This window comes from Musa acuminata, chromosome BXJ1-4 (assembly GCF_036884655.1).
Source record: "Musa acuminata AAA Group cultivar baxijiao chromosome BXJ1-4, Cavendish_Baxijiao_AAA, whole genome shotgun sequence".
Lineage (NCBI taxonomy): Eukaryota > Viridiplantae > Streptophyta > Magnoliopsida > Zingiberales > Musaceae > Musa > Musa acuminata.
In genome coordinates this window covers 25,380,909-25,452,958 of record NC_088330.1, presented here as the reverse complement: position 1 = coordinate 25,452,958, position 72,050 = coordinate 25,380,909, and the positions used below count along the sequence as shown (strand labels likewise).

The window sequence follows — 72,050 nt, the reverse complement described above, 5'->3', positions numbered from 1 at the left end:
TCCGACATCAGTAGTTTCCCACTCACGGGCGACGCTGTGTTCTTTACAGACGATACTACATGTGCTCGCACTCCATCTGTCTGCGTGCCGACATGCAATGTTAACCTCTTTGATGTGATTAGCTCCCTTCCACGCATATTGTCGGATGGAGGAGAAAACAAAGTAGAGTGGATTTACCAACTGGAGGCCATTTATATCTTACCAAAAGTCCACGTAATTTTGGAGTATAGACTTAGTCAATCATCATCAAACCTGATGTGATGATAGGGGTTGAGACCCAAATAATGAACTCTAGAATGAATCTTGGGCTGAAAGCCTGTCATGTGCTTATATTGACAAGTAATAGCATTAGTGTAATCGACTATATATAATAGCATCAGTGCAATAGGACTATGCATGTTTATGTACTTTGTACCAAACAGATCGTATGTTTAGTCTACCATGATGATAAGAAATTTTTAACAAGTAATACTCTCTCTCTCTCTCTCTCTCTCTCTCTCTCTCTCTCTCTCTCTCTCTCTCTCTCTCTCTCTCTCTCTTGCATGCCAATTCATTCAAATAAAAGTATCATGAATCTTGGTTTGACTGAGGCTATTTAGTGAATCCGTTTATTATTCCATGCTTGATATCGTGAGTGTATTCAGTAAAATTCTTGGAACATGTATCCCATCATCTAGCTTATCTATTTCTTCTTGTTTCTTATGGCTGTGAGTCATTATGGATTGACAAAATCGTCTTGTTCTTAATTTTTTCGATTTCTTTCCTCTTCTTCCTCGAGTGTGATTGAATTTATGATATGTCAACTCGAGTCATCGATCCAATGCTCTATCCACCAAATTGCTCGGCAGAGAACTACGAGGAAGAGAGCAACGGAAAGGCAAGGCTCCACCCAGGAAGAGACACCTTGTTGCGGTCCCTGAGAAAGCAAGAGCCATGAAACAAGAATTCGATCGAAACGCGACGAGATCTAGCGATGGGAGTATTCCACCGTCGTCCTAAACGAACAAAAGACTCGTGACCCATCTCATCTCCGACTATACAATTGATGTTACGTTCCAACATTCCCAAAATCTAGAGCAACGGGAGTTCACGTCTACAACATTGCATCTACCATAATATTATCCTCTTCTTTCCATCGGCTTCCTTACGAAGCAAATCAAAATTTCCAGAACGTAAAACTTGCACTCTCTTCTCTTAAACTTCAGAGCAGCGTATCACCTCTTACGAATCTTCACTACGAAAAAAGAAATTACACCTCATGCACCTCTGCATGCAAACAGGAAAGGAGAAGAGAAAAAAAGATACACTGTTGGGGATGGACGAGCAAGGAAGAAACAGAATACTACGATACGAGTAAAAAGGATGGAGGAGCAAGGAAGAAACAGAATACTACGATACGAGTAAAAAGAATCCTTTTGACTCAAGAAAACTGATGTAGTATTAAAAGCAGGAGGATTGAAAAGACACTTACAAGATACCAAATGCACACAGACTCTCTATCTTCCTCTCCCCAATCTCTCTTTCTCAATGTATCTCTCTTTCTCAATGTATCTTGCTAGATGAACTACGGTCCTAATGATAACCACCCTATAACTACTAGATCATAAGGTAGTTATTGAAACTACTAGATCATGATCAAGTGGTTATTGAAATAATCATGTAACCACTAGATCATGATAATAATCTAGATAGATAACTATGAATCATATCTCAACACTCCCCCTTGATTCATAGTTGCATACACCAATTTGCGACATAAAATAAATATGCTTTCGAAATGGAAGTGATTTGGTGAGGATATCCGTAACTTGCTCATCCGTTCCATAATACTTCATTGTGATGGCTCCACTTGCCTGAAGTACTCTTTAAAGCTCCTGCACAATCACTATCAGTGAAACTAAATAATTTGCATTTAAATTTTGTTTTGAACATCCATTTTAACCCAATCACTTTCTTTTCTTTCGGTAGATCCATTAGCTCCCAAGTTTGTTTCATTCTTCTCAGTTGACTTGATTTCCTCCTTCATTGCTTTTCTCCATTCCTCTTTTTTAACTGCTTCATCAAAAGTTATCGGATCTGAAATAAACAAAGCAAATGTTGAGTTATAAATTTCTGTCAGTGATCTGAAATTTCTTGGAGGGGTTTCATCTGAGGAATTCAAATTTGAACTACTATTGGGTGAGGTTGATGATGAATTTGTTGGAGCAGGATCTGTCACTTGATTCTGCGGAGTGTCTAGTTCTGCTGGAATCTGCATTTGTGTTTCACCTTTATTGGTCTCCCAATTCCAACTTGGTCTCCCAATTCCAACTTGCCCTTTCATCAAACATAACATTTCTGTTAATAATAACTTTGCCACTAACAAGATTATATAATCGATATGCTTTAGATTGTAAAGAATAACCAATTAAAATGTATTTCTCTGATTTTTTATCAAGCTTGTGATGATTTTGTGAATTCACCAAAGCATAAGCAATACAACCAAAAATTCTTAGATGTCTAACACTTGGTTTCATACCATACCAAGCCTCAAAAGGAGTTCGATTCATAACAACCTTTGTTGGTGAAATATTCAACAAATAAACTGCTGTTGCAACTGGTTCTGCCCAAAACTGATTTGGAAGATGTTTTCCTTTAAGCAAACTTCTTGCCATTTCAACGACAATCCGATTCTTACGCTCAGCTACACCATTTTGCTCCGGTGTATATGGTGCTGTCAATTCTCTGTGAATACCATTTTCTTCACAAAAAGAACTAAACTCATTAGATAAAAATTCACCACCTCTATCTGTCCGAAGTGTCTTTATATATCTACCACTTTGTATTTCTACAAGTGCCTTAAACTTTCGAAAATTATCAAATGTTTCAGATTTCAATTTCAAAAAATATACCCAACTCATGCGACTATAATCATCCGTAAACAATAAAAAATATTGACTTCCACCAAATGATTTTGTATTCATAGGTCCACATAAGTCAGCATGAATTAATTTAAGACAATTAGATGCTCTCCATGCTTTTCCAATAGGAAATGGTTTTCTACTTTGTTTGCCATAAATACATCCTTCACATACATCAAGTGTATTAATCTTAGGCAATCCAAAAACCATTCCTTTTTGACTTAACAACCTTAAACCTTTAATGTTAATGTGTCCATATCTTAAATGCCATAAACTAGGCTCATTCTTTTGAGTTGTGATAAGCGCATGTCTTTCAATATTTGACACATCAAGTGGAAACATCTTGTTTTGTGTCATGCAAACATTTACTATAATCAAACCAGATTTCTTATCTCTAATAGTGCATGAACCATCATCAAATATTACTGAATATCCATCATTTACTAATTGTCCAACACTCAACAAGTTATGTGATAAAGTAGGAACAAAGAAAACATTATCAAGGTATTTTACCTTTCCTTGATTTGTCTTCACCTCAATTGTTCCTTTCCCTTCCACTTGGATCTGCTTGTTATCTCCAAGTCTAACATTCAACTTGTGAGTCTCATCAATATCTCTAAATATTGATTTTATGCCTGACATATGATTAGAACATCCACTATTCAGAAATCAAATATCATTTGAGATGTTATGAACATATGAATGAGTCATAAACAACTTACTATTTTCTTCATTTTTCTCCATATAGCTTGCTTGCTTTTCTCTTTTCCAGCAATCTGTCTTCATGTGACCAAACTTTTTACAATAGTGACATTGAATTCCACTTTTGTAATTTTTTTGATCATAATTTGATTGCCCTTGTTCATCAAAGTATCCTCTTCCTCTTCCATTTCCTCTACCACGAAATCCTCCTCTGCCACGTCCTCTTCCTGCTGATTTTCTGTCTTCTTTTGAAATAGAAGACTCTCCCTTAATCTGAAATGCTTTTTCTTCACTTTTTTCAAGTGACCTGTTCAACCTTACTTCATGTGCTTGCAAAGAACCCATTAGTTCATCAAATGAATAAGTAGATAAATCTTTTGATTCCTCAATTGCGGCAACAACATGATTAAATTTCAGAGTTAAACTTCTCAAAACTTTTGTAACAATTATATGATCAGGAAGATGTTCACCATAAGATTTCATTTGACTAACAATTTCAGTCACTCGAGAAAGAAAATCTTGCACCGATTCATTACTTTTCATGAACAAAATTTCAAACTCACGACGGAAGGTTTGAAGTTTTACCGTAATCACCCTTGATGAGCCTTGAAATTCATTTTGAAGTATCAACCGGGCTTGCTTTGAGGTTGTCGCTGCTGCAATTCTTGAGAAGATCGTCTCATGTACAACTTGTTGAATGAAGAACAATGCCTTTGAGTCATTCTTTCTATTCTCCCTTAGCCTGATTTCGTCATCTAGATCTGCATATCCATTCTCTATTAAGTCCCAAAGATCTTGAGACTTGAATAGAGTCTTCATCTTGATACTCCAAAATTCATAACTTTTGTCCGAGAAGAAGAGGATAAGGGGTTGAGACACGGAATTGCCATTGAAAGCCATAATGCTCAGTTCAGATGGAAACTAGGCTCTAATACCACAAATGTTGGGGATGGAGAAGCAAGGAAGAAACAAAATAAAGATACCAAATGCACACAGACTCTCTATCTTCCTCTCCTCAATCTCTCTTTCTCAATGTATCTTGCTAGATGAACTACTGTCCTATTTATAGGACCTAATGACAACCACCCTATAACTACTAAATCATAAGTTACTGTTCGACACTTCCAATTTACCTTTTTCCGACATTCTTATTACCATATAAATGATACCTGCGGTCTTGCTCTCTTCATGTCGATATATAATTGACCTCCCGTTACTGTTCTCTGTCGCACGGATCCAGGAAAACATGTTACTTCCGTCTCCGGTCTGCATAAAATTAATATGAAGACGACAAGCTCCGTGACAGAGAAACAGATAATTAGGCACCTAACCACAGGCAACCACGGCCACAATAATCCTGTAAACAAATCGCCTCTTCTTATCAGTTAAATAGCCCGATTCCTCTTCATCAAGCCATAGACAACCACAGCCACAGCATCCACCATCATGCATTCCCTCCGCCGGAAGCCTGCGTTCGGTGCCTCGGACCCACCGCCGGTCGTGAAGCATGTCGGATCCTACGTCAAGAAACGCGGCAACCTCCCTGTCCTCGTCGTCGTCCTAACCATCGTCGTCTTTGCCTTTCTCATGTACGTTGAGGACATCGAGTCCCTCGCCCGACACTCCCTCTTTCCACGCAAGACGGACGAGGCTTCCCCTTATGAGATCTTGATCTCCAGCTCTGTCGTGGAACACCAAGGCCAACCTGCTACCCACAAATACTCCCAATCCAACCTGCCCAAGACTAAGACAACGAATCAGCAGCAGCAGCAAGAGCAGGAGGAGGGTAAGGACGGATCTAAGGCCCCAAAAGTCCAAGAATTGCCCATCACCGTGGACAACGCAGCTACCTCTGTCACTAACGTGACGGTGGCCAGGGAAGCCGGCCATGGCATCACACCGCCGTTCATCATCGGAGATGAGCCGATTGTTACGGTGCCGGATACATGCGATCTCTCGCGTGGCGACTGGGTCTACGACGACGTGAACTACCCGCTCTACCGCGAGGACCAGTGCGAGTTCCTCTCGGCACAGGTGGCGTGCTTGAAGAACGGCCGGAAGGAAGACATGTACCAGAAGTGGAGGTGGCAGCCTAAGGACTGCACCTTGCCCAAGTGCGTAGTACCTTCCGTTCAACTGATGATCCAAACGTCACGCAGGTCTTCTACCCAGTTGCTCATGAACTAAGTTTGGAATCTGTGTTCAAGGTTTGACGCGAGGTTACCGCTGGAGAGGCTGCGAGGTAAGCGACTAATGTTCGTCGGAGACTCCCTGAATCGGAACCAGTGGGAGTCCATGGTGTGCATGATGCAGTCGGCCGCTCCACCGGGCAAGAATGGTCGTATAAGGGACGGCTCACGTATCATCTTCATTGCAGAGGTACCGGAGCATGGAGATATATATGTGTGCTTCATCCATGTTCGTGCATGGCAGTGGCACAAATGTTCCGATCTCAAATTTCTTGCAGGAGTACAACGCTACGGTCGAGTTCTACTGGGCGCCATTCCTGGTGGAGTCGAACTCCGACGATCCGCGCATTCACAGCATTGTGGACCGGATTATCAAGGCGGATTCGATAGAGAAGCACGCGGTGCAGTGGAAGGAGGTGGACTACCTGGTCTTCAACACCTACATTTGGTGGATGAACACAGAGAAAATCAAAGTCTCGTGAGTAGTAATTTCTGTGACAAGGGAGTTTCGTTGATGCTGGATTACCGTAGGACCAGTAATGGAGTTTTTGTGGTAGCAGGAGACCCTCGGCAAGAGATTGGACAGAGTATGAGGAGATTTCGAGGCCGCAAGCATACGAGAGAGTTCTGAGGACTTGGTCAAAATGGCTGGACGAGAACGTAGATCCAAAGCGCACGTTAGTGTTCTACATGAGCATGTCTCCTCTTCATTCGAGGTGAGTTGCATTTTTGTCCTCACCTCTCGAAGCTCGGAAGAACTGAGATGTAATTTGTAAGTGCTGCAACCACGCCAATAGTTCTATGTTCCTCGTTAGAATCGGGCATCGAGTAATCTGACAAAACCACAAAAAAAAAAAACATGTAACACGTGGATCTCACCCTCCCACCTTAGATTCGTCGGGGTTAAACTGCTGGCTAGCAAGTTAGCAACTAGTTATTTATATCATTTGGTGGATCCGACGTCTTAATTTGTCTTCGCACAAGCTGTTCAATGAGTCGTTCCAAACCCACAGCCCACTACAAGCATCCCCCAAACAACTTGCAGAGGCTACCCCCAGCTGTCTCCGGTATCTGTCGTACTAAGCCATTTGCCAACTCTTGAAACTTGTCTCCCTGCCTCATGTGATCATATTAAATAATGTATTATTTTTATTGTTTTTAATTATACTTTTGGTATGAGTCTTTCCTCCCCACATGTGCATAATGCGTGGATTTGTAATATATTAGCATATATGTATGGAGCTGTTGACTACTACCATCTCGTACATAACAGGAGCTCGGATTGGGGCAACGCTGACGGAATCAAATGCGCAAAGGAGACGCTACCACTGACGAACATGACCGGAGTATCCTTGGGCACCGACATGAGCATGTTCCGTCAAGCCAAGAAGGCGGCGGAATCAACGTCGCGGGTGCCGGTCACCTTCGTCGACATCACGGCCATGTCGGAGTTGCGCAAGGACGCCCACACGTCCGTGCACACGACGCGGCAGGGGGCGGTGATGACGGCGGAGCAGAAGGCCAACCCGGCCGCCTACGCCGACTGCATCCACTGGTGCTTGCCGGGCCTGCCCGACGTATGGAACCAAATCCTCCTTGCCAACATCCTCTCCGCCGGCTCCCGGACGCATTGACGGCGGCTTCCCGGTCCCTCCCTTCCGCTGCCGGCGCCAAACGATCTTTGATTCTCTCTCTCTCTCTCTCTCTCTCTCTCTCTCTCATTTTCTTTATCCAGAGATTTAACACGGTGATCCAATTCTTTGCGGGATGGCAGCCGGAGCATTTGCAGGAGATTTACTCTGCTAAAGTGGATAGTATATTTCCTTGTCGGGTGGAGGAGCGAGCGAGTAAATTTCACGTTATCAAGTTTGATGAACGCAAGTCTGATATATACAACATAGTGCTGACTACCATTAGGTATAGGAATTATGGTTTGGTGAATACGACTACAAGAAAACATGGACCATTTTATTACTTATGAGTTAATAAAACATGGACCACGTCAAGAGAAACTATCTCAAGTTGACGTCCTATAAATTACTTTTCAACATTCCTTCCACCTTATCAATATTGTAGGCTCGCACCCCGGTTGGAGTTTTAAGATGTGAACTAACACACGTAAAAAGTTTTAAGCGGAAAATAATTAATTTAAAATTCTAGGACATGAAATATATGGATAAACAATGTCACAAAGTGTAAGCATAACAAACTAAAAAATATCTTGATAGGGATAATCGCACGCACCACCATCTCCCCCTTACCACGTGGGTTAAAAGACTGAACGCATAAAACCAAAGCACGGGGACCAAGGGTCACACTGCTTATCTCGACTTTAAAAAATGGACTCATATAACCCACTCCCGATTGATATATCAGCAAAAACCATATCTCTGCATTAATAACTGACGGCATGGTCCGTCTTCATTAGTCTTCTCTTCTTGACGATCGATGAAGGGACTACTCCTTACTTAACCCAAAATACTAAATAAGTCAATCTAGAAGCATCCCCCCCAACAGTTCATTTTAGGCACTAGGGGACACACACCAGCAAGTCGCCCTTATTAATACCTATGCCATACATGATAAGGGAGGCATTGGCAAACACACGTTTAGATCGCTCAGCGCTTAGGTATAAAAGTCAAGCCCCGGACCAAGCTAGGGCAAGCAAGCAAAAGAGATTCTTTACTCTCTTAATTCACTATTGATGCTATTATCTTTCTCCCTTTTTGCTTTCCTAACTTATGTGTCGGAGGGGTCGAGTCGGGATAACCTAGCGCAAGCCTATTATGCAAGGTCATCAACGTAGCCTGGAGGCACAGTCAGAAGGCTACCTAGCAGAGGAGATTGCCTAATTCTCAAATCAAGCTTCATCGCTCAAAGGCTGAGTTGTTCCTGATAGCAAATAAAATTTTCTTAACTGTATGAGAAAATCTCTCTGCTCTGTTGAGGAAAATCCTCCCTCCTAACCTGTATAAATAGGGAGAGAACATTTTCAATGCAATACAACTTTCTTCCATAATCTGTATCTTCTATCCTCTTTCAACATGGTATCAGAGTCATCGCCATAAAGACCACTTCTAAACATCTCGAAGTAGGCCAGTCACCCCGTCGGACTCTACCGAATCTCAGCTCCTTCTCCTACTGCCTCGTGGATTGCGACTCCATCTCAGTCCCCCTCCGTCGCTGCTCCCGCCGTGACCACACCCGGCGTCGTCATCAGGTGAGGCGACAACAACAGCGGCATCTTCCTTCGTCGAGCTCTTATCACTGTAGTGTTTTCCACGGACGTCCTCCAGGATCATTGCGTCGGCCTCCTTTAAAGCTAAACAAGGGCCACCACGCCGCGCCCTCTTCTCCTCCCTGCGCCAGCGACATTCTTTACTACTGCCTTTCCTCTACCTCTTCCTGTAGAAGCAGAGCCATATGCTCCCCGTAATCTCGCAACTGCTCCCCAGCCAGCAACCTCTCCTCATCGTTCTCGCATCTCGCTCGAGCAAGAAGTGCCGCTACTGCCATCCTTGCCGCACAACCATCACTGCCTTCCTATGGTAACAGGAACGATTGCAATTCTTCTTCAACGATCCTCCTCCAGGAATGAAGGAACTAGGACGAGCAGCAGCCCGCAATTTCTCCTCTTTATCGCAATAGCCCGCAGTTCCTCCTCTCTACCGCAGCAGCAACCCTCTTTGCCATAGCAGTCGTGGCCACTTCCATCTGCCATAGTAGTAGCAGCTGCTTCCATCTGTCGCAGTAGCTTACTTCTCTGCCGCAGCCACAGTCGCTTCCCATCTACTGTAGCAGCTTGCTTCCTCCGCCACAGAAGCTGCAACAGCTGAGATAAAACTTCTCACAAGCCTCTTCCCTCATCTCTCTCACCCTACCTCCTTCTCCCTTCCATGAGATCATTCTTCAGTAAAAAAAAAAAAATCATAAAAAAAGAGAATATGGGATGTCTTCATTATCTTCTTCTGATATTCCAATTACTATGTCTACAGGGCATCATAGTATTTCTCCTCCAAGGCTTATCTCCATCAATACTATCACGCTAATTCCTTTCAAGTTATCAAAAGGTGGCAACTATGTATCTTGGCGGGCTCAATTTTCTAATCTATTATTTGGATACGACTTGCTCGGCTACGTTGATGGCTCCTTCAATTGTCCGCCAGCCATGATCAACATCCTCGGAGAACCCAGTCCCGTACCAAATTCGGCTCATAAACTGTGGCTGCGTCAAGATCATCTCATCTTCTAAGCTATTCATGCCTTAGTTACTGGATCTATCGCTCCATTGATATCCTCATGTGAGACTACTGCCGAAGCATGGTCTAAACTGTAAATAATTTTGGCGAATCATTCACGTACTCGCAAGCTCAGTCTTCTATCCAAGCTAATGATGACCAAACAAGAGGGAAGTACTATCACTGATTATCTACAAAATATCAAAGTTATCATCAATGATTTGACTTTGATAGGTCATTCCCTATGTGACAAAGAGATCATCATCCATACACTTAATGGTCTCGGAGACGATTATAAGGAGTTGGCGGGTGCAATTTAGGCACGTGACATGTCAGTTTCATTTGAAGACCTCTATGACAAGTTGACTGATTATGAGATGTATTTGAAGCGTGAGGACAAACTGCCCGGACCGACTATCACAGCTCAAATCAGTCATAAGTCTAAGAGGAAAGATGCTCGGTACCCTCTAAGCATCTCCAGAGGTTTGGCCAATACACATCTTGATCCTATGGATCCCATGCGAAACCCCTCTTATCCTCCTAATCATGCCTTCTCGCAAAGTGGTAACTCTAATAATCGTTCGTCTTGGCATCTTGTCCCACCAAGCCACCAAAGACGGGTCGTCTGCTAATTGTGCGATAAAATTGGATACTCCGCTAAAGTTTGTTGGTCTCGACCCTGCCTCCCTACTCCGTCCTATTGGCCTTAGGCAAATCTCCTAACTACTCTGACGACTAACTAGCCCAACTGGATTGTCGACTTTGGAGCCTCCCATCACATCATTACTGATCTTTAGAATTTGTCTCTTCACAATACCTATGGCGGCGATGAAGATATCATCATCGGTGACGATAAAGGACTTTCTATAACTCATACTGATTCCACAATGCTTACTTCTGATACAACCACATTTACACTCGATGATTTTTTATGCGCTCCTATTTTTGTTTCTCAATTTTGCAAATATAACAATACTTCAATTGAATTCTTTCTTGATTCATTTCTTGTTAATGACTTGAGCACAGGGGTATCCTTGGTCTAGGGCCCGAATAGAGGCAACATTTACGAATGGCCATCAGCTCCACAAATAACCTAGCCCACAGTTCATTCTTCTGTTACGGCCCCAGTTAATGTGTGGCATCGTCGTCTTGGTCATCCCTTGTTCCTTATTCAGTAGAAATTACTTTCTCGTTATTCTCTTCCTATTTTTAAATCGTATAGTTCTATAACGCATTGTGATGCATGTTTTAGTAATAAAAGTCATCGATAGCCCTTTGGCTCATCTTCCATTTTCTCTTTAAAGCATTTAAAATTATTTATACAGATATTTGGGACCCTACCCCAATCATGTCTTTTGATAAATTCAGATTTTATGTCATTTTTGTAGATCACTTCACTAAATATACATGGTTCTATCCTCTTCACCATAAATCTGATGTTTCGACCATCTTTCCCACTTTTTGAAAGTTGGTCGAAAACCACTTTTAGTCTACAATCAAAACGGTGTACTTTGATGGTGGTGGTGAATATCAAGCCCTGGCATCCTATCTCTCAGCTTATGGTATCCAACACCTCAAGTCTCCCCTACATACTCCACAACTTGTTGGCTCCGCCGAATGCAAACATCGGCATATAGTAAAAACTAGGCTTACACTTCTCCATCAGGCCTCCATGCCTTCAAACTTTTAGACAACAACCTTTCAAACTACCGTCTACCATATTAATAGAATGCCTACGCCAATCTTCCAATACCAGTCCCTCTTTGATACACTATTTCATAAAACCCCAAACCTTCATAAACTCAGAGTATTCGGTTGTCTATGTTATCTATGGTTACGTCCCTACGCCTCTCATAAGTTAACATCACGATCTAATCCTTGCATTTTTATAGGTTACTCTCTTGAACATAATGCTTTCCGCTGCTATAATCTCCACACTCACAAAGTCTTTATATCACATCATGTTATTTTTGTTAAGTCTATCTTTCCTTTTCAAACTCATACCAATCCTACCATGTAGACTACTTCATTAACCATTCCTCACTAGCATATACCTCCGATCCAATCGGATGAGCCTCTCATGACATCGTCCAGTTCCTCCTCTCATGATCCACACTATATCACTCCTCCAGTTTAATAATTGCCCATTTCCTCCATTTCTATTCCACTTCTTTCTTCTCCAAATGTTGGGGTAATTAGTTCAGAAACACAACTGTAATCTTTACCTTATTCTCGATCAAGTGATACTAATATACCTCCACCTGACTCGGCCTGTGCCAATGACTTTCAACCACTTATTCCAACAATACAACCTCATGATCCCGTAGTCTCCAACCATCTTATGACCACACGCTCTAAGAGTGATATTTTCAAATTATTACACGTCTTCGACCTCCATGCTATCATAGATTCCTTATTCACAAACGTTGAACCCACCACCTTCACTTAAGCCCAAAAATCTCTACATTGGCGTACCACTATGTGTGAGGAATATAATGCCATCATCCATAACTCAACATGAGATCTAGTATCCTCTTATTAGACACAAAACATCATCGGGTGTAAATGTGTCTTTCAAATTAAGTGGAACCCAGATGACTTTGTTGCCCGATATAAGGCACACCTCATCGCCAAAGGGTTTCATCAAAAACCTAGAGTTAATTTTACTGAGACATTTAGTCCCGTTGTTAAGCCGACTACAATTCGACTTATCCTGAGTTTGGCCACCACTAAGGGCTGGCAATTACGATAATTGGATTTTAATAATGCCTTTATACAGGAAACTTTAACTAAAGCTGTTTTTATGCAACAACCTCCTGATTTCTCTCATCCTTAGTACCCAAGGTATGTTTGCAAATTGCGAAACACTATTTATAGACTTCGTTAGTATGATGTTTTTCTAACATTTAAACAATGAAAAGCTTTGATTGAGAAGTAAACAGGTAAACAGGTTAAGCGGCTTCGAACAGATAATGATATGGAATTTTGTGAATGTGACTTTAATGAATTCTGCAAAAATGAATGAATCGTTCGACATCGCACTGTTAGGATGACGCCTCAGCAAAATGGTGTGGCCGAACGTATGAACAGAACACTCTTGGAGAGAACAAGGTGTATGATCTCAAATGCAGGTTTGACAAAGGACTTTTGGGCAGAGGCGATTAATATGGCCTGTTACATTGTCAACCGCGCTCCGTCTGCAGCACTTAACTTTAAAACTCTGGAGGAAGTTTGGTCAGGTACTCCTACTGATTACTCTGATTTAAAAATTTTTTTGGTATCCAGCATACATGCATATAAATGAAGGAAAATTAGAGCCTCGAGCTAAAAATTACATTTTCCTTGGGTATGCTTCTGGGGTGAAAGGATACAGATTATGATGTTCTGATCTCAAATCCCCAAAATTTGTAATAAGTAGAGATGTTACTTTTGATGAATTATCTATGTTATCTTCTAAAGAGGATTCTACTAGTTGTACAAATGATAGTGCGCAGAAGCAGGTGGAGCTTGAGATTGGTAGTTCAGATTCTTTTAAGTCGAACTCTTCTACTCAAAGAATGCCAGTAGGTGGTCCCGAGTCTACTGACGCAGATGATCTAGAGGAAGAGCAATATTCCATAGCCAAGGATAGACCACGGAGAGATATTCGACCACCACAAAGATATGCAAATTTGGTTGCATATGCTTTGTTTGTTGCAGAAGAGACAAGTGAAGTTGGTGAGCCTACTTCATACTCAGATGCAGTTTCTTGTGATAATTTCGCTAAGTGGTTGATTGCGATGAATGAAGAAATTGAATCTCTCCATCGGAATAGAACTTGGGATCTTATGAAGCCGCCTTCGGGTAAGAAAATTGTTGGATGCAAATGGGTCTTCAAAAGGAAGGAAGGTATTCCAGGGGTTGAAGATGCAAGGTACAAAGCACGATTGGTTGCAAAGGGATATAGTTAGGTACATGGTGTTGATTTTAATGACATATTTTCACCTGTTGTTAAACATAGCTCTATTTGTGTTTTGCTTGCTTTAGTTGCCATGTATGATTTGGAATTGGAGCAACTTGATGTCAAGACTGCTTTCTTACATGGTGAACTTGAAGAACAAATTTATATGGAGCAACCTCATGGATTTGAAGTTGATGGTAAGGAAGACTATGTTTGTTGTTAAAGAAATCCTTGTATGGATTGAAGCAGTCTCCAAGACAGTGGTATAAGAGGTTTGATTCTTTTATGTTGGGTCATGGTTACACGAGGAGCATGTATGATAGTTGTGTTTACTTCCGGAAGTTAACTGATGGCTCTTTTGTATATTTATTGCTTTATGTTGATGACATGCTTATTGGAGCTAAGAATTTGTCAGAAATTCACATTTTGAAAATGCAACTGAGTAGTGAATTTGAAATGAAAGATTTGGGAGCAGCAAAGAAAATTCTTGGCATGGAGATCAAAAGAGATCGAGGAGCTGGAAAATTATTTCTGACTCAGAAAAATTACCTCAAGAAAGTCTTGGAAAGGTTTGACATGAAAAATACTAACCCAGTGAGTACTCCTCTTGCTAGCCATTTTCGGCTATGTGCTGCTTAGTCACCACAGTCAGCTGAAGAGGAAGAATATATGGTGAAAGTTCCATATTCTAGTGCCATCGGTAGTATTATATATGCAATGGTTTGTATTCGTCCAGATATTTCACAAGCAGTCAATGTGGTTAGTAGATATATGTCTCGCCCGGGTAAAATACATTGGCAGGCCGTGAAGTGGATTCTCAGATACTTGCAAGGGACTTTAGATGCTTGTTTGGAATTTGGGAAAAATCGTGACACTTTGGTTGGTTACGTCGACTCTGATTATGCTGCGGATCTTGATAAACGAAGATCTTTGACAGGCTATGTATTTTGCGTTGGCGGTTGTGCAGTTAGTTGGAAAGTTTCCTTACAACTTGTCATAGCTTTATCTACTACAGAGGCAGGATATATGGCAGTGACAGAGGCGATCAAAGAAGTTTTATGGTTAAGAGGATTGTTCAGCGAATTATGTCTGCATCAAAGTGTTACTACAATTTACTGTGATAATCAAAGTGCTATTCATTTTACTAAAGACCAGATGTATCATGAGAGGACAAAACACATCGATGTGAAGTTTCATTTTATTCGGGATATCATTGCTGAGGGAAAAGTCCTTGTTCAGAAAATTCATACGAAGGATAATCCAATTGATATGTTTACGAAGCTTCTTCCGGTTTACAAGTTCAAGTAGTGCTTGGACTTGGTTGGTGTTCATTGTTGGTGATTGCCCGTTGGGGCTGTTATGAAGAAGGTGGAGCAAGTTTTGTTGGGACATGCCAAGGTGTGTCAAGTCCCATAGTCCCACATCAGGAAAACCAGGCTTGTTATCTCCTATTGAAACTATAAATAAGGGCATTGGCTTTGAAGTCAGATGCACCACAAGTGGCACCACAAGAAAACCTAAGTATTTACTTTGGTTTAAGTCCACACTCAGTTAAATAGTTTGGACTTATAGTTTGGGTTTTTCTTGTTTAGTATTTTTGGGTGTTTTATAGCTTAGGAACAACTTCCTAAGGCATTTGTAATTGTCCCTTTTATAGTAGTGATTTGCTCCTATTTCGTCCATGGATGTAGGTCAAAATCAATTGACCGAACCACGTAAATCTGGTGTTCTTGTCGCTTTTATCTTTTCCGTTTTATTGTCTTTGTTGGGCCAAAATTACCCTTTGGTAAATTTCCTAGGGCTAGCTCTAACACTCTCGACTTCCACTTTGTGCGAGATTAAGTTGTCCGTCAACTTCGTGTTTCTCATATATAGGAGCATCATCTTGCGGGGGCATGATAGGAGATAAAATTTTCCTAATTGTATGAGGAAATCTCTCTACTCTGTTGAGGAAAATCCTTCCTCGTAACCTGTATAAATAGGGAGAGAACATTTTCAATGCAATACAACTTCTTCCATAATCTGTATTTTCTATCATTTTTCAACAGCTCCTAGCCAAACGACTCTTTCTATAGCTTCATTCGTTTTGACCGCAATGCCTGCTCTCCACATCAGCTAAAAGGAGTCACCTGAAAAGAGCTACACTTTTGATAGAGAATCAATTGTATCGACTCATCAATTAACGGTCTTCGTGTGTTAACATATCTCAAATAAAATGGTAAATGAAAAATAAACAGGAGAACATCAAATATCTTTAAATAATAAAAGAAATATAAGATAATTTTTTTTAAATATAACAAATAAAAACTAAACCGCTCCGAATCCATAGAATTAAATCCTATCTGATTAATAAATTTAAAAAAGATTTAGAAACTATTCGAAATCACATATTAGCTAGCTTAAGAATGAATTATTATTGGTGGTTGAATCCAATCCTTTAGATGAATATTCCTTCTTTACGGAACGTATGGCGTAGTAGAAGAGAGATGATAGCATTACAGAAGAGGACGATATCGTGAAAAATCTTTTTTTGGAAGAAATTAGAAAAACGTCAGAAGCGATTAGATTTTCCTATCCCGAGGTTTTCATTTTAAAATAAAATATGCAACAATATATATATATATATATATATATATATATATATATATATATATATATATATATATATATATATATATATATATATATATATATATATATATATATATATATATATATATATATATATATATATATATATATATATATCTCCCGAAGGGACATTTAAATATAAATATCTATCTATCTATCTATAGATCTATCTATCTATATTTAATATTCCAATTGTTTGGGCGATGCAAAATTTTTATATTGGCGGGGGCAAATGCGCAAATTAAAATATGGTTTCGGCTTTATATCTTTGTGGGAGAAGAGACGTCGTGTTTCTGATGTCGACTTCCTCTCTCTGGAATCGCCCGTAGGGTTCCTCTCCGCTAGATCTTAGTGGGCGCCTTCAGATCCCTTCTCGCCCGTCGGAACCCTTGCCGAGGCCCGATCCAGCTGCCATGGCCGCGGCCAACGCTCCGATAGTGATGCGGGAGGCTTTGACGGTGAGTCCCCTCGCCCTCCCGATCCCCCTTACCTGTTTCGTCCCAGTTCTTCTTCTCTTGGATCCGATCCGATTGGTGGGGTAAAATTGAGGTTGCATAATGAATTTTGGGAGGACATCTTGGAGATCTTGGATTTATTTCGGATCCGTGGGAGTACACTTGAAATTGCTTGGGAGGACTGGCATTATTCTTGACGATGCGGAAAAAAAAAGTCATTTTGCGTGTTGTGATGGTTTTTTGTGTGATCTTCAGCTTCCGAGCATTGGGATCAATCCTCAGTTCATCACGTTCACTCATGTTACTATGGAATCGGACAAGTACATATGCGTCAGGGAGACGTCCCCGCAGAATAGTGTTGTTATCGTTGACATGAACATGCCGATGCAGCCACTGAGGAGGCCGATCACCGCAGACTCTGCTCTGATGAATCCTAACAGCAGAATTCTTGCTCTTAAAGGTATCTATATAAGCTGCCACATTTCATGTTCAAATTGCCTGTTATTGTCGAAACGAGCTTTCTTTTTAACCTGACGCCGCTGCACTTTTAATCTCTTCGAACACACTTTTCAGTCTGTCCAGTTGATCGTCTTGGAATGGAAGCCAAGAAATAGTATTTACTTTTGCTGTACCGTCAAATCAGTTCTTGGAGGCTGCAGTGCAAATTATTTGCGTCATCATAACTAGTGCACAACTGACTACATAATGGAAATTTTAGACTGCTCTATAAGCTATTGTAATGTTAAACTGTCTTCTAGGTTTCGAATATTTTTGTTGAAGTTGCTACTTTTACTGATTTATGTTAGGTAGTTACTATGAATACATTAGCATGAAATATGCTGAAACGTTATTATGTTTTGCTGGTCGATGATGGGGTGAGCTATGCGTAACTTTTCAAGACATGAAGTTAGTAACTTCACAAGTTATTTTAGAATATTAATACTAAGCTGACTCCTCAAATTCATTTTTTTTTACCATATCATTTTTAGCAGAACCACATGCTTCTTTTATACGTAGCTATCAATAAATCTTCAGAATTACCTTGCATTTTTTGTCTTTCGACCAAACAACAATAGAACACCCAGTTAGTTGGCCAAGGATAATATAAAGTTTAGTTCATAATAGGCAGTTGTCAATTCTAAACTATGACATTTTTTTTGGAGAAACATTTTATCTTATACCAAGTTTTTTAAGGTCTCTATAATACTTTTCCATTTGGAATTGCCTTTTTGTTACACCTTATTTCTTGTGGTAATTCATGCATAACATTATTCAAGGTATGATAACATGCTAATTAATCAGGATCTAAAGTTCATGTTACTCCAGTTCTGCCGTTGGCACATGTTTTCCTAAATCAAATGAAATCCTATACATGCTGCTTATTTGATGTTTGATAACAAAGAAAAGGACCTTTTTTCCTATGAAAAATGGAATTTTTATATGATTATTTGAATACTGATAAATGCTGACATTACATGCATTTAATATCTGTCTTATAGCTAGTTATAGTTCTTGTAGAGCCAAACTTCTTCTGAGATCTGCACTATCGGTAGTACATTTTATGCTGGTTTTTTTGTATTACTTGTACAATAATGCATAAAGTAGTTCTGTTAAGTTAGCAATTAGATTTTAGTAAATTGGAATTCTAACATTTTTGAGCTTGTGAAACTTTTTAAATGGAATTTAATGGACATTTTCCTGAGATTATCTGAATTTCTCCAGATTATACCCTTTTTTTGTTGATAGACTATTAACCTGTACTGTTGGACCTGCAGCTCAAATACCTGGAACCACTCAGGATCATTTGCAGATTTTCAATATTGAGGCAAAGACTAAAATTAAATCTCACCAGATGCCTGAGCAGGTAAAATTTTTAATGAATGAAAAATATTCTTTTTATTTGGATGCTGGAATTGTTAATTTTATTTTGTAATGATAATTCTTTGCTACGCTGGAATATTGGCAGGTTGTCTTTTGGAAGTGGATCACCCCAAAAATGTTGGGTCTAGTTACACAAACTTCTGTCTATCATTGGTCAATCGAAGGTTATTCACTTGTTACAGAAATAACTGGGTTTTTATTATTTTGCAAAGAACCCATCAAGGGTTGTGTAGTCGATTTTATGGTGCAGAAACATGTGCTATTATTATGTGTGTAATGCAGGTGAAACCGAGCCTATTAAAATGTTTGATAGGGCAGCTAATTTGACAAACAATCAGATCATCAACTACAAGTGTGATCCCACAGAGAAATGGCTAGTCCTTATTGGAATTGCACCTGGTGCTCCGGAGGTATGATTCATTTCCTATACTATCAAGGTTCGTTGAATTGTTATCCTTGGATTTAGTCGGTATGTTTGGTCATTTGTTGATAATTGTTTAATAATGTTAAAAAGCATCTAGAAGTTGCTAAAGTTCTTATGCAGTTTTGTTTTTGCAGTTGGTCGTTTCTTGCTTTTCTGCAATTTCTTTTGTTGCATATATAAAGATTTTTGCTTCAAATGTGAAATCTTGGACATGCAGAATGACGAGTCTCACACCATCTATATTTCCTTTATTGAAAAATAATTTATGAAAAACAGGAAAGAGGAAAATTGCTACTGATTTTTTAAGATGCGAGTTAGTAATTCACATCTACTGGGAAAACTATTTCGTGATTTCAGTTCTGGAGAAGGCACAAAACTGAAACAATATAAGGTGCAATTAACTTACAGAACACACTATAAATTAGTTTCCTTTCAAAAGTTCAATGACATCAACTGGATTCTGGTTTCCTAATGAAACACGTTATGACATCTATTGTATCATTTTGCTGAAAGTTATTGGAAAGCTTTTTGTTGGAATTATATCAACCTGAACTTTGTGATGGGCATCTCTGGATTCTCATATAGAACATACTGCCATATTTCTGGAGATATCTAATATGTGGCTGACAATGTCATGTACATTTTGCAGCAAATTTGGTTTTTAATGACTATTAATAAACTACAGATGCGAATGAATAGAGAAAGAACAGGAAGTTTTGAAGGACAGGAAGAAAGAATAGGGAAACATCTCCAATTTGCTAAACTTCGAATCCTTCCTCATGTGGTTAATCATCATACGACTCCTGAAGAAAAATGTGTGTTTTTACTTGTTTTCCAATCACTAGAAAAAAAGGGATGCAGTTTCCTCCTGTTTCCTACAACTCAAATAACTTGTTATCTTTGTAGTTAAAAGGATTTTGCTTTATAAGTTAAGGGTTTGTATACCTATTATCTTAATATGCAAAAGAAATCTGGCAATTTTGTTAGAGCATGAGCAAGAAAATAGCCATAGATTGAGGTTGTTATGTTGAAGCATAAGCTTCTAAGGGTGATAATTGAGTTGAAGGGTATAGTTACTAATATCATCTGAAAAATATAAAAACAGGACATGTTTTTGTTCTACATGCTTCTCAACTTATTTAAAAGCAAGAACTGTTATTTCAGGTATGCTAGACTGGTACAAGTCTGGTCTATTCTGTGTACTGACACATGATATGCCGGAGTGTATCACAGTACCAATGTGCTAAGGGGAGGGAGGAGGGTAGGAAGAGGAAAGAAGAAGAATGAATGAAGTGGAAGAAGAAGGACGAAGAGGCGGAGGAGGAAAAGGAATCAGAGGAGGAAGATGAGTAGGAGGAGAAGGCTTACCTGCAACTAACGGATGATGAGTGGATGGGTGACAAACTTTGGCAGTTGGGCAAAGGTGCAGTTGGGTGATGGCATTATAGAGAAGGAAAAGAGGGCTCGAGATTAAATAACCAGGGTTTATTAAGATTATATATATATAATATAATATTAATGGAATTAGATCGAATTGCTCGAAATGGGTTGGGTTGATGTACCAATTCATGTCGAAACGAAATAGCATTCCATTAAAAGCACAAAAAGAATTAGTTCTGTCTGTGCTTTTTTTGAAAGTAGAAATTATCATTTTTAACAAAAAATAATATAAATGTTTGGAATGCACAAAACTAAAAACATATTTACATTTTACTATAATCATTTGATGCAAGGATCGTCGTTTCGAGTACCAGACCTGTTTCGGTGATATGCCATATCGGTATGTATCGGTCAGTACTAATGTACTGACACATGGCACATCGGCATGTATTGGTGTTTCGATGAGGAAGAAAAAGAGGGAGAAGATGAAGGGGCGGTGGAGGACTAGAGGAGAGAGGAGTAAGGAAGGATGAAGAAGAGGAAGCGGTGGAGGAGGAAGAAGGAAGAAGAGGAGGAGAAGCAGTGACAGCGTACATGGGAAGCAGCAGCAGTGAAGTAGTGGCAACGGCGACAGCGACGCTGAATGCGAGAAGAGGGCTAGCAAACAGGAGCCTTAATTTCTATTTTAAGATTTTTTTCAGCTGAGTTGCACGGGTCCTACCATGATTTTTGATTTGGTTTTTATTCAATTGGACCAGGTTGTTCGAGATGAGGGTGGTCTACATACCGGCCCACGCTTGGACCAGTACATACCACTCATTTTGTACCGTTTCAATTGATACAGTAGTCCTTGATTTAATGTGGGGGCATTTATGAACTTTAAGGTTGCTTCTTTGAGCTCATGACACATGGATTAAAACAAACAATTTTAGATGTCATACCCATAACAGGTATAACAAACTTACAGGTCATTTAGGCAGTTTCAGTTAAAGTGTTAAACTACCTTAAAAAAATGTGGTTAAAGCTGTTAAGTTGTATTCCATTACAAGATAGTTAAATCAAGACCCAACTACTCATTAATAACTAGATTTGAACAGAATAATACTAACTCAATTTAGGTAACTATCTGTGCTGTCACAGGGACCACTACATAAAGGGACCTCCTCGGAAAAGAAAATTGTCTCTTTAGACCCTTCACTCATCTACTTCTCTAATTATTCTCTCAGTATCTTTTAAGCTCTCTTGAGAATTTCTTCTGTACCTTACATAGTTTTTATGCTTAGGCTTCAGAGGCAGATCTTGCCAAACACATTCCAAGTGCTCCTCTTCATGTAGGATCTTACTTGAATCAACTTTCTAGCCACGTTGGAAGTTCAAGTCCGTCTCATCTTGGCAGCACTCTTACTGTCACATATTTACATAGCGAACTGATCTAGATTGACTCTTGTAATCCTACTTGGCAAGACAACCAAATCCGACCTCATCATCATTAACTATTATTAAAATTGTATTGAAAAAACTTTTAATTGGCAAGCAAGGTATGAGAGACAGAAGTTATAGTATGGAAAGGAGTTTAATCTAAGGTTCCCAACAGATAAAAGGGAGTTCACTTAGGGAGTCAGATGAGTTGCTTGTTTTCTTCCCTGGAAGAATAAGATGCTTGCTTGACCAGCTCCTTGAGGTGGACTGATTATTTGCTCCATGAATCCCTGATATGGTAGTGAGAGTTAGCATCTCTATGGGAACCAGTGTCTGCCATACCGAGCCGTACCGCCCGGTATGGGCGGTACGTACTGGTCCGACAGGTTTTCGGTACGCGGACCTACTGTTACCGGTCCGAGTACTGTAGCACTGTAGCAGTGCTACAGTACTCGGTACACCCAGGTGTACCGCTCGGTATACCGTACCGTACCGGTACCGAGCCCAGGTCGAAATACCGGTACGGTACGGTATTGCGAACCTTGATGGGAACTATAAAGTTTATTTCATCTTCATTTCTGTTTTCTGTTTCTTTAATTTTGTTGATGTGTGGTTTAGAGAACTGGTCAGCTAGCTATGTCTTAACTTATTTTTATTTTGTTCTGGAAAATATCTTCCCATTCATTTCTATTCTTTCACAACTATTTTGAACAAGCTCTTGTGCTCCTTTATTATCATCTTAGCGACAATACTATGATGTCGACTATCTGTTTTCCTGGACTCTTTCCAGCCTGTTTTTTTACATTCTTTTGTTCGTTATATTCTTGGTGTTCTTTATCCTGTTAACTAATAATGTTTCAATTATTATTTCAAGAATAGGTGGAATTTAATAATGCATTATTCTTTTTTCTTGTGTAACTGAATGTTGGTTGTAGAGAAATTCAATAGTCCATTATTCTTTTTTTTATGTAATTGAATGTTGGTTGTAGAGACCACAACTGGTGAAAGGAAATATGCAGCTGTTTTCTCTGGATCAGCAGCGTAGTCAGGCACTTGAAGCACATGCTGCATCTTTTGCATCGTTCAAGGTTAGATTTTTCCAAGGTTCGCCGTACCGTACCGTACCGGCGTTTCGACCCGCGCTCGGTACGGTACGGTACGGGTGTACCGAGCGGTACACCCGGGTGTGCCGAGCACTGCTACAGTACTACAGTACTACAGTACTGCTACAGTACCGGAACGGTAAGAAACGGTCCGCGTACCGAATGTCTGTCGGACCGGTACGTACCGCCCGTACCGGGCGGTACTGTTCGGTACGGCAAACCATGGATTTTTCTTTTTCATTGTTGGATATTATCGGACATTGATTGCTACAAGTTCTATTCATTTATACCTTTCTTTCTTCTCCATTGTTTCTGTGATCATCTCTTCCTTAGGTGGTTGGGAATGAGAAACCCTCCCTTCTTATTTGTTTTTCCTCAAAGACGCTTAATGCTGGACAAATTACCTCAAAGTTGCATGTCATTGAACTTGGAGCCCAACCAGGTACCTTATTCTTTATTTGTTTCACTGTTAGTCATCTGCAAAGTGTTCAATGGGAAAACCATTTTCCATGATAAAATCAGAGCAACTATTAGTGTCTTTACTGCTACTATTAAAAAAGTCAGAAATTACATATTTAGATTGACTAGAACTAGAAGCTTCTTAATTTTCATCTGCATTTTCATAATGTATGAAACACAATGGAAAAGTAGTCCTATTTTTACTGTGATAGTGATTGTGAGATAAAACAAAAGCCTGCTGTTTCTTCTAAACCTTGTTTTTGGGAATTCTCCAACATTTAAAATGGTTTGTTTTTGCAGAAAACGGTTAGGAATGATATAAAATGGGAATATGAACATTATCAATCAAACTCCTTGGAAAACTGAGTGAATAACATGCTACACATTGTCTCTGCTTATCAATCCAGATTTTGACACATTTTCCTCTCCTTTGGTCCCTTTTTTCCTTCTGAAAGTAAAATGTATATATTTTATCAGGGAAACCAGGTTTCACAAAGAAGCAAGCAGATTTATTCTTCCCACCAGATTTCGCAGATGATTTCCCTGTGGCAATGCAGGTGATGGTGAAGCTACTTCAGTTAAATCTTAATGAACGTATTTGTTTTTGTTAAAATACTGATTAACATTATTGTTCATTTTGGCAGATCTCCCAAAAGTACAGTTTGGTATATGTCATCACAAAGCTTGGTTTGTTGTTTGTGTATGATCTTGAAACTGCAACAGCAGTTTACAGAAATCGAATCAGTGCAGATCCTATATTTCTCACAACTGAGGCTTCAAATGTTGGTGGTTTTTATGCGATCAATAGGAAGGGCCAGGTTCTGCTGGCCACTGTTAATGAAGCGGCAATTGTGCCATTCGTCAGTGGGCAAGTATGTTACTCCCTCAGCATTTCTCTTTCTGATTTTTGCACTTGTTTAGATTTATGATTATTGAATAATTCTGTGTCATGACATTCACAAGTTGAACAACCTGGAGCTTGCCATTAACCTTGCAAAACGAGGAAACCTTCCGGGAGCTGAAAATTTGGTAAACTATTAAATTTTCATTATTTATTACATTTTTTTCATTGGTGTTTGAATGCTTACTCATGAATTGACAATTTATAAATTTGCTATTTTCTAACATGTCTAAAATGCTTCGCATTGATCTTTTTTTGCGCATGCTTATCATTTCATGATGGCTATGTTTTGCTGAGACCAATAATCATAATGCACATACTAAATCTCTCTTTTCTGGGAGAGGAATTGGTTATGATAGTTAATGCCTTCTGAGTGTTTGAAGTATTTGAACACCTGCAAAATCATATCAAATATATTTTTACTACTTCATCTGCAACTATGCATGTCATATCTTCCTTTTATATTTTGTTGAGCAATTGAGAGTCTTTGTATGTTCAATAGAAAATGAGAGACTATTAACCGTACAATACCATTCAACAAAGATAGTATAGACCAGCATAAATAAAGTTATACATCATGCCATGAAAAGATGAGTTAGTTCCTGATCCTTTATTGATCAAAAGCAAGTACTACCTGTTCTTTAGTAAAAATATTGAAGGTTTAATTTTCTCCATGCTTTCTTGCAAGCAACCATTAATATTTTATCACAAAATAAATTTATGCAATCTAGCAAGATGCATAGTTTAACAAACTTTATTGTGTGGAGGCCAACATGTCTTTTATCATTAGATTTTTTAAGTTCTAGGTCAGGCTCTTTTTATTTTGTGGATTTCAATGGCTTGAATCAACTATATAATTCGTTCATGGTTTAGAATATTGGTATGACTTGTACATATCTACTAGCATTTACTAGTCTGAGCAACCACTTGTAACAGACCATACAACTTGGTACCATGGTATACCTTGCATTATTGGTTTTTTTCTTATGTTCTTTTCTAGTAATAGCATGTTGTACGGGTTATATACTGCATGCTATTTCAGTACACACTAGTATTGGACTGGTGTGTGTGTGTGTGTGTGTGTGTATATATATATATATATATATATATTATATCCTTGCTTCATTTTCTATACAAGTTTACAATGTTAACTTTGGAACTTTTTTCAGCTGAAAAAGGATGCACATAGCCACATACTGACTCATCCTTTAATTTGGATGACATGAGATCATGACATGCAATTTGCTTTGTTGTACTATCTACAGTAGTAATTTTGGAAAGCCCAGTTACAGATTTTTTTTATCCTACCTGGAACATTGGCTGTAGATTAAATGTTTCTCTTGACACAAAGTAATAGATGAATACTTTCATTTTACCAATTTGCCATCTTCTCTTTGGTGTTTATTCAAGAATTTCCATGGAAACGAAAGTTCTGTTATGATAGAAGCTCTTATGTACTGGCAGAATTGATATGCATTTTAAGTTCTTGTGTCTGTCATTGATAGGTAGTGCAATGTTTTTTTTACGATCTGAAGTGAGAGGTAATGAGAATGAGCATTGCCTTCTCTTTTTAACTATTGCGTCAGTATTTAACCAGTGCTCATTTCCAAACTTAGTCAAAATATTTCCTTAACATGACATCTTTTCGTGCCTACAGGTTGTGCAGAGGTTCCAAGAACTATTTTCCCAGACCAAATACAAGGAGGCTGCTGAACTGGCTGCAGAATCTCCACAAGGCATTCTTCGAACTCCGGAGACTGTTGCAAAGTTTCAGGTAATGAAAATTTCATTGGAGTCCTTTGTCTTTTTGTTTCCAGCATACTTAAGAGTTTTTGTGCTGCTTTATGGTCATAGAAATGCATGATCTAGAGCTGTAGAAGGTTCTTGAACTGAATTTTATCTGTTAGCTAATGGATGTAGCACTTCTGTGCTGAGAGAAAAGGAACTGTATTTTCATTTTTCCTTCAAATTTTCAAATTACTTGTTTCTGCGGGACTCAACATCTGCTTTGGTGTCTTTAAATGCTTTTCAGAGTGTTCCAGTCCAAGCTGGGCAGACACCACCACTGTTGCAGTACTTTGGAACATTATTAACAAGAGGAAAGCTTAATGGTTTTGAATCTATAGAGTTATCTCGTCTTGTTGTGAACCAGAACAAAAAGAATCTACTTGAGAATTGGTTGGCTGAAGACAAGCTAGAGTGCAGTGAAGAACTTGGGGATCTTGTCAAGGTAAATGATGTAACTTATATAAGCACTTCAGAGGTATCATTGACATATTTAAAACTGTTAATATTAGTCAATATTACATAATATACTTTATTAGTCGGTAGCATATCGTAAGATACAATTATGTAATCATGAACATTGATAATTTGTGTTTTCTCTAGACTGTGGACAATGATCTTGCACTGAAAATATATATAAAAGCAAGGGCTACGCCAAAAGTTGTTGCTGCTTTCGCTGAACGGAGGGAGTTTGACAAGATTCTTATTTACTCAAAGCAGGTACCTTTTTTTTTTCAAGTTGTCCTACAAGCTATCTAATTAAACCAGAAAATTTTGTATTTTTTTTTATTCTTTTTTCTGGGATGTTTCTTACTTTCTTTGTTTCAGGACTAAATCTTATTCTTCCACTCCTTGCTCCACCAAAGAAATCCATCAACTTGGCACATATATAAATTGTCCTATTCAAAGACTAGTACTGTAGCAAGAGTTTCAAATGAAAATGCTGGAGTCAACTGTAACAATCTTGTTCTTGATTTCAGGTTGGCTACACACCAGATTATCTTTTCCTTCTGCAGACTATTCTGAGGTCGGATCCTCAGGTAATATTTTGTTAGTAGTGATATGATACCATGTACATAAATGGTACTATAATATAGCACACCACTGCAGTATTTTGAATGATTGATCAATTTTCTTACAGTTGCTTTACTTCTTACATTGTGAAACTCCATTGATCACTTTTTGAAAATCCATCTGTTTTATTCTTTTTTATTTTTTGTGACACAATTTTCTTGTTCAACAAAATTTTCTTTCAGGGAGCAGTCAATTTTGCTCTTATGATGTCACAAATGGAGGGAGGCTGTCCAGTGGATTACAATACAATCACTGATCTTTTTCTTCAGGTTAAAATACTTCCTCTCTATATATGGTGTTTTGAGTAGACCATAATAAATGCACAACTTTCTGATTTTTTTTTTCAATTATCAGTAATGTAGTTACAGGACCCTGATAGGCAAGTTTTGTTGCTTGACTTTTCCCTTGTGGAATCTCTTTAAATTGATTAATGAGTTTTTGATTTTTCCTGGTTATGATTTTGATAGAGAAATATGATTCGTGAAGCAACGGCTTTCTTGTTAGATGTCTTGAAGCCAAATCTACCTGAACATGCTTTTCTTCAGACCAAGGTATTTTTCTCAAAGTTTAAAGAATGTATGATATCCGATTTTTATTCTTGTTCACATTTCTGACTTTCCAAACTATTGCAGGTTTTAGAGATTAATTTGGTGACATATCCAAATGTCGCAGATGCCATACTGGCCAATGGAATGTTCAGTCACTATGATCGTCCTCGAATTGCTCAGCTTTGTGAAAAAGCTGGTTTATATGTGCGAGCCCTTCAGGTAGATTACTTTGCAGAAATTATTTGCAGGCAAGTTTCTCTGTTGCAAATTGTCAATTGATTGTACTTTATTCTGCAGCATTATACAGAGTTGCCTGATATTAAACGTGTCATTGTGAATACTCATGCCATTGAGCCACAGGTATCTTTGGTTATATTATTTCATCTGATTGTATAGGTAATAGATTAGATACTAAATCAAAACCACTTCACTACAGGCACTTGTCGAGTTCTTTGGGACGCTTTCCAGGGAGTGGGCACTAGAGTGCATGAAGGACCTTTTACTGGTCAACTTGAGAGGGAACCTTCAGATAATTGTGCAGGTAATTTTTTCTTATTCCAGAATGTGTCTTGAGTTCAACTTCTGTAAGTTTATAACATCCATATTTTTTCAGACTGCCAAAGAATACTCTGATCAATTAGGTGTGGATGCTTGCATAAAACTATTTGAGCAATTTAAGTCCTATGAAGGTCTTTACTTCTTCTTGGGATCTTATTTGAGCTCCAGGTATATGGTCAGACTAATATGTTATGGATTGGTTCTATGCGAACATGAGAATGCTGATCTTTTTCTTTTTTCTTTTTACTGTAATGAAACAGTGAAGACTCGGATATACACTTCAAGTATATTGAGGCAGCAGCAAAAACTGGACAGTTAAAAGAAGTTGAGCGTGTAACAAGAGAATCTAACTTCTATGACCCTGAGAAAACAAAGAATTTTCTGATGGAAGCCAAACTACCAGATGCAAGGCCCCTGATCAATGTTTGTGATCGTTTTGGTTTTGTTCCAGATTTGACTCACTATTTATATACAAACAACATGCTCCGGTACATTGAAGGATATGTTCAGAAAGTAAGATATATTTCTTGACTGGATGCTAATTTTGTCTTCTGTATGGTAATGAACTATCATTCTGTAGTGAACATCCAGGTCAAATTTGTCTGCTGCAATTATGGGATTATTCAACTTATTTTTCTAGAGATTTTGAAGTAGCTAAATTGGTTGTTTTTGTTGTTTATAGGTAAACCCAGGGAATGCTCCTTTGGTTGTTGGGCAGTTGCTAGATGATGAATGTCCTGAAGATTTTATTAAAGGTCTGATTCTCTCTGTCCGTTCCCTCCTGCCAGTTGAGCCTCTTGTGGCTGAGTGTGAGAAGAGGTATGTGATGTTACCACCTCATTATACACTTGGAAACAACATTGTTGGTCCAATGTGTTCTACATCTAATGCCTTGTGGTAAACAGGAACCGGTTACGCTTGCTCACACAATTTTTGGAACATCTTGTTAGCGAGGGTAGCCAAGATGTGCATGTCCATAATGCTCTGGGGAAGATTATCATAGACAGCAATAACAATCCAGAGCATTTTCTAACTACTAACCCATACTATGATTCGTGTGTTGTTGGTAAATATTGTGAAAAACGGGATCCTACTCTTGCAGTTGTTGCATACAGAAGAGGTCAATGCGATGATGAACTTATAAATGTTACTAACAAAAATTCATTGTTCAAACTGCAAGCCAGGTATGCCTTGGAGTTTGTTTAAAGTAAACCTTGTTTGAGGCTTTTCTTTTTAACCATCATTGCTGACTTTTATATCTTCTTTGATGATAGATATGTTGTTGAAAGGATGGATGCTGATCTGTGGGAGAAAGTTCTTCAACCTGAAAATGAATACAGAAGACAACTTATTGATCAAGTTGTTTCTACTGCATTGCCTGAGAGCAAGAGCCCAGAGCAAGTCTCTGCAGCTGTCAAAGCTTTCATGACTGCTGATCTTCCACATGAACTTATTGAACTACTTGAGAAGATCGTCCTACAAAATTCTGCCTTTAGTGGGAACTTCAATCTGCAAAACCTGCTGATTTTGACGGCTATTAAAGCTGATCCACCAAGGGTCATGGATTACATTAATAGATTAGATAATTTTGATGGTCCAGCAGTTGGTGAGGTGGCAGTTGAAGCACAACTTTATGAAGAAGCCTTTGCCATCTTCAAGAAATTTAACTTAAATGTCCAGGCAGTCATTGTCCTCCTAGACAACATCCAAAGCATAGAGCGGGCTGTAGAGTTTGCCTTCCGTGTTGAAGAAGATGCTGTATGGAGCCAGGTTGCAAAAGCTCAATTAAGGGCAGGTTTAGTAAGTGATGCAATTGAGTCATTCATTCGTGCTGATGATGAAACCCAATTTCTTGATGTTATTCGGGCTGCTGAAGATGCTAATGTTTACCATGACCTGGTGAAGTACTTGTTGATGGTGAGGCAGAAGATTAAAGAGCCGAAAGTGGATGGTGAACTGATATTTGCATATGCTAAGATTGATAGACTAGGTGAAATTGAGGAGTTCATTCTTATGCCAAATGTTGCTAATCTTCAAAATGTCGGGGATCGTTTGTTTGATGATGCTCTTTACGAAGCTGCTAAAATCATATTTGCTTTCATTTCCAACTGGGCAAAATTGGCTTGCACACTCGTTAAGCTGAAGCAGTTCCAAGGTGCTGTTGATGCAGCTCGCAAGGCAAATAGCACAAAGACATGGAAGGAAGTTTGTTTTGCTTGTGTCGATGCTGAGGAGTTCCGCTTGGCACAAATATGTGGTCTGAATATCATTATTCAGGTAATATTTTTATCGTATGAAGGAACATTTTTTATACCCATTGCTTTTACTTGGTTGTTTAAAAGGTCTCATATTCTGGTTCAATGTGTGTTATCTGTTTATTTTGTTTTTTAGGTGGATGACCTGGAAGAGGTCAGTGAGTATTATCAGAACAGGGGTTGCTTTAATGAGTTGATTTCCCTCATGGAGAGTGGCCTTGGCTTGGAACGTGCACACATGGGCATCTTTACAGAGTTGGGAGTTCTGTATGCCAGATATAGACCAGAAAAACTAATGGAGCACATTAAACTTTTCTCAACCCGTTTGAACATTCCCAAGCTTATACGTGTTTGTGATGAACAACAGCACTGGAAAGAGCTAACCTATTTGTACATACAGTATGATGAATTTGACAATGCTGCCACAACGATCATGAACCATTCTCCAGATGCATGGGATCACATGCAATTCAAAGATGTTGTTGTCAAAGTTGCAAATGTTGAGCTCTACTACAAGGCTGTGCATTTCTACTTGCAAGAACATCCTGACCTCATTAACGATGTTCTACATGTGCTTGCACTTCGTGTGGACCACACACGTGTTGTAGATATCATGCGAAAGGTTCGAATTTGTCCTTGCAGAACTTTTTGTTGGTTCACCTATTTTCTTTTTGTTCTATTATGAGAAAATAAAGCTAGGTTGTTTTGCTTTTTCTGGAATGTAATTGTTCTGTTACTATAAGGTTAGACATATTTTGGATTTCTAATACTTTCTTGCTTCAGGCTGGTTACTTGCATCTTGTAAAGCCATATATGGTTGCAGTTCAAAGTAACAATGTAGCTGCTGTCAATGAAGCACTAAATGAAATCTATGTTGAGGAGGAAGACTATGATAGATTACGGGAATCAGTTGACTTGCATGATAACTTTGATCAGATAGGCCTTGCACAGAGGGTAAAGTTGTCGTAGTTGCTAATGTTATGTTAAATGATTATGGATATTTTTATTCTCCTTATGAGTACGTTGTTTTGCTAGATTGAAAAACATGAGCTTCTTGAGATGCGGAGGATTGCTGCATATATCTATAAGAAAGCTGGGAGATGGAAGCAGTCTATTGCATTATCCAAGAAGGACAATCTTTACAAAGATGCAATGGAGACATGTTCACAGTCTGGTGATCATGAACTTTCAGAAGAATTGCTGGTTTATTTTATCGAACAGGTAAAGGGCTTGATCATACTGATTACCTATGAATATCATCATATGGTCTTCTCTGTTGTATTGGAGTTACGTTCAGGTAGAACTCTTTTAATGGTACTTTCATACTAGAAAATGATTATAAAGTATAAACTAGCAGTGATATTCTTATCCTAATCTTTCGAGTTATCCTGGACACAGTTTAAAATCTCGGTCTATTTAGGGGGCTTATATTCAGGTAGAATCTCTTATGGATACTTTGATGCTCGAAATAACGGTATGTTCAGGTAGAATCTCTTAAGAATACTTTGATGCTCGAAATAATGGTGCTACAAACTGAAATTGACATTTTATTGTTAAATCTTTTTGAGTTGTCTTGGTATGTGATACATTGACCTGTATCACCTGATATTGCTGAAAAAATAGTGAAAATATGAATAGCCTGGTATGGAGTTATGAGGTCCAATACTAATCCTTGGTCGGACCCTTAAATATTGATCAGTATGTATGGTGCTGGTTGGTATTTGAAACCATATTCCTAGGAATGAAACTCGGATGTGGCTTGTTGTTTTTCCTATGTGCTTATTACTTTGTGTACTAAATGTTTTAGTAGTTCAACTTAGGTTTTTTATGCTTGGTTTGGAAGTATGAATTGCTTTTTTTATTTTATGCATGCACTAAATCATGATAGGTGCATGCTAGTTTATGGTAATTATTCATTAAAGTAGTGCATTGCCTCCCATCTTTAGTGGCCAAGATATTGGTTGGTGTTGTCAAACTGTGCATTTTGGTTAATTGAAGTGATATATGATATTATTATTTTAAAATCATGCTGTAACATTTGATAATTCTATAACAATTCAGTTTCAAGATTCATGAACAAATTATAATATGGCAAAATGGGTGTTGTAAGCTGGTCAAATTACTAGACAGATCTGACTCTCACATACCATGCATGAAGTTTGATAAAACTTATCGTTTTTTTTACAGCATGTTTGAATCGCATCAAATATTTTCGAGTGACAACACCTTTAAAATGTTTGGAACAATCTACATTTGTATTTTGCAGCAAACTGTGAAAGTCATGTGGATTCTTAATGACATCACCAACTAAAGCTTCATCTTTGTCTATGATTCACATTATTCAGACTTAACAGAAAGCTGTAAAGCTCCTATATGGTTTATAGAACAAGGTCAAAAACCTTATTTGTTAGTGGTTCTCGTCTCTATGTTTTTCACCTTCAGCATAACCTGAATCATTAATAACTTTGCATTGCATATGTGGCTAGTTATAAAGGTGAGATGAGCAACACTGCATACTATATTCTATTATAATTATAAATGTCTTTTTTATTTCTTCTAGGGATGATGATTTTTACCTCTAGGAGTTTTTAGATGGTTTGAATTTACAAAATTAAGAGGAAACATAATATCTGTTACTAGTCAGTCCATAGATGTTTAATAGCCAGAAGATAAATGTGATGAATTTCTGGAATATGTATTGCAGGGGAAGAAGGAATGCTTTGCTTCATGTCTCTTCATTTGTTATGACTTGATCCGTCCAGATGTTGCCCTTGAACTTGCCTGGATGAACAATATGATTGACTTTGCTTTCCCATATCTCTTGCAGGTTATCTGTCATTGTCTTTTCTGGTGATTTTAGTTTCTTTTTCCTTTAAACCATGATTATTTCAAAAGTCTACTACTGAAAATCTATTATCATGGCATATATCGTGTCTCTGCAGTTTATTCGGGAATATGCTAGTAAAGTTGATGAACTTGTAAAGGATAAAATTGAAGCACAAAATGAAGTGAAATCCAAGGAAAAGGTAGAAAAGGATTTGGTTGCACAGCAGGTAACTAATTTCTTTGGCATCTTTCCTGGTTCGGAATGTGGAAATCTTCTTGTTGCACAGTAATAAAAATATATGTCGTATTTTTCTGCAGAATATGTATGCACAGTTGCTGCCTCTTGCCTTACCAGCACCACCTATGCCTAGTATGGGAGGATCAAACATGGGCGGGCCTTATGGTGCGCCACCACCAATGCCTGGTATGGGAATGCCACCACCAATGCCTGGTATGGGAATGCCTGGTATGGGAATGCCGCCAATGCCACCATTTGGGATGCCTCCAATGGAAAATTACTGAGAAATTTTGGGGCTGGCGTAGCACGTAGTGTGGTAAGTTAGGATGTTTTTGATATCGCTGATGGTGCAATGGATCAAAGCAGTTGGAGACTACATCTTCTTGTCGTCGATGTTAAGATTCATACATTTCATATTCTTTTGGCAGCAGTGGTTTGACTGCCATTGAGATTTTGTATAGGTTTTCTTGACTCGGAGTAAACCATTCTTGTTTTATGTTGATTAGATCTTAATTAGACTTATTGGATGACCTCATTATATATATTATAAGATGTTCCTCCACATTGTGATGTTCAATTACAATCAAGTATTAGTGGATCGTTAAGGTGATTAACATGGTTAATTATATCACGCTGGTGCCTTGGTTTCTTTTGACTGTAATTTTTGATACTAGGCTTCTTGCTAAGAGGGACGAGGCTTCCTGATGGTGCGTGTAATATATATATATATATATATATATATATATATATATATATATATATATATATATATATATATATATACACACACACAAACACCATGAGGTTTGGAGCCCTTTCCCAAAAAATAAGTGAGTAGAATCGTTGACATTTTTATTTTTTGGAGGACATGTTTAGTGAACCATTCGGTGGGGGAAAAAGAAACTATTTGTTTACGGATGAAATATATCAGAAACATTTTTATTTTTTGGAGGACATTTAGTGAACCATTTGGTGGGGGAAAAAGAAACTATTTGTTTACGGATGAAATATATCAGAAATATCAATATTAAAATTGATATTCATATGATATGATACGTAGGGTTGCACATCTAACTTATGCAAAATTATGCCTGATTCAATTGTTCTTCCTCCTCATTATATATTATATGTTATTATTTATTATTAGTTTAATCTATCGCATGCACTTGGCGCTCGTGCTTTTTTATTATTTTTTATTTTTTAGTGACCACTTTAAATAAATTTTAATCATCAATCATACTGACCGTAGACGCATGGGTGAGCTTAGTCGAAGAGGTTTCCTTCCGCCATCGCGTCCGGTGATGTTTAACGGAGTGGATTTCTTAATACTTAATTCGACCCACTATCGGATCCGATCCGGATGCTGTCGGGATTGGATCGGGTCCGATCCGGATGCTGTCGGGATTGGATCGGGTCCGATCCGGATGCTGTCGGGATTGGATCGGGTCCGTTGTCCACTAATTTTCTTGTCGCAGCAACCGACCTTCCTCCCCCGTTCCATTAAAACATTTCCTCCACCATTCTGCCGATTCAAGAATCGCGGCCTAAACCCGCCATAGAAACCATCCGGGCGTTGCCCCTCTCCTCCTCTCTCCGGCGAGCGGGAAGGAAGAGATGTCTTCGACTGTCCTGGAGGTGACGCGCCCCGCCCACGAGGACGTGGAGCGGCCCATCGTGCGGGAGCTCCAGCGCGAGCCGGTCAACAACCTCGATCGCCTCTTCCGTAGCCAACACGTCCGCCACATTATCCATCTCATCACTAGCACCACTGATGTACTCGTAATTCTTTGGCCTCTGTCCCTTTGGTTCCCCTCGATGCGACTCTCTTCCGTTTGCTTCTTTCTCGTTCTTTGGTTTCTTGATTGTGTGTTTTCTTTTAATGACCCGATCTTGGATCTGTTCTCCCAAAGATTGACGAATACGAGGACAAGGACAATGCACGGAGGGATGACATTGCGGCACTTGGAGGACAGACAGCAAGCGGCACGATCAATCTTTTCAGTGCGTTTTATGATCGTATCAAGGAGTTAGGAGTTCTTCGAATCCCTAGAACTTGGAAAGAAAGTGGTGGATTCACGGAGGATTCTTGTTTTTTTCCTCTTTAGGAAGTTCTTGGAACCGTGGATAACGTAAGGCATCTGCGTCCTTTGTGACGTTCCCCTTCTAAACACTTCTGCGTTGCAAGATTTTACATCTCTTGGCATCTTGAAATTACTTCATCTAACAACGATAGTTTACCTTATATTTGAATCAGTTGTGCGATGTTTTTATTTATGCTGGAGAGATTCTTGGCCAATGACATTGGATTTAATATAGTTTTGTTTTAGCATGCTTTTGTCTGGAACTTATTGCATGTCTCCTTATGTAGTTGCCTTTGCGTCACAGATTCGTGAGTATCACAGGAGGCATTCGACTGCTCGTGTGGTTGATGCGATTGAGGAGTATGAAGAGCTACCAAAGGAAGACACACTAATTAAATTCAGTGGTGAGGTTTTCTAATATCTTTATTTCGTATCAAAATTATCTGTGCTTGTATTTAGATCATATTGTTAGCTCTATAAGATATGCTTCTCTATGTCTATACTACATGCCTAGGTTCGATTCCATTTCTTTGCTAGGGTACCATTGCAAACTCATGTGGTGACAGCTCCATGATTTAAGTTATCTACTGGTCTATTCTTAAACTTACCTATCTGAACAACTGAGGGATAACTATAAACTATGCCTCGGAATAAGAATTAACCACTGCAGGACTTTTGTAGCGATATGTGATAATAATTGGATAATGGTTTAAAATATCTATCTGCCCATTACATTTTGGTGAGTTTTTTATTGCTTTAACTAGGAACCAGTGACGGTACATATACTTTGGTACCTTTGGTATTTATTTTTTTGATTTTTTTGATTTTTCTAGTTATACCACATGGCATGTGTCGGTACACCATCCATTATATAGTTACCATACTGCTCTAATAGCTGTTATATAGTTGCCTTCTTGGTGAATTCAAAATGTCTATTCCTTTCTTTTAACTAATTCACTGTCATGGCGATTATTAGGGGGACCTTTTGATAACCCTCCTGTTTGTTGTTATGAGATCTGTGCTATCTTACACACCTGTTCTTCTTGATTAGGCTTCATTTGCTTACATTTGTTTCTTCCCATTATGTACTGTCCATGAATTACTCTTCAGTTTTATTAAAATGTTCATGCAATACTCTTCAGTTTGGAAATCCTTTTTTTACTCAAGCCAATATGGGCACGATGGTCATCTCGTACAAGTCCAGGTTTTTAAAGTTACTTTATGCAAGTTAGAAGTCTGTAAATGTGGTTGAATTCTGCTTCAACTTCTGGTTGAAAAATTTAGGTATAAGATTATTGATATTCACTGGTCCCCATGAGTAAAAATTTATGTGGTAGTTCAAAATTGACTTATTTTCAATACATCAAGTTATACTTATGTCAAAGAAAAGGCTAAATTCATGTATAGCTTTATTTTTCTTGTTGTCTGTTAATGCCTATGAAACTGTTGTGAGGAGCAATTTTGTTATTTCTTTTTCATATTTGCAAACATCACAACATGAAATGAGATGAATCTCTGTCGTGATTTTTGTATTTTAATTTCTGCAGGATTTTATTATTTTGCATGCAGGATCATGCTGGCATGCATAGTAAGATGTAGGCAATTATTTATCCATTTATTTACATATTTGATGCCTTCATTTACAATATTTTTGGATTCTGGTCTTATGTGTAATTTCACAAAGCTTTTTGTTACTCTTTATGTCCTATTGGCAGATGCCTGGTTATGCATGTTGAAACTATGGTGCCTTCCTATATATTTTTGGAATTTATGTACGTCATAATCTTTTTGCAAGTGCCACTTTATTTTAGCCTTTTTTCTCAATTTTGATTGATTTGTTGGAAGCTTTTGGTCGGTATCTAGACATGCATGAATGAGTACATCAATTCAAAATTTGGGGAGCCCATGGATTCATTTTTTCAAACTGAAAAAATTCCTTGCAATCTGAAATTCACTAGGTAAGAGTCTGGTCTACATTCTTAACAGAATGAACTGCATGGTAGTCACTGTTCTCCAGTATGTTGCATGTTTCTTCTTGTGTTATTTATGCATCCCTGCTATCTTGTTGTCATGTGTGCTGGAAGGTTGGAGGGGCACTTTGATTTATTAAAATTTGTTAATTGTGGTGTTGGCCAGCTAATCTCTAAACAACTTGTGGGGTATTATTGATTCAACTGTGGCTGAAATGGTTACATGGATTACAACAAATCTGATGGTAATTCTTGTTGTGTCCTGCAGACAATTCAGAGAATACTTGGAGCATGTCCTGGAATGCCTAATATCATTTCTAGAATGCACACAACCCCTTCAACATCTGGATAAGCTATTTGCATAGGTCTCTTCTTATATTCTGATCTAACTGATCTAGATAAATTTAGTCAGATTGTACTTCTGGTATCAATCGGTTGAACATTCTAGTGGATTTAACATGATGCAAAGTCCTCTATGTCTAGGTTATCCATTTATCTGCAGACTTCATTTATCTGTTTGACCTGTATACTTGGATGCATAAACAAGGAGTATAACTTTTCATTCTTTAACATGGGCTGCATCTCCCATTGAGTTGCTGTTTCTTATTAGTTGGATAAATCTTTTCTCTGCTTGAGATGCCAAATTAAGTAAGAGATTACAATGTTGGAGGGCTGAGTGTATGGGTACAACTTTGGAATAAGTACCGACTGCACCTCATATGTGTTAGGTGTCTATTTATCTGTATCCCTTTTTTATCCAATTACTTAGTAAAAGCCATTTTAGATCAGTTGAGCACTGTGAATAAATGACAATGTTTTTACATTGTCCTAGATATGCTGTTAACTGTGTGCTCATGCGAGGATACACTCGAACCTCTGGCTTTGTTTTTGAGATTTAGGATATTGGTGACAACCTTGCTAACTGAAAAGAGGGAAATCTGTTGGTTGCATACTCTAATCTTGTTACCATTTTTCTTTCGTGTTGGAAAACTGATGTTTTTTGTGCTGCAACAGGTGGAAACTGAGTTTGAACAGCAGCGGGCTGATGAAAAGGTTCTGGAATGGTAGAACAAGGGGATAGAAAATGGTCTTATTCAGTCGCAAGAGGCCGTGATTGATCTTGATTATTGCAGTACCGTTGAAGAGCTCATGGAAGTTGGTCCTGAGAAATTGAAAGAGGTTAGTTTGTTGGCCCCTTCCTATCTATTTTAGTAGGTTTTCTAGCATGTGAGTTATCTTTGTAGTTTTCATGTCATCTTGCATTACCCAATAAAAAGTCACATTGATGCATATATTTGATGGGCAAATGCATTCTTCTTAACTATGTGATATTCATAGAATGATTAACTCCAGTAGTCTTTTGCCTAAACATTGTCATTCCTTGTTATTGCTTATATATTTACAAATATAGATATTGTGAATTAGACCTATCTGTTTGTTCAGATAGCTCTTTCATTGTTTATCTTTTTTATATAGCATAGTGAAAATCCCTAGCGTCAACCTCCATAGCAGTTCTAAGAGAGAGGTTGGGTGCTGGGAATGATCCATAAAAGCTTTTCTCTTGCCTTTTGCAGCAGCATCGACTTGGGAATGTCTACTGATACATGCACCAGAAGGTAATACTTTGCTGCATTGAGCTTTTGTTAGATCATTGAGCGCCATTCCAAGACTTGATAAAGGAGTGTGTTGAGTTAGGCAGCTGATAGGCATTATAAGGTTTTGTCAACTGTATGAACATGTATCTCTGTTGTCCACAGCAGAACTCAGTGGCAGGATCATCCATGATGTATGATCCATACTAAATCTGATCAAAATCCCATCGTACCTTTTCTATATTTCTGGCAGCCCATCTTTTTGTCTTGGTAGATGGAGTGAGATGAAACTCAGAAGCAGCTTATGGTCTCCTTATAACTGGACATTCTTCTGCATGCCTTGTTGGAATGAGGAGACAAAAAAGCAGTAATTTGGTTGAGTAGGGAGCTGGGTGGTGAGAAAATCTCTGAGGTGAGGATGAGGAGGAGATGGATAATTTTCTAACCAGCCACAAATAATTGGGACCTCATTTATTATCATTGTTGTAGAGAATAACGCAAATCCACCTTAAATATTTAATCACTCTTACTTATGATATTATGAACACAGTGTTTTGTTGAGAGGTTTAAGTGGACATTTGTATCAAATATGTCAGCCGGTATTGTGAAAGGTGCAGAGCACATTTAGGAGCTGTCCTAGGAATGCCTTACTGAGAGGTGTAATGTGTGATATTTCTATTAAAGAAAAGAAAAGGGGCATACCTAGTGTATGAAGCTCTTGCTATGTATGAAGCTCCTGCTAATGCGTGAGGGTCAATGTATGCAGTCTTATTTAGAGAGGCTATTTGCGGGACTCAAATTTTGATCTCCTAGTATATGAAGCTCTTGCTAATGTGTGAGGGTCAATGTACGCAGTCTTATTTAGAGAGACTATTTGCATGACTCAATTTTTTTTTTTAGGTCACAAAGGAGCAATATTATTATTATATGAAGCAAGGTATGTAATACCGTATCGTACCGGTGTTTCTAGGTTGGCTCGGTACGGTACGGTATGGTACCATATACCGCTCGGTACACCAGGGCGTACCGAGTGGTTTTAAATATTTCTTCCTCTTATTGTAGCACTGTAGCAGTACTACAGTATAGCACTGTAGCACGTTCTGTCCGGTAGCGAGCGGTCCGCGTACCGGTATATCGTCGGACCGGTACGTACTGCCCGTATCGGGCGGTACTATTCGAAATTGCATACCATGATATGAAGACACATCCTCTAGGGTAGTCACATGTCTAGTGTGGTTACATATATTTGTTCAGCTATTCAAAACTGTTAGCGACAGGCATTATTAAACTTGTTGAGGCCTCTAGCATCAATAGCTTGTAACTAATGGAGAAGCAGCACCAGTTGCTGCTGCTAACATGGGGTGAGGCGGCAATGGCCATCAGCAGCTGGTTATTGCTACTAACCAGGATGAGCATCTTTGCAGTTGCAGTGACTGCGGCCCTGATGCCATCTCTTATTGCTAACCAAAATAAAAAAAGGGGGAGGGAAAAAAGATATCTCTGGTTTTCACATTTGGTGATAATGGTTTAGGTTAGAGTAGCACATTCATTTCTAAGACGAAAATGCTGTTTGCCTGAGGCAGAGAAACCGGTTCTCTGGATTTGTATTATCTTTCTGAATCTGAAAAGCAATCCTGAAAAGTTTTTGTTGGTTCATTTGTCAGTCTTTTACAATCCGTTTTTAATATCATGGTTAGAACTTTTAAAAGTTTAACAAGTTCCTACTGTATATTTATGCAGAGTTGAATCTTGTATATGGTCTTGTTTGAGTTGCTTCTAATGCAACCATAGTGTCTCATTCGCAGTGTTTTGTGGATTTGTCTAATTTAAATTCCCATACAGAAATCAAAGCAGAATGGTCAATGTCCTTGTTAATTCTTGAGTCTCTAAATCCCTATAGGAATGATCAACCTCCTTGTCAATTTCTGTTATGTTTACGGCAATAGGTTGATCAACCTCCTTGTCAATCTCTATAGGCATATCTTATCCTGTTTTTGTTAGTAGGTCAGTCAAGCCAATTTGTGATACAGACTCGTGATGCTTTTTACGATTGAGCTTCTCTGATATAATGTAGCATATTTGTAATCATCTTAGCAATTTTAAAATAAATATTTTTGACCCTTCTGTATTAATGGTTGATCACTTGATATGCTAATAAAAAGTTCACGTTTTAGTCTTTGGCTGCTCGGGGATTGCAAACTGGTGGCACACTTCAGCAGTGAGCAGAGCGGTTTTTTTTGACAAAGGTTTCTGTAAAATTGTAAATGATTTTTTTTCTCATCTTCACTATTATGCACAGATCTATGTCCTGGTTGTACACTTTTACTGAAAATTGTTATTTTAATTTTTTGTGGCACAACTGTTCATGAAACTCTTTTGCTTCTTGTTTATCTCCCATTTATATGTACTATTTGATTAAGACTTAAGGATGTTTCTAGTGGTAATACCAGTATCCTGCTGCAAAAATGTCTTGGTGCTTTCCAATTTATGTGGGGTTATAGTTTTTACCCTTTTCTTTTATAGCTGAAATAAAGTGCAGAGATGTCCCAAGATAGGGCAAAATTTTACATTTGTTGGTTGGTAAAATACAAGAATAAGATTTCTTGTTTTGGAAGTCATTCGTTATGGGTAAACAGCCAGTCTATGAATAAGATAGTGAGGCATGCCTTATTGGTCTTACCTTATCATAGTTTAGATTTAAATTCATCGCTGAATTCAGAGTTATGTTAGGTAAATTGAGATGTTTGAACTTTTGGGGATTTCCTGTTTTAGTCATCTTGTGAGTCCCAAAATTTTTCTGTTTAAAAAAGATATAAAAGTACTGAGGTAAACCAGATTTCTAAATTGACCAAGAAATCTATTTGAATACCGTAACACAAAGACCTTAGGGATCTATGATAAGCAAGTGGTCTTTGGGTCATAATACATTTCTTAGGGGCATCCAGTGGTCTAGATAAGGATCTATGTTTAACATTAAAGCCTCAGGAACTCAAGTTTTAAATGGTATCAGAGCCAATTGTATTCTGTTTTGATATAGTCTCTAACCGAATTGCTATGATATTTATGCTAAGTTTGCTTTGTAAAACATCACTTACGATTTAAAACTTGTGAGGAGCCCGAGGAAGGCAGCCAGGTCAGGGAACCACAGTAAGACCTTTGACGCAAGCCCTCGAAGTTAAGAACGTAAGTAGATCTAAAACAATGCATATTTAGCATATGTCTAAGCTTTGGGAAGAAGCTATTCAAAAATGGTATACAGACTCCCATACCTCCCATCTGGACTACCTAAATCTAGCGGAGACTTCAAAACCCACTAAGAAAGAACTAGCTCACAACATCTCTGTCATTTACGACCGAACTTGCCTATCAAGCAGAGTAAATCTTAGAAACTTCAAACTTTTGCTTGAAGAAAACCGCAACCTTGAGCAAAGGGTTAACAATCTTGAAACCTCAATAACAACGCTATCTTCCTTACTTATCGAAAACAAGCCCCTTACTCAAGCTGATGTTCAAAAATTGGTGCTAGAAATAACTAAGCAACCCAAACTCATTGAGGAAGAAGCCTTACGACTTTCACAGAACCTGGACCAAAAACTCCAAAGGATTGAAATTTTATTATCCAAAATAGAAAAACAAATCTTTGGATGAGCCATATATCCTCCAGGGGTACCGAATCTTACAAGGAAGCTCTTAAAGCTACTGAATCTATTGAACCCCCATCACTTGGGTTTCTCAAAGCAAGTGATTTTCCGGGAACTCTCAGCCATCAGGTAGCCGTAATCAAGCAGCATAACGTACAAATTCAACTGCTGGTACAAATTGCTGAAAACATAAAAGGAATACGAACGGAGCTACAGACAATACGGGAACTGCAACAATCAAAGACAACGCAATCCCAATTAGTACCAGACGAACTCATCACCAAATTAGCAAACCTTAACCTAGGCCCCTCTGAAAGGCCTAAAGAAACAAAAGGAAAAATATTAGTCTTTAAAGATCCTATAAAGATCTTCCAGGAAGCAAGAAGATGACTTCCAGAACACAGACCCAAGAGGTATCTACGTCAACTCCTCTCGTAGAAGACCAAATCAGGAACTACAGAAGAAACCAGAGGAGAATATTCAACGCTAGAAGACGACTTGGGCAACTTATCTTCAGAAATACAGACTCAAACGCTCAGGTTCTGGAACAACAAATAGACCCTCAGGCGCAGTTGCAATTATCCATGAGGGAAAGAGCTGCAATAGCACCGGCCGAAGTATTATACCACTCAAGAAGAGATGATGCGCATCACAGGGTCTACATGCATCGATCTGAAGAAGCTATGTTGGTCACCAACAATCAAGAAGACAGGGCTTTTATTCAGGAGCAAAGCTTTGACCAACTAATCAGAAGCGGGATGAGGTATATTCATCTCGGGATCCTACAAACAAGGGTCCAGACACTTCATAGACAGGAAGAGGGAACACTGGCACTATTAGTGTTCCGAGACAACAGATGGGCTGATGATAGGTCCATCATTGCCACAATGGAAGTAGACCTGACTAGAGGAAGTCAACTGGTCTACGTTGTACCAGACACCATGATGACGGTAGGAGATTTTTACCGTAATATACAACTTTCTATACTAACCCGTGGGTATGACACATGGCAGAATGGAGAAGCAAATCTACTGATCACCAGGGGAATGGTGGGGCGACTTTCAAATACCCCGAACGTCGCCTTTGCATATGAAATTTCAGGGGTGGTGGATTACTTAACAAGCCATGGCGTAAGGGCGTTACCAGGAAGAAGGTATTCCACAGCAGAAATCAGAGGAAGAGACTGGATGATCAGACCCACACAGGTCTCAATTCCCATGCAGCCTGCCGAACTCAGGAGTCGAAATCTAATTGATGGAAGAATTTCAATTAGCTTCGACAATTATAAAGCAGCATCAACATCCAGCAGAATCCGTTACAACAACGCGGATGACGAAACATTCAGTGATGAAGAGGAAATCCGAAGCCATACAATAGCTGTCAATATTCAATTAGATGACAGCGAGGACGAAGCTGAGGAGCTATGGGAAAACCTTAATTCCTACTTCCGAGACACCCACATCACAGGAAAGGAAGTAGAGATGCCGTACCCTCGGAAGCATCAAAAGGAATTAATCGCAGCAGGACTAGAAGAAGAACTGATAATGGAATACCCACAGTTAGCAAGGCTATCTCAACAGGTATATTCATCATCTGCTGTATCAAACTACAGGCCACCAACGGACTCAACCATGGGACCTGTAAACTATCCCCCGGCTGTAAACATAGAATCCACAAGTCAGAGACCAGAATATGAAGGACACTCAAGACAGCCGAGGTTCAAGGCAAAGAACTTCTCAGAAGCCTGGAACCTCCCTTCAGCCTTTCAGCAGCAAGGAGCAATATTTATAATCTCATCCCAATTGGGAATGTTTGATGAGGTGTTTATGAGGTGGGAATCAATAACAAAGAATTTAGTATCTTTACAAGGGTTCACAGATCCTCTAGCAAAAATGGAATTTATCGAAAATCTGCTCGGAGAAGCAGAGAAACTAGCGTGGATCCAATGGCGGATGGCTTACCCAGAAGAATACCAACTACTCCTAGCCAATGCGGATGGAATGGGAGGAACACAAAATATCCTCTCACAACTGAGGACGATCTTTATACTAGAAGACCCATTTCAAGGATCTACGATAACACAAGAAGAGGCTTACAGAGATCTCGAAAGGTTATCTTGTACTAACCTTAAACATATTATTCAATTCTTAAATGACTATATGAGGTTGGCATCCAAAACAGGAAGGATGTTCCTAGGACCAGAATTATCCGAAAAGTTGTGGTCCAAAATGCCAGGGGAGCTAGGAAAAAGGATCAAAGAGGCATTTGAAGCAAAATATAGGGGAAACACCATAGGGGTAATCCCAAGGATTCTCTTCTCCTACAAATATTTGGAAGCGGAATGCAAGGATGCTGCATTCAGGAGAGCATTAAAAGACCTATCCTTTTGCAGTAAGATTCCTATCCCAGGATATTACAACAAACCCGAAAGAAAATATGGGGTAAGGAGATCAACCACCTACAAGGGCAAACCCCACTCATCTCATGCAAGAATTGAAAAGAGAAAGCACTTGATAAGAAATAAGAAATGCAAGTGCTACCTGTGTGGAGAAGAAGGGCATTTTGCAAGGGAATGCCCTAACGACCGAAAAAATATCAAAAGAGTAGCAATATTCGAACAATTGGACATTCCGGAAGAATACGAAATACTATCAGTACAAGAAGGAGAAAACCAAAGCGACGCAATTTATTCAATATCTGAAGGAGAAGATACAGAAGACCTGCAGCATGGTATTCACTCCTTTACTCATAAAATCTTTGCTTTAATAGAAGATAGTAGAACTTGGTGGATAGGACCTGAGACAGGATACTGAGCAAGAGTACAAGTTTCCCAAGAACAAGCTGAGTGCAGACATATATGGGAAATCAACACGGAGCTACCACCAGTATTTGAAAGATGCAAGTGCTGCAAGAGAAAGTCACAAAGAAGGCATAGGAGACACTGTCCCTTATGCAAGATCACTTCGTGCGGGATGTGCAGCATATATTACTTTGATAAAAGAACCCCCGTAATGATGGAGGAACCACCAAGGTATGAACCTAAAAACTTGCTTTAAACACAACAAGATTTCATTAATCATTGTGAAGCAGAAATAAGAAGGCTCAAAATGGCGGTTGAATTTGAACAACAAAAAACCAAGGAGCTTGAAGAAATGCATGCTCAATCCATAGCCACAGCCCAAGAAAATCTCCGTTTACAAAATGAGGTGGCAGAACTAAAAGCAAAATATGATAAATTGGAAGGAGAAGTACTGGAAGTAGATCGGTTGAGGCTGGAAAAGGCAGATCTCCTGAAAGAGATACAAAGGCTGGGAAAAAGAAAAATTGAGGAGAGCGAAGAAGAAGAAAGTGAAGGGGCTCTTGTTCTCTTAGAAGAAGAAACTCAGAAGATCCTTTCTATGGAAACAAAGGAAACAGGAGGATCAAGAAAATCTAAGAATATGCTCTTCAACCTAAAGGTAACTATGGAAATTCTAAATATTCCCCCTTTCGAGGTTAATGCTATACTAGATACAGGTGCGACCACTTGTTGCATAGATGAAAAGGCTGTACCAAAAGCAGCAATGGAGGAAAATCCTTATGTTGTACATTTCAGCGGGATTACCTCCAAAACAACAGCGAATAAAAAATTAAGGGGAGGCAAGATGACTATTGGAAACAACATCTTTAGAATCCCTTACACCTATGCATTCTCAATGAGGTTAGGGGATGATATTCAGATGATAATAGGATGCAATTTCATAAGGGCAATGCAAGGAGGGGTTAGGATCGAAGGTAACACGGTTACATTCTACAAAAATTTGACAACTATTATTACTCTGCCCTATATCTCGACAGCCGCAGCAATAGAGGAACTAGACCTGGAAGAAGATGACTATATTCAAATCCAGGAGTCAGTATTTTACTCGGCAGAAGCTCAACAAAGCAATGAAAGAATAAGAGCCAAGTTCGGAAGCCTACTAGACCAGCTAAAGGCCCAAGGTTATATTGGGGAGGACCCTCTCAAACATTGGAGAAAGAATGAAATAACATGCAAGTTGGAAATCAAGAATCAAGATTTTGTGGTGGAGGACAAGCCTCTCAGACATTTAACACCACAAGCAAAGGAAGCTTTTTCCAAACATATAAAAGCACTACTGGAAATAGGGGTTATCAGACCAAGCAAAAGCAAGCACCGTACCACTGCTATAATTGTTAACTCAGGAACCACGGTGGACCCCATAACAGGAGCGGAAAGAAAAGGGAAGGAAAGGATGGTTTTTAACTACAAAAGGCTCAATGACATCACGGAGAAGGATCAATATAGCCTCCCTGGTATCAATACCATCCTCAAAAAGGTCAGCAATAGTAAAATTTACTCAAAGTTTGATCTAAAATCTGGCTTTCATCAAGTCGCCATGTACCCTGATTCCATCGAATGGACTGCATTCTGGGTACCTGAAGGATTGTATGAATGGCTTACAATGCCATTTGGTCTCAAAAATGCCCCTGCTGTATTCCAAAGGAAAATGGATAATTGCTTCAAAGGTACGGAACAATTCATTGTAGTCTACATTGATGATATCCTTGTTTTCTCAGAAAACGAAAAGGAGCATGAGCAACACCTCACCAAGATGTTAAAAATATGCCAAGAGAATGGCCTTGTTTTAAGCCCGACAAAGATGAAAATTGCAGTAAAGGAAATTGAATTTCTTGGAGCAGTCCTGGGGAATTCCAAAATCAAACTGCAACCCCATATCATTAAAAAAATTACTGATTATCGGGAAGAAGACCTCACTACCAAGAAAGGCCTCAGATCATGACTAGGGATCCTAAACTATGCAAGGAGCTACATACCCAACCTTGGCAGACTCCTAGGCCCGTTATATTCAAAAACAAGCCCAACAGGCGAGAAAAGGATGAACAAGCAAGATTGGGAACTGATCAAGAAAATCAAGGGCTTAGTACAAAATCTTCCTGACCTAGAAGTACCTCCTGAAGATTGTTTCATAATACTGGAAACAGACGGATGCATGGAAGGGTGGGGAGGAATTTGTAAATGGAAAAAACAAAAATATGACCCCAAAAATACTGAAAAGGTATGTGCCTACGCCAGCGGAAAGTATAATCCCATCAAGTCTACTATAGACGCTGAAATGCATGCAGTTATGAAAACCCTGGAGGCATTGAAGATTTACTTTCTTGACAAAAGGGAAATCATTATCAGAACAGATTGCCAAGCAATAATAAGCTTCTTCAACAAATCAGCTCAGAACAAGCCATCTAGAGTCAGATGGATGGCCTTCGTAGACTATATCACTGGGAGCGGCGTGGAAGTAAAATTTGAGCATATCGAAGGAGAAAGTAACATTCTAGCTGACTCTTTATCCAGACTAATAAATATTTTGGTTGCAGGATGGCCAAGCGAATCATTACTCTTAATCCTGGAAGCCACTCAGGAAGTTCAAGCCAAACCAAACCTCAAGGCTGCTACACACCTGAATCAACTAATAAACCAGGTGACCTCCTCCTGCAATACCAACAGGAAATGGATAAGCTCAGAACCAGGACACGTGAAGGACTCTCATTTAATGAAGAGGGATTATCTGAAAGGAGACTTGGATCAATTCAAAAGGAAGCCTCCCGACAAGCACTTGAGGCATTGCAACAATTCTTCGACATCCACTTAATCAAGACTAAAGAGTATCAGAGAAGGAGCGGTGGAAAAGACAACTGGTACAGGGACTGGTTACCAGTCGTTCTTCAACAACAACGACAACTGGAGGAGGCCCTATCTCTGGTAAAAGACGTCTCACAAAGGACAACCAGCTTCAGCCTTTAAACAGCTGGAACACATACTTTGCTTAAGCCGCCAAGTAAAGACAAATGGTGTGGGACAAAATATCTGCTTTTCTTAGCTACTAAGGAAAATGAGTTGAGCCCCGGGGAGCCGCTCATAGTATCATCAATAATTGTGCCAAGGAATATGCGGAATATGCTTTCCTTCGTTAAGAAGTTAGAGAAATATCTGACGAAAGGATAAGAATGCGATGGGGCCCAATGAGCACCCGGTTCTATCCTCTTCCTCTATATATTCTCTAGCTTAGTCTCTTGCAAGACATCGGTTCAAAAAAACCAGAGTCTTACTTGAGCAGAAATCTATCATCTGACTAAGCCTTTCAACCTTTGTCTATATCCAATCTATTGTAAGCATTTTAAGCTTTCTTTAGTTCTTTGTCAGATGATAGTTCTTTGTCTATATCCAATCTATTGTAAGCATTTTATCCCGTATCGGCCGTTACGGGTAATATCGGGCGGTAACGGTCGAAATTTTGACCGTTACCGCCCGGTACCATTCGGTAACGGGCGGTAACGCACCGCCTTTTCGGCGACGTCGCCGAGGCGACACGACGTCGCCTTTTTCGGAGACGTCGCCGAGGCGACACGACGTCGCCTTTTTCGGCGACGTCGCTATATATATATATATATATATATATATATATATATATATATATATATATAAAATTTAAATAAACGTCGCCTCGGCGACGTCGCCCCGTGTGGGGAAGGAAAAAGCGACGTCGCCGAGGCGATGCGACGTCGGCCAATAAAAAAAAAATATATATAATAAATATATATACATATATCACTCGGTATACCGCTCGGTATACCGAGCGGTATACCGTTCCGTACCATACCGAGAGATCGTCGAAACTCCGGTACGGTACGAAATTTCAAACCTTGCTTGGAAGTACTTTTCATATTTGCATCTTTCCCATGTTTGAATAATTTCTGTATACGACTGCTTTTGTTGTTCATTTTCTTTCTCCTCATAGTATCTCTTTCGCTGTCACTCATACTTTTTGAACTCTGCTATTGGATCTTTACTGGTCAAGTTGGATTGAGATTGGCCAAGGGCAATCTGATCTCTCAATTTTGTTTTTAGTATCTAGAGAAAGCAGATGGAATTGCCTGTAAACCAGCTGGATCAGTTGACACCAGTTAAGTGTCACTTGATTTCAGCTAATTCTGGCATGGAATAAGAAAAGGTGAGAAAAGAGGAACGAGAGGGAGCAATCCATTAAGCTTATTCTCCATAATGAGAACCCATAACATTTTTTAGCTTAGCAGGTTCCATGAAGACCTTAAAGAATCTAGTTGTCTATTTTTGTCTCCGTCTAAGATTGTTGACGTACAACATATTTCCTAATATTGTGAATTCACGTTAATTTACTGTCTGTACATGGTTGTAGGATTACAAATGCCATTTAGTATTCATGTTGATCCTAACATACATGATGACGAAATTTTGAATTAATGACTGATGTGATGAAATTTTGATTTCTTTTCCATATGTTTATCTGTTAAAGATGATGTATGTATCCTTATCCTGATCTGTGTATGTTATCTGTATGTATTTTTGAATGTGAGTAGTCTTTTGTGTCATTTGAATAGATGCTTTAAAGATACAACTTTATTCAATGCCTGCTTGCGTCTTGTGTAGAACACACCTTTGGAGCAACTGGATGGAAAATATTTTGCCAGAGACTCATGTAGCACACAGCAAAATGGTGCTGCAGAGCTGATGAATTCCAAGAAACTAGTAGCTCTAATGGTGGCAAAGTTGGAACGGATATGTGGGTTGCTGAAAGAGGTTGGTCTCTTGAATCATGTGTGGTTGGTGAAAATATATTTATTTATGCAATTCATTATTTTCGTTTTTCTTTATGTTTGATTATATTTTGAAGGACGACAATAAATGCTCATTTTAACCATGCCTTGACAAGTTCACTATTTTCAATTGCCGTGCTACTATCGGAAATGGGTGTTGATGACATTCAGTTTCTCATTTTAACAACTTGAGCTTTGATCAGTACTGGTGCATACCAGTCATTATATGAAGAACATTTCTTGGTGTCAAGAAATTACATGGGTGGTATTATATTTCATTATGGACAGACTGAGGTCTAACTGCATCATCCCACCTTTTGGCTTTAGTAGAATAATGATAAAACTTTGTTTTAATTTGGCCAGCATGCCCCATGCTAATTATAAATTGGCATGATTTGACAATGACCAGAGCTCTATGGCACATGGTCCATGCTTATTCAGGCTTGTGGGCATACTTTTGGCACAACATTAGTTCTGTGCTGAGGTCATAGGGTGACTTTACAGCATGGATGAAACTTTTCAGAATTGGAACCATGCTTAGAAACTATCATATTTACTCAGAAATACACCTTAGAATCTAAATGCTGCTTGTTCTTCCTGTATCTGCATCACATATCCGGATTAATATGCATAATGTACTACCATGACTATGCTGAAGTTCTGACCTTCTGTCGCTAGTGTTAATAACAAATGGTTTCCTATTCTCCTTATCCTGCTGGCAGGTTATCGAACAAACAAAAATGCATGTCGAAAAGAAGCAAGCTTTAACATATGAGGAAATGGAAGCAGAACGTGAAGAGATAAGTGTCCTTTACTATGTATGAAAACTGAATGGTGGGCATTGACAATTATAACCGCTGCTAAAATAATAGCAGATATATATTTTCCTTTCATTCTGATGTATAATGTGATTTGTGTTCTTATAATATACTGTCTTCTATTTGATCACAATGTCATAATTCTATTATTTCCAAATATGCATGAGTTCGTCTTCTAGTCAAATTATACTGATTAGTTTTTTTTATTAATCAGTTTAATTTAATTTTTAACAGTTGAACTGCATTTTTTGCTTGAACACATAATTGCAAACTTCATATATTGGTATATTGCTCTCTCGTCGGTAGTTAGATTTCCCTGGTGGTATATTAATCCACTATAATTTTATGATTTATGACTTACGTTATAATATTGTTGCGAACAAACAGCAATAAACAAGCTGTTAGCTTTTTGAGTTAGGGGTACATTCCATTTGTCACTATAGTCTTCCTTACGATCTCTATATAACATATATCATTTACACAGTCCATTTGTTACTGTGGTCTTCCATAGGGCATCCCTATAACATATATATCATTATATTTTAGTGTATTCATAATAATTTATTCGACTCTGTGGTGGTTCATATGTAATATTATGTATGTCTTGCTCTCTTGTGTATGTACAATTTGATTGTTTCATCTAACAAATATTTTGTTTCTAAATATATCTGTACCCTTCTCCCCTCTCCCTCCCTCGTAGGGGTAGAGAGAATGTTCCACGTAAGCAACGTAACGCAAACGACACAAAGAATGATGTTAAACCAATGGGAGCTAAAACTTTCATACCTAAATCTTCGCAAACCAACCGAAATTTCCCAACGCAAATTCTAAAAATCATGCAAGAAAAAAACATTTAAAATTATATGCATTATAAACATGAATTAAATGACAGAAAATATGTATTAAAAAGCCAGCAAGTACAGGCATTGCTTTAGTATGTATGAAAAAAAAATAATTAAAAAACAGGTGAACAGATCAATTTTTAATGGTCCAGGAAAAAAAATGAAAATGATGGTGTGATATCAAAAGAGAAGAGAAAAACGAAAGGATCCACATTACATGATGGGACACATTATCAGACACCAAATGGGGGCAATTGGGCAAAAAAAAAAAAAAATCATGATCACTTCCAGACAAAAGGAAATACTTGACCACTAGCATCAGAATTAAACAAGAAGATTTATGATCTTTTTTTTTAATCTCTATCAGGACAACCAGCAACTATGGCTGTGATTCCTGCTTCCATTTTATAAGATGGATTTCCACTTGTCAATTCAGAAGCGGTGTCAAAACTTTGCATGTGAAAGGCCATGCATGCATTACCTTTTCCACCTCCCTTCCTAACATGTGATGTGGACACCCACACGGCTCACCTATTTATTGCATCTTCTATCTTCTCAACACCGAATACAACCCATCACCACCGACCAATAAAAAACATCATCAGATCATTATGATTCGAATCCGTCTCCTCACTTACCGTTTATATATATATATATATATATATATATATATATATATATATATATATAGCACCGACGTCGTCTCCTTCCATTCCATTGATTCCGTACTAACCAAACACAAACATATGAAATCTTTGAAGGCTGTCCCCTCTTCCTCCGCTGTGCACTTCGAAGCTGTCACAAGCTGTGGCACTCGCTCGACCAACACCCTGTGCCTTCCCTTCCTGCTCGCTTCGTCTCTGCTCGATAGAAGGATGAGGAAATCGAGATCAAACGGCATGGTCGGTGGGAGGGAGAGCCAGAGCTGCCGGATGACAGAGTGGGAGCTCCGCCCCGGAGGGATGGTGGTACAGAAGCGGAGCAACGTGGCTGGCATGCCGACCGAGCCCCTCATCAAGATCAAGGTCTCCCATGGCTCCTACCAGCATCAGCTCTCCGTCCCTGCCCACTCCACCTTCGGTAGACCCCCTTGGGACTCTTGTTCTTCTCTGTTCCTCCGATCTTTCGATAAAAGTGACGTTTTGACGATTAATGATGTGAAGGGGAATTGAAAAGGGTTCTGGCACAAGACACCGGTCTGCAGCCTGGAGAGCAGAGGCTGTTGTTCAGGGGAAAGGAAAAGGACGACGGTGAGCGCCTGCACATGGCTGGGATCGTGGAAATGTCCAAGCTGGTCCTGTTGGAGGACCCGGCAAGCAAGGAGAGGAAGCTCGAGCGTATGAATCGGCATCAGGCGTCTGAGACGATCGCGGCTATCGGAGCTGCGGTGGACAAGCTCGCTGCAAAGGTCGGTGGGTTCCCTGCGATCATCTCGAAACTTTCCAGTCGCTGCTCGGAACCGATCGGATTAGAATGCAGGTATCGAGATCGGAGACTTGCGTGCACGCAAGCATGAAGGCTGCGGACGAAGAGTTGGCGGATTTGACTGAGCTGCTTATGGTGCAACTGCTGAAATCAGACAGCGTCGAGGCAGAGGGGGAAGCGAGAACGCGGAGGAGATTCGAGGTACTCTTGAATTATGAAACATCCCTCTCGAGCTTTTCTTCCAATTAAATCAATATATAGTTCCAATTGCAGTTATGGAGTCAAACTTTCATGTTTTTGCGTATAATATAGCATGTTGATGGTACGTCTTTTGCGGTCTTCATAATTACAGCTACCGATAATTAATGTGGATACGATTATCCTAAATAACTCGAGAGTGTGTTAAATATAACAAGAAGTTACTAAAAAGTAGTAGTTGTGGCCGTGAAGACAAGAAAATGCTGGGTTTCGCTGAGCTTAGTCTGGAATGGTTAAGATCTCTGAAGTCTCTTTGTCCATCTCCTGGATCATGATGAGAAGGAGAACCCCGTCGGCTTAGGTTCCATTATAGATATTTCAAATGAGACACGAAAATAGCCTATTTACTTGCAGGAACTAACATAATTAGTATTGTACTTGTAGTAAGAAAATTTTCTCTAATATAATACCTTTTAAGAAGTCTATACGAAATCTCTCTTAGTTAATATGAGTTGCGCAAAAGTCTCATTTGACCTTTGAAAATTCTTTCTCAGGTTCGCCGTATTCTTTCTCATTGGACTTGCTGAAGGCAAGAAGAAATCTCAGTTACAACTCAACGGCAGACGTTTGAATCTGGTTTGGTAAGCCCCGAGCGCTCAGTTACAACTCGTCCAAGTCTCCCAGGGAGGGGATTGGATTACCAACAACTGGGAACTCTTCGACTAGCTTACGCTAACCCTAAATAATCCATCTCTCTCTCTTGTTTTTATGCTTGTTTGCTTTCCAGCAGTTGATCCTCCGACGTTACACTGAATTCAGATATTAATTTCTTGTACCTATGGATGACTTCGTGCCCATCTTCTCTTCACAGACCCAAATCATAGTGTTTTTGCATGCAGGATGAGTCTTGGCTCTGGAACTCTTAGTCATCTTCCCCAGAAACTGTTGACCCCTTGCCTATCTTTTGACCCACTAGATAGGTGAAGATATGGAAGGCTGTCGACGTAGGATTTGGTAGAAGATATGATTAGAAGAAATCTTTCTTTTCTAACTCATTCTAAATATCTCACACGTGTCCACATAACACAACCTTTATTTACAAGCCTAAAGCGACCACCAACCTAACTAAAACGGGACTATTAAGCTTTCGGTCATCCCTCTACATGCTGTATAAAGCATGAACATACCAAAAGACACGGACATACATAAGCATTACACCAAACATCTTGTTTCGAAGTTTGTCTGTGACATTCTCCCCCACTTATTCCTTCGACGTCCTCGTCGAAGTCTTTGTCGACACTACAACTCCTTGCCTTTGCCGAGTCTTCAATCTTCTGCTCTAGCTGCAATGCGCCTCTTGGCTCCCAACCGCTTTTTGCTGCTGTTTTTGAGTAGTCGAACCTTTGATCCGCCATGCTGCTTCAACTCGCCAATGACTCTGACTCTAGTATGGGGTTGGCTGAGTTGTGTTGATCCATGTTGGTTCTTGCGGATTCTACAAATGAAGGAAAAGACCATCCTTACTGCGCTAGTCTCTCAAATGCCTCATGTTGCTTAAACTGGGTGGATGCTTGTTGGAGCTTTAACGAGCATCGTCTCGCAAACTTCTGAAGTTTTGGGTCCTTCCTCTACAAAATTTGCTCATGGACTCTTCTTTCACTTAGTTGTCACATCCAAGTAGGTTCGCATCACTTCCGCTTTCGATTGACATTTCGTTGGGAAATGAAGCGGACAATCTACTCTCAGCAACACTGATCACTATTGGTGAGGATTTGACAACTATTATCTTCCATTATCTTTGAAGGGTCTTTGAACATATGTAGAGCTCTCTGCTGGATAGATAAGAGAATTGGGGTACTTGGTTTCGCCCATTCTCTTAAGAGTTGAGAAGGCAAAGGTTACTTGACTTCGCCCGTCTCCTTGAGGTTGTACTCCATGCATCGAGCTGGTTACTGGCCTTCGCCTGCTCTTTGCTCACACTTCTGAAGCACTTGAAGTGTTTGCACTCCTTGCGTTGAGTAAGTTACTGTGATTCACCTTCTCAATGCCATCGAACTTCTAGAATGTAGGAAGTTTTTACCCCAACTTGGAGTAATTCTCTCATAGGTTTGGTCGCCTCTGGGATTGTACCGTCTTCTCCATCAACCCTGCCGCCTACTCCATTGAGTAGCAAAGGTACAACACCGCGTACTGCCTGCTTCGTTCCTTCATCATGCACTCTTGCCTGACCCGAAGTCTTTCACTTTCGGCTATCTTGATGAGAAGCTCGTTGACACCGGTCTTACGAAGTTCCTTGGCCTCTGCCCTTCAGCCTTGTCTCGGTACTTGGAGTCTGCCTCTACATGCTCCACCTCCTCGGCCCCTTTCACGACCAAGCACTCTCTCTCCATGAGAGCAAAGGATCAATGACTTTCACAAAAGTCCCGCCTCTGCGGTCCCATGACGCTACCATGCCCATGGCCCTACTATCTGTCGCCTCGCATCTGCATCCCTTTTTGTCACAATCAGTAGATATATCTATGTGGCACTCCTCCGAGTCCACCTCCATTCTAATTGATGCTTGATTTTGGATAGCTAAGTCCCTTTGGACTGGTCGTCGCTTCCTCGCCCCTTTTGACCCCCTACTTCAACACCTCGATGTTCTCCAAGCAGATCCCATTGGTCGATGGAAAGACATACTGCAACTCCCATGCATGGCGTTTGCCATCACGTTGTAGGGTTTGCACCGATTCTGTTCTCCTTAGCTTCCTTGGTAGCAACGTTTGCTTACTCGACCTTGTCCTCTGACTTGTCTGGCTCCCTTAAGCAAATATGGGCTTTGGAGCAGTCCAACTCTCCAATTGCTTCGATCATACCTCTGCATGATCAAGTCCCTCCCCTATGACTCACTAGTACTTGCATTCGAACTTTTTCCATTGGTGGAACATAGCCCCCATATGCTGATGACCAAGGCTTTCATTCGATGCAAAATTCGATGCACGCATGGAAGACTCGCCTTTGTAGTACCATGGCCTTCACTCCTTGAATCCATAGCCCTTCTTACCGTCGTGTTGTTCACCGAAGTGGAGCTTCCAGTAGCTCCCGATCATACCTCCGTATGATCTAGTCCCTCACGGGACTATGTTGTGTGTATTACATTACCACGAACTGTTCCACCATGATCCGCTACACCATGTCGCCTCTTGGTGACATTTCTATTACATTCTGATTCTTGTGGGATGAACTCGAATTGTGAACCCTTCATGTGTGGCCTCTGCAAATACATCGCAGGGTCTCTTCCACCTTCGATTTTGTTCGCTTCTTTGGCAATCGACCTTCATCTACCCACTCTTAGGTCACACCTAGATGAAGCACCGCTCTAGGACAGTCCGTCACCTAGTAGCTCCCGAAGTCCCCCGACTTCGCTGCAATTAGTACACCATTGTCTGGATCCTGGGCCTCTGCCCCTACCAGCACAATCTTCGCTGCGCACCGCTTCCTTCATGGCAACTTGAATGGCAACACTGTGGCATATTCTTCAAGAGTACCCGCATCTACGTCCTCTTGCCCCGTGCTAAGGCATTCTGAATCTAACTTTGCCTTCACAAATTGAGTCGCCTTAGTTCCTCCATCAAATGCTCCTCCGAGATAAGGTGCATGTGCCCAGAAGCTCCCTTCGTCTTTGGCACCATGCAAGATGAGTTCGCTCCGTCAGAATGAATGACCCATGGAACAACATGATCCTGCTCTTACCTCTACAAGAGTTCATGTTCTTGACCTCTGTCCAAGGAAAGCACTATGCCTCCGCTCCATGTTCTATCTTCTATACTGGCTCCCTTCATGCGGCTTGGGTACTTCGCCAAGTTACACCCAAGTTGCTCCGCTTCTCATTTTTGCATTGAGTTGATGGTGGCCCTCGCGCCCACCATTCCATGGGTCAGCCCTCCCTTGAGTTCGATCTCCATACCGACTCCAAGTGTGCCTTCATTTGTGTTGCTTTGGGTCGCTCCCCCACTTGATCTCACAATGCATCTACCAATGTATTCTCTCGAGCGAGATCATGCAACAACTCATCGCCGCTTGCTCAGTCCATTGAGCTTCATGGAGTTGTTGTTTGTTGAGGTACTCCTCCTCAACTTGTGAGGTCCATCCCATATGATTCTCCCTCTGGAGAGCCGGGACTTATCCCTCCTGGATAACTGTCCCGTTGGAGCAACATCTCTCGTCGTTTCGGAGACCACCATCCCCTTGGACTACTCCGATCTGCTGAACAAACTGTGCATTGTTCTGCCTCCTGCAAACACACTTGCTAGATTGTGACTCCACGTCAATACAGCCCCCGCTGCACCACTCAAGGCCTAGCAACATGCTGAACTCGTTGCACACTTCAGCCTCCTACGGATGTATCCTTCACATGTCGAAGAGAAAGTTTCAATGCTCCATGGCGCCGAGTTTTGGTCACCTTGGGATGGCCGCGAACATTCCATCATCCGCATACAAGCCCATGCATGAGTACCGAATTCTTTGAGTTAGCAATTCCCCTCACCTCTGTGAGCTTTGCACAACTCTTTCGGTCGCTGAGCAACTTATTCCACCTTGGATGGTCTCATCCTTTACCAAGCACCTCGCTTGCCTTGAGCACCATCAAGTATAGTTGTCAACATTGAACCATAGCTCAAACTCAGCCATCCCAACCTTTGTGCACTCCGTATTCTTCCAAGCTTGTTTGTTCTCGTGGTGCCTCTCGCGCAAAGGGTTGGCCATTCCTCTGAATGCCAATCTCAGATGCCCGCTCCTCCGAGCGACTCCTTTTCCCTATATCTCTATGCTCGTTTTCCCCCAAACGGTCGCGAGTGTGCTGACTGCCCTCAACGTAGCCCCGCTAGGTCTCCCACGTTTGCATGCTAAGTGTTTCTATGAGTGCTTGTCCCACTCTGATACCATCGGTCACGGCCTTAGCTGGTTTTGCCTAAGTCGTGCGGCACCCTTGCATGTCCGTCCGCAAAGGTCAGCCTCCCCGAAGCCTCCCATGTCCCTTAGGACCCACAAAAGAGAGAACGGGTTAGAGAAAACATCTCATTCGGGATCCACAAGCAAACAATTCCGAAAACACTTCATAGACAATGCAAATTACAAACAGACTTTACAAGCTCTGAACAGTTGCACAACAAAGGGTAAAATAATCCATTATAGATCAAAAATCTCTCACACGTGTCCACATGACACAACTTTTATTTACAAGCATAAAGCGGCCACCAATTTAACTAAAATGAGACTATTAAGCCTTCGGTCGTCCCTCTACATGCTGTACAAAGCATGAACATACCAAAAGACACGGACATACATAAGCATTACACCAAACATCCTGTTTCGAAGTTTGTCCGTGACAATGTGTCACTAGCTAACCTACTGGTGCCACTTAAGTTTGTTCTATGGATGACACCTAAATCTTTTTCATGCATGCTTGTCACCTTGCAACCCTTTCGTTAGCCAAACCTAAGTAATTATATGAGAGATTAAAGGAAAACTTAAGAGTTGCGCCAACGTGGGTTAAGAGGAGAAAGGAAGAGGAATTGAAGTAGGAGAAGAAGAAGAAGCTTTGCCTTGGCTTGAGATTTGCATCAATTCCATACATTTGGGACTCAAATTTGTTTAAGGCAAGTGTTCTAACCCTTTCATACAGAACTCTTGATCTCTGATTTCATCTTAATCCTAAAAAGTTTGGAAGACTTTGGCTTCATACATGATATTTCTTTCGATTGGGAACAAAATTGTGAATCTAAAATTTTTCAATGAATTGACCTTTCTATATTGTTCTAGCCATAACTTTCTGCACCGATTTTGGATTCAAGCGAAATCAAATTCATCCGAAAATATACTCATAGCTATTTCTTTTGATATCAAGATTGATAAATTTAGAGTCTATTTTCCTATCCAAACTATTATTTCAACTGATCTTATGAAATCTGTCAAATAGAGACTGTCAGTTTTGACCTTTCAATACTCTCTTGTTTATAACTCTCTGTTGAAAACTCTAATTTATGCAAAATGATTTATCAGAAACTAGATGTATGTCTTTCTGTGCATATCTGATTTTAATGATTTGGAGCATAAATGACTATTGAATCATCTGTTATCAACTATATGAATTTTGTAAAATAAAGATAATGTTTTCTGACCTTTGGTTACTAAACTATTGATAACTCAATGTTGGAATCACCAATTTATACAAAACTTAATTAATCTAAATCTATATTGATACATCTTTCGAATGACACCTAATTTGTGTAAATTGGAGTATAATTTATCATCCAAATAATTCATGCAATATACCTCTCAAATTCTGTCAAAATCGAGATTTGGTCAATTTCACATATTCTTGTTTCATCTATTTGGAAATTGATTTCAGCTAAAATCCTTACTTCAGTTGAGCTTTATATTATTGCTTTGAATTCCTATATATCTCGTCCTTCAATTATTTGTATACCTGAATCTATTATGTAAAGTTCATATTTGTATCACAATGTTTTGTATAGGCACATGCATTCCGTTGTTCCGCATGTATTTTCAATATGTCCCAATTTATTGTTCACAATACCCTTTTATACTCCGATATTTGTGGGACTATTTGGACCTTTGTTAAAAATAATAAAAGGATTATTTGGACCTTCGCTAAAAATAGTAAAGGGATTATTTGGATCTTTGCTAGAAATGGTAAAGAGATTATCTGAACCTTTGCCAGAAATGATAAAAGGTATATCCTTAGAGCCTGCAATGCTTTGCCGGCCCCCTCTAGCTTCATCCAGATGTGGATGGCTCTCAAACGTGGGAGATTATGTTTGGGATCCCACATCACCCTCTATCTTTTTGATATGATATCCAAAGCTTTGGTTATATGCTTATATATGTGCTTTGGATAAAAATGAAATGTGTGCAACATCAAATGCAACGTTTGAGCTTTTGTTTCATATTAGTTCATTGATATACTCCAAAATACTTCATATGTCATTGATATGTTCCGAAGTATTTCATCCATCATTGATTTGTTCCAAAATATTTTATTTGTTATTGATATACTCCAAAACATTTCATACCTCCTTGATATGCTTTGAAATGCTTTATATGCTATTGATATGCTTCGTAAGATTTCATATGCCATTGATATACTCCGAAATGCTTCCTATGTCATTGATATACTATGAAATTCTTCATATGCCATTGATATGTTCAGAAGCATTTCATCTACCATAGGTATGTTTTGAAATATTTTATTTGTTATTGATATACTCCGAAATATTTCATACGTCCTTGATATACTTTGAAAGCTTCATATGCTATTGATATGTTCTGAAGCATTTTATCTGCCATTGATATGTTCCGAAATATTTCATTTGCCATTGATATGCTCCAAAATGCTTCATATGCCATTGATATGTTCCGAAACATTTCATTCGTCATTGATATGTTCCAAAATATTTCATTTGTTATTGATATACTTTGAAACGTTTCATACATCCTTGATATGGTCCGAAATGTTTCATATGCCATTGATATGCTTCGTAATATTTCATATGCCATTGATATGCTTCGAAATGCTTCCTATGCTATTGATATACTCCGAAATGCTTTATATGCCATTGATATGTTCAGAAGCATTTCATCTACAATTGATATATTCCAAAATATTTTATTAGTTATTGATATACTTTAAAACATTTTATACGTCCTTGATATGCTCCGAAATGTTTCATATGCTATTGATATACTCTGTAACATTTCATACGTACTTGATATGCTCCGAAATGATTCATATGCCATTGATATGTTCCGAAGCATTTAATCCATTATTGATATGTTCTGAAATGTTTTATTTGTTATTAATATACTTAGTAATATTTCATACGTCCTTGATATGCTCTGAAATGCTTCATATGCCATTGATATGTTCCAAAGCATTTCATCCATTATTGATATATTCTAAAATATTTTATTTGTTATTGATATACTCCGTAACATTTCATACATCCTTGATATGCTCTGAAATACTTCATATGCCATCGATATACTCCGAAATGCTTCATATGCCATTGATATGTTTCGAAGCATTTCATCTGCCATTGATATGTTCTGAAATGTTTCATTACGTCAATGATTTGCTCCAATTAGTCTTTACTTTCTTGTTATGAACAAAACATGCTTCGAATGAAATGACATTGTAAATTCTGCATTTGTTGAGCGGCTATCTATGAACTCTTGTATCCCTGCCTTATATTTGGTATATTGTTTACTTTGAAAATATCCTTTTTTTTTTCCATTGATATGTTAGTCGCTTGCTGAGCTCTATGTGCTCACCCCGTTGCTATATATATTTTTCAGGATAGCTTGTCTCTCGCTAGAATGTTTAAATTTAGCTACGACAGTGGAAAGCTAGAAGACTTTGGGCAAACCTTTAGTGAATGATATGTTTTTGTTATATAAGTACACTTGGTGTCTAATGGAATGTTAATGGTAAATCTGAATATATGAGTTTTGTAAAAGTTTAATGGACCTCTTATGTTAGAATTTTGGAGTGTTAAGTTAATTTGTGTATTGATATGAACATGTGGTAAATATTAATTTTATGATTTTGTAGAATCCCACACTTGTGGATTTATGATGTGGTTATTGTCTTGGTGAGTTAGGCTCAGATTTTAAGATTTATTGAGTGATGTGGTATATGAATTTAAACTACATAGGTTTTGTGAATTATGGAATTATAGATGTGAATGACTGTGAATGTTTTCTTAGTGTCATCAAATGCGTGATTGGATCCTGAAATGAATTATTTTTGGGGCGTGACAAAGTGGTATCAGAGCGTGGTTTGAGGATCTCTAAGATATTTGATATGTAAAATATATTGAGGCCTAGTGAACTATAGTGATCGATGAAAATATTCTTTGATGCATTTTAGGAATATAGGATGATGAGGACATTTGGTCCTCCTACTTCATCTACTTTTGATTAATTAAGTGAGATGAAAGGGTTAATCGGGGATATCAAATCAGAGTGGCACAACGGAAGTGTAGTGAGCCTGATCTAATGGTAGTAGAACAATATAAGTTATTAGAAGAAAATTTTAATTTGAATGTTATAAGGAAATAACAAGACTCATCTGCCATTGATATGCTCCAAAATGCTTCATATGTCATTGATATGTTCTGAAGCATTTCATCCGTCATTGATATGTTCTGAAATATTTCATTTGTTATTGATATACTTTGAAACATTTCATATGTCCTTGATATGCTCCAAAATGCTTTATATGCCATTGATATACTCCGTAATATTTTATATGCCATTGATATGCTCCGAAATGCTTCCTTTGCCATTGATATACTTCGAAATGCTTCATATGCCATTAATATGTTCAGAAGCATTTCATCTACAATTGATATGTTCCGAAATATTTCATTTGTTATTGATATACTCTGAAACATTTTAGACATCCTTGATATGGTCCGAAATATTTCATATGCCATTGATATGCTTCGTAACATTTCATACGTCCTTGATATTCTCCAAAATGCTTCATATGCCATTGATATGTTCCGAAGCATTTCATCCATCATTGATATATTCCGAAATGTTTCATTTGTTATTAATATACTCCGTAACATTTCATACGTCTTTGATATGCTTTGAAATGCTTCATATGTCATTGATATGTTCTGAAATATTTCATTTGTTATTGATATACTCCATAACATTTCATACGTCTTTGATATGCTCTGAAATACTTCATATGCCATTGATATATTTCGAAGCATTTCATCCATCATTAATATGTTCTGAAATGTTTTATTTGTTATTGATATACTCCGTAACATTTTATACGTCCTTGATATGCTCCAAAATATTTCATATGCTATCGATATGCTCCAAAATGCTTCCTATGCCATTGATATACTCCGAAATACTTCATATGCTATTGATATATTCTGAAGCATTTCATCCACCATTGATATGTTCCGAAATGTTTCATTATATCAATGATTTGCTCCAATTAGTCTTTACTCCCTTATTATAAATAAAACATGCTTCGAATGAAATGATATTGTAAATTCTGCATTCGTTGAGCAGCTATCTTTGAACTCTTATATCCCTGCCTTGTATTTAGTACATTGTTTGCTTTGAAACTATCCTTTTTTTTCTATTGATATGTTAGTCTCTTGCTGATCTCTATGTGCTCACCTCGTTGCTATATAAATTTTTCAGGATAACTTGTCGCTCGCTAGAATGTTTAAATTTAGCTACGACAGTGGAAAGCTAGAAGACTTTGGGCAAACCTTTAGTGGATGATATGTTTTTGTTGTATAAGTACACTTGGTGTCTAATGAAATGTTGATGGTAAATCTGAACTTATGAGTTTGTAAAAGTTTAATAGACCTCTCATGTTAGGATTTTGGAGCGTTAAGTTAATTTGTGTATTGATATGAACATGTGGTAAATATTGATTTTGTGATTTTGTAGAATCCCACACTTGTGGATTTATGATGTGGTTATTGTCTTGGTGAGTTGGTCTTAGATCTTAAGATTCATCGAGTGATATGGTATATGAATTTAAATTGCACAAGTTTTATGAATTATGAAATTATGGATGTGAATGATTGTAAATGTTTTCTCAGTGTCCTCAAATGTGTGATTGGATCCTGGAATGAATTATTGTTGGGGCGTGACATGATCTGCCGTGAAGGTCGAGGGAATGGCGTGGCGTGCGACGATTTCGCCCTACGCCAACAACCTCCCACTAGCCTCCTGTTACTTCTCCTCCTTCGACGACCTCCTCTCGTGGGCCGACCTGCTATTACGACTTCCATCCACTAGTCATGGGCTGACCTCGAGCTCTCTTTTCACCCGGTTTCACAGTAGGAGGTCGAGCGCCCACTGCCTCCTCTTAGCCCTCATGGACTTCAACCCTCATGTGCATATTCTCTTGATGTCTTCATCATCTATACTCTAATTTCATTCAAATTATCCAAGAGTAATAACTATATATCGTGACGAGCATAATTTTTTAATCTCCTATTTGAATATGATTTACGAAGCTAAATCGATGGCTCTCTCAATTACCAAAAAAGATCCAAATATAAGGGGAACCTAATCCAATAACAAATCCTGCTCACAAATTATGATTGCGTCAAGATCATCTTATCCTCTAGACAATTCAAGCTTCAATTATTAGCTCTATCGTACCATTAATATCTTCATACAGAACTATAGTAGAAGTATAGTCCAAGTTATAAACTACCCTAGCCAATTACTCTCGTACTCGCATGCTCAGTCTCCTATTTAGTCTGATGAAAACAACACAAAAGGAAAGTACTATTATTGATTTTATATAAAATATAAAAGCTATTATCGATAACTTGGCTTTGATATGTCATTCTCTCAATGATAAGGAAGTTATTGTCTATACTCTCAATGGCCTAGGAGATGAATACAAGGAATTGAGGGCAATAAGTTGGGCAAGAGACTCATAGATGATATTCAAAGAACTATATGACAAGTTGATTGATTATAAAATATATTTAAAATGCAAAGAAAAGATGATAGGATCAACGATCATAACTTAAGTCAGTCAAAAATCCAAAAGAAAGAGTAATCAAAGCAACAAGAACTTCAACAAAGGACTAACTAAAATGCCTACTAGACACATAGGTATCACACAAATGTATCATACTCTATTGCACCATCAACCTTTCAATCAAGGCGACAACAAAATCAACAATCAAGGTGGGAACTTCAATAACCATCAATAATTAAATAGTTTAATAATTAATTAAACTATTTAATTAATACTTGAATTAACCCTTAATTTAATTTAGAAAAATTTACGGTGCTATTTATAGGTGTCTTGCAATCCAATCATATGAGTGATGACTTGTGTGACATGATATGCATTCCTTTTATTTATTATATTATTTAATATTTTATCACTTTATATTACTTGTTGCATATATATATATATATTGTGATTTCGATGGATTTGTGTAATGGGAATCGGATTGTGATGAGATCATGATAATGAGATCGATTTGCCTTTAAACACAAACCATAAATAATCTCGGTCATAGGTTACTCGAGAGGAACATCGAGATAACTGGACAAATTGGTGTACTATATACTCGTCCATATGATGGAAGCGGCTGGTCTCATAGTTGCTCGTGTGAGGACACTAGGGATACAATGCAGATGCTCATTGGAGAATGAGTTTACTGATTGATCCGTTCACGGAATGCTAGATGGTTGATGATATCTTAAGTATGCTGATTATATGTCATGATTTTATCATGACATGTTGCTTGGATTTTTGAATCCAAGAGTTTTTATCAATATGGCATATTGATAGGGGGAGTTTGTTTAAACTCCGGAAGTTAAGTTTAACTCCGTCATCAATTGGTTGTCATCATCAAAAAGAGGGAGATTGTTGAATCTCGTATTTTGATGATGAAACTAATTGATAATTGTGTTTATGTTTTAATCTGTGTTTTAAGTGATGCAGGATGCTTCGATCAGGATGAGACAATTAAAGCTGAAAAAATCATGTTGGGTCGGAGAAACATGTCAGAAGATTGGACGTCGGGCCGGTGGATCGGTCGACGTATCGACAGAAGGCTTTGGGCCATGGATTCGAGCATCGGGCCAAGAAGAGCGGGTATTGCACTAAGGATATCGAAGTTGTGGAGTCAACTGGCCGATTGGACAATAGGCCGCAGGAGAGGACGATGCGCGGAAGAATCAGATGAAGCATCGAGGGACCAATGACATACCAGACAACTTAATTAATGCTTAGTATTAATTGTCTAGATTGAAGTTTGTTTTACATGTGCAGGATTAACTACGACGACAATAAGACATGCAGCGGGTGTTGTGCCGGAGTCAAGACCAAGATCACATTTGGAGTTCGAGAGTTCGACGGAAGCCCGGACGGTCGTCGGAGGTTTTGCGGGAACAAATCCGAGAAGTCCAGGAGCTTGCCAAAGAAGCTCGTCGGAATTCACCAAGAGGATTATCGCAAGTCCAGGAGTTTGCCGGAAGTCCGCCGGAGCATCGCCGAGGGTTCGTCGGATGTTCGCCGGAGGTTCGGCGGAAGCTTACCGGAAGAAGTGATTGACGCACCGGAACACGAGTTGTAGTATTAATGTCTTAAATGTCGTAGTTAGCATGAAGATTAAGTTAGGAATGAGAGGTGATCCCATTAACTTAATCTGGGGCCAATTGGGCCCTTGACATACCCAAATTGGGCTGAATGGATTAGCCCATTCGGACCCAGATTTCCTGGCCGGCGGTGACACCGCTAGGGCCAGCGGTGGCACCACCTAGAAGCTCAGTCTCTGAGCGAAGTCAGGCGGTGGGACTTCCTGAGCTCGGTCTCCGAGTGAAGTCAGGCGGTGGTACCACCCCTGTCAGGTGGTGGTACCGCCTGAGCTCGGTCTTCGAGTAGCGTCAAGCGGTAGCACTACCCAGTTCTGGCGGTGGTACCGCTAGGACCCCGAAAATCCGGGAGATGACACTTTTGAGCTTCAAATTCAAACTAGTTGGGGCCTATATAAACCCCACCCTTTTTTGCATGAAAGGGCATCGAAAGCTTGCATTTATTCTGAGAATTTGAGAGCTTAAAAGTGTTGTAAAAAGCTAGAATTTCTTCTCCCTCTTTTCTTCTAAGTTTTGATCGTTCAAGAGAGGAGTGGAAATCTGTAAGGGTTGTCTCCTAAGCCCGTCAAAAGGAGTAAAGCTGTGAAAGTGTGGTTGGCCTTTGCCTATTAAAGGAAGGTCTTTAGTGGACGTCGATGACCTCATCGGAGGAGGAAGCCAAAAGCTGATGTAGGTCAAGATTGACCAAACCACTCTAAATCTTGGTTTGCATTTACATTATATTCTCTATCTTAACTACAAACTGCCTCCGTTGCTTTACTTCTACTATACTTTTGTTTGATCTTAAGTTGAAGAACTTTCCAAAACGGTTTTCATCGAAAATGCTTTCGTCGAACAAATGTCGTTTTAAACCAACGAAAGTTTTCCGCTGCACTAATTCACCCCACCCCCCCCCCCCCCCCCCCCCCTCTTAGTGCTTTTGATCCTAACATGTTGAGTTGGTTGAGTCCCTCGAGAACTTGCCTACGACATAGAGATATCACCAATGACCTGAGGACGTGGTATACTTGGTCGAGTCCCTCAGGTCATCATATCATCGAATCAGACTCATCCTGTAATGATGGTGATGACTTAACCAAACATCATGGTTGGTCGAGTCCCTCGATGCCATGATGGTTTGAAGGTCGAATAAGACGAGAATCACAAGAAGTTATGATCGACAAGAGTTGATGACTTAATATCCTGTAATGATGGTGATGACTTAACTATACATCATGGTTGGTCGAGTCCCATGATGCCATGATGGTTAAAGGCCGAACAGGACGAGAATCACAAAGAGTTGTGATCGACAAGAGTTGCCTATCTTTTCGGGCTTAGCGTGATTGGTCGAGTCTCTTGAGGTTACGTTGAGACATCGATTGGATCCCTATCTCTACTAGAGATCCACCGAAGATATCTGATTCACATACCGGAGGGAGTTGTGTATTTCGTGAGAAAATAGTGGGAGTAGATTAATATAGAATATTATATCTTAGTTGTTTACTTTTTGCGAAGTCTACATGTTATTTACTTCTATTATATGTTTATTTTTTAAAAAATATCGCTTTCAAATCTCTTACGTGGTATACTTGATGTCAACCGCCTCATTGGTCTAAATTATACGGATTGGCTCCGCAACCTAAGAATCGTTCTCACGGTAGAGTAAATCACGTATGTCTTTGATACAATGATACCTACGCACGAGGAAAGGGTAAGCAAGGATGAGATAGCTTGCTATATAAAGTACATAGATGATTTCACTCTTGCTTAGTGTTACATGTTGGGCTCCATGACTCTTGAGTTACAGAGACAATATGAAAAGATGAATGTCAGATCCATTCTCTGTCATGTCCGTAAATTATTTTTGGAACAGGGAAGGACTCAATGATATGAGATACTAAAGACTCTCTTATGCGCTAGGATGACTGAGGGGACACCAGTTCAGAACCATGTCCTAAAGATGATTGAGTGGATAAAGAAACTCATAAGTTTGAGAATGGTCCTGAAGGATAATCTATGTGTGGATCTTGTGCTTCAGTCCCTACTAGATTATTTTTTTAATTCATAATGAATTTTAATATGAACAAGCTTGAGGTGACTCTCCCCGAGCTCATCAATATGTTGAGGGAGATAGAGAGCACTATCAAGAAAGAGAAGCCAGTTCTTTATACTGGTGAGACTAGAAAGAAAATGAAGGTAGAAAAGTCCCTTAAGAATGGCAAGGGCAAGGGCAAATTAGTAAAACAAAGGTTGCTAAGAGGGACATGGTGAAGGACAAAGGCCAATGCTTCTACTACGGCATAGATAAGTATTAAAAGAGGAACTACAAAGATTACCTTACAAAGAGGGCGAAATAGAAGTTTGGAGAAGCTTTAAGTACATTCATGATCAATCTCCATTTGTCAAATCCTTATGATAACGCATGGGTATTGGATATCGATGGTATTTATCACATATGCAATTTATTATAGGTTTTGGCAAGACTTAGGAGATTGGCGAAAGGCGAGATGAACCTCAAGATAGACAATGGAGCAAAAATTGTTGTAGTGGCTATTGGCAAGGTCACCCTACATTTGCTTGGTGGACCTTTTATTGCATTGGATGGATGCTATTTTGTTCCTTCTATTATCAAAAATATTATTTTCATTTCATATTTGACAGTTAGTAGATATAAATTAGTTTTTGAGAACAATGGTTGTTCAATATTATCAGATGATAAGATCATCACGAGAGGAACATTGCATAATGGTTTGTTTATACTAGACATTGCTCCATATATCATGAATGTAAGTGTGTCCAAGAGGAAACAAGATGAGGTGAATAGTGCATACCTGTGGCATTATCCTAAATCCATTCGACTATGAGTCATATGCAACTTGCGAGCCTTACCTTCGTGGAAAACCGATGAACTCTCCATTTAGTAGAACTGGAGAGAGAGCCACTGAGTTGCTGGAACTCATATATAGTGATGTATGCAGTCCCATGTCAACTCAGGCCATAGGTGGTTACTCTTACTTTATTACTTTCACTATCGATTTTTTTAGGTACGGACATATATACTTGATGAAGTATAAGTCTGAAGCCTTCGAGAAATTCAAGAAGTATAAGAATAAAGTAGAGAACCAAGCCGGAAAGAGTATTAAGACTCTTCGATCAGATTGAAGAGGTAAGTACTTGAGTATAGAGTTCACCTACTTCCTTAAGGACCATAGGATTCAATCCCAATGGACATCTTCTTATATATCTCAACTTAATGGTGTATCAAAAAGGAGGAATCACACGCTATTAGATATGGTGTAGTCTATGATGAGTTTCGTTGACCTACTTATCTCATTCTCGGAATACACCCTAGAGTTCGCAGCTTACCTTCTGAACAGAGTTTCAATTAAGTCGGTAATGTCTACACCAAATGAGATATTGAAAGGGGAGAAGCATGATCTTAAGGTTGTTAAGATTTGGGGTTGCTCTGCCCACGTTAAGAGACATAACTCCGATAAGTTGGAATCTAGGATTGAGCAGTATAAGTTCGTAGAATATCATAAGAAAACTTATGGGTATTATTTCTGTCACCCCGAAGATTAAAAGGTTTTTGTAGCCAAGAGAGTAGTGTTTCTTGAGAAAGGAACACATCCTTAGTGGAGACAATAGGAGAATGATAGAGTTGAGCGAGATTGAAGAACCTAGCTCATGCACTATTCCACGGCCCAAGCCTGTTCAGGTACCTAGCACACAAGTTTCGACTTTACGTATGTCCGATAGAGTACCCCATCCTCCTGAGAGATATGTGGGACATATTAGAGAAGAGGATATTAAGGATATTGATCCTCAAACCTACAAGGAGGCTATTATGAGTATAGATTCCGGGAAGTGGTAAGAAGCCATGAATTCTGAGATGGATTCCATGTACTTCAACAAAGTTTGGAACCTAGTTGATGCACAGAGGGTATCGTACCCGTTTGTTACAAGTGGATCTTTAAAAAGAAGATCGGAGTAGATGGAAAGATAGAAACCTATAAAGTGAGGGTAGTGGCTAAGGGGTATCGTTAAAGGTAAGTTGTTGAGTATAACGAAACCTTCTCACTTGTAGACATGCTAAAATCCATCTGAATTCTATTGGCTATTAGAGCATACTATGATTATGAGATCTAGCAGATGGATGCGAAAATCGTATTCCTCAATGGCAACCTCGAGGAGGAGGTGTATATGATACAACTTGAGGGATTCGTGTCCAAAGAAAGTCTAGAGAAGGTCTGCATTTTACTTAGGTCTTATATATGACACTCAGATCTTATGACTTCGTTAATAATGAAGATAACCCTTGGTGCTATATGTGGATGCAATCCTAATCATTGTGAATGATGTAAGAATGCTCTCTATAATAAAGGCTTGGCTATCTAGATATTTCTCCATGAAGGACTTAGGGGAAGCATCCTATATCTTGGGGATTCGGATCTATAAAGATAGATCTAAGATGATGCTTAGCTTGTCTCAATCTAAGTACATAAACACCATTGTCAAAAGGTTTGGCATGAAAATTCTAAGAGATGTCTTATACCGATGAGACATGAGATATACCTTTTTGGGAGTATAATTCCAAAGACTCCTGAAGAAAGGGCAAACATAGATAGAATACTATATGCCTCAACGATAGGGTCTATCATATATGCTATGCTATGTACCAGACTTGATATAATGCAAATGCATGCTCTGAGTGTCACGAACATGTATCAAATAGATCTAAGCATAGAGCACTAGAAAGCAGTAAAGTGTATCCT

General features: G+C 39.1%; 3 protein-coding genes and 1 pseudogene across 5 annotated transcripts; all 4 read left to right on the top strand.

Annotated features, from left to right (window-relative positions):
- The first annotated feature begins 5,013 nt into the window (after nt 1–5,013).
- Nucleotides 5,014–7,554, top strand: LOC135651077 (protein trichome birefringence-like 28). Its single transcript, XM_065170871.1, has 5 exons — nt 5,014–5,716; nt 5,810–5,981; nt 6,070–6,269; nt 6,352–6,507; nt 7,065–7,554. Exons 1-5 carry the CDS (start codon nt 5,049–5,051, stop codon nt 7,423–7,425), a joined length of 1,557 nt encoding a protein of 518 aa, XP_065026943.1. The 5' UTR covers nt 5,014–5,048; the 3' UTR covers nt 7,426–7,554.
- A 9,318-nt stretch (nt 7,555–16,872) lies between these two features.
- LOC135651064 (clathrin heavy chain 1-like) lies at nt 16,873–34,468 on the top strand. 2 transcript variants are annotated; one of them, XM_065170864.1, is made up of 30 exons: nt 16,873–17,058; nt 17,311–17,515; nt 18,831–18,919; nt 19,022–19,100; nt 19,219–19,346; nt 23,149–23,247; nt 23,596–23,704; nt 24,199–24,278; nt 24,366–24,593; nt 24,685–24,750; nt 26,280–26,396; nt 26,655–26,852; nt 27,011–27,127; nt 27,388–27,447; nt 27,664–27,750; nt 27,949–28,032; nt 28,114–28,248; nt 28,327–28,389; nt 28,466–28,570; nt 28,643–28,755; nt 28,848–29,100; nt 29,270–29,406; nt 29,493–29,771; nt 29,862–30,864; nt 30,979–31,464; nt 31,626–31,796; nt 31,878–32,063; nt 33,547–33,669; nt 33,785–33,895; nt 33,987–34,468. In XM_065170864.1, exons 1-30 carry the CDS (start codon nt 17,014–17,016, stop codon nt 34,188–34,190), a joined length of 5,160 nt encoding a protein of 1,719 aa, XP_065026936.1. In that variant the 5' UTR covers nt 16,873–17,013; the 3' UTR covers nt 34,191–34,468. The 2 variants fall into 2 exon arrangements, with proteins under 2 accessions (XP_065026936.1, XP_065026928.1); XM_065170856.1 differs by having other exon boundaries at nt 28,466–28,755.
- Nucleotides 34,469–37,258: 2,790 nt separating this feature from the next.
- Nucleotides 37,259–51,746, top strand: LOC135651055 (splicing factor SF3a60 homolog; annotated as a pseudogene).
- A 1,490-nt stretch (nt 51,747–53,236) lies between these two features.
- Nucleotides 53,237–64,613, top strand: LOC135651047 (BAG family molecular chaperone regulator 4-like). Of its 2 annotated transcripts, XR_010501722.1 has the most exons (5): nt 53,237–53,580; nt 53,664–53,908; nt 53,980–54,126; nt 54,678–54,764; nt 64,357–64,613. XR_010501722.1 is itself a non-coding variant. In XM_065170836.1 (4 exons), the coding sequence occupies exons 1-4, from the start codon at nt 53,247–53,249 to the stop codon at nt 54,708–54,710; spliced, it is 759 nt and encodes a 252-aa protein (XP_065026908.1). In that variant the 5' UTR covers nt 53,237–53,246; the 3' UTR covers nt 54,711–60,081. The 2 variants fall into 2 exon arrangements, 1 of the variants encoding a protein (XP_065026908.1); XM_065170836.1 differs by lacking the exon at nt 64,357–64,613 and having other exon boundaries at nt 54,678–60,081.
- The last annotated feature ends 7,437 nt before the right edge of the window (nt 64,614–72,050 follow it).

Excerpts from the sequence above, each read along its gene's own strand:
- LOC135651077 (XM_065170871.1), top strand. The coding sequence starts at position 5,049 with ATGCATTCCCTCCGCCGGAAGCCTGCGTTCGGTGCCTCGGACCCACCG. Across the intron at positions 5,982-6,069 it reads GTATCATCTTCATTGCAGAG|GAGTACAACGCTACGGTCGA; the intron begins GTACCGGAGCAT and ends AATTTCTTGCAG. Across the intron at positions 6,508-7,064 it reads ATGTCTCCTCTTCATTCGAG|GAGCTCGGATTGGGGCAACG; the intron begins GTGAGTTGCATT and ends CGTACATAACAG.
- LOC135651064 (XM_065170856.1), top strand. The coding sequence starts at position 17,014 with ATGGCCGCGGCCAACGCTCCGATAGTGATGCGGGAGGCTTTGACG. Across the intron at positions 28,249-28,326 it reads TATATGTGCGAGCCCTTCAG|CATTATACAGAGTTGCCTGA; the intron begins GTAGATTACTTT and ends TTTATTCTGCAG. Across the intron at positions 28,390-28,465 it reads CTCATGCCATTGAGCCACAG|GCACTTGTCGAGTTCTTTGG; the intron begins GTATCTTTGGTT and ends ACTTCACTACAG.
- LOC135651047 (XM_065170836.1), top strand. The coding sequence starts at position 53,247 with ATGAAATCTTTGAAGGCTGTCCCCTCTTCCTCCGCTGTGCACTTCGAA. Across the intron at positions 53,581-53,663 it reads CCCTGCCCACTCCACCTTCG|GGGAATTGAAAAGGGTTCTG; the intron begins GTAGACCCCCTT and ends AATGATGTGAAG. Across the intron at positions 53,909-53,979 it reads TGGACAAGCTCGCTGCAAAG|GTATCGAGATCGGAGACTTG; the intron begins GTCGGTGGGTTC and ends ATTAGAATGCAG.